This window comes from Solanum verrucosum, unplaced genomic scaffold, assembly GCF_900185275.1.
Source record: "Solanum verrucosum unplaced genomic scaffold, falcon-dt-bn FXZP01000278.1, whole genome shotgun sequence".
Taxonomy (NCBI): domain Eukaryota; kingdom Viridiplantae; phylum Streptophyta; class Magnoliopsida; order Solanales; family Solanaceae; genus Solanum; species Solanum verrucosum.
Genome location: NW_026020332.1, coordinates 1,872,607 through 1,944,695, shown reverse-complemented (window position 1 = coordinate 1,944,695; position 72,089 = coordinate 1,872,607). Strand labels below are relative to the sequence as shown.

Genomic DNA, 72,089 nt, shown 5'->3' with positions numbered 1-72,089 from the left:
GTGCAAGATGACAGTAATGAACATGTGACGGAGAAAGAGAGAGAACAGATACTCTACTTCTTCTCTCTCTCTCTCTCTCTCTCTCTCTCTTTCTGCAGGAATTTAAATCGGAAGATCAAACAAATGGCCGACGAACCTGCGTTGACTCGATGGACATTTCCGGTAAATTTCAAATGCACTTAACTTTTTGAATTTTCAGTTTTGATGTTAATTTTTTGACTGATCTCTTTACTCGATTGATTTTGATTTTCGAGTCATAGTTAGATCAAAGGAAGAGATTTTGTGGTGTTAGTTTGAGATTTTTTTATAATTTGATTTTGTTTCATTTTCAGCTTTACTTTGAGTTCTACTTACTGACATTTTGTTCGTTTTCCTCTGCCTTTTGCTGAATTTTTTTTTGTGCTGAACATTGTATCAATTCATGCTCGGAGTGATGGTTGAGAGTATAAAATGAAGAGGTTTTTGTGGTTTGGTGACTTGATTTTTATTTGTAGTTTCGAAAGAAATTTATTGGATATGTTTTGTGAAATTTTTGGCTTCGATTGAGGCATTTTCTTCACTCTGTATTCTGATCTGAAGTGAAGTTGACAAAGAGTGTACCTACAACAATTTATGATAAATTGCAGTTGAAAATAAAATGTAAAAATATATTTAAACTAGGTGCGGATATTTTCCTCTCTTTTTAGTATACTATGGTATAATCTACTCTAATCCAACAGTAGAATATCTCTTGACTTGTGCCCTCTAGGAAAAAACAACCAACAATATCATGTAACTCAAATAACTCTGGATTAGTTGAATAGTTCAAAATATCGCCAGTAGAACACCTTCCTTCAATGTAAAATCTCTTTCTTTTGAGTGGTATTAAGTTGGAGACATTAGAATGTTTTTTCTTTGTCTCAACTCTTTCTTTCACTACATTAACCTCAAAACACAATATAATACTATACATCCACTTTTTCTTGCACACACAATACAAGGAAGAAAACATGCTTTATATAGGTATAAGATTTCTTCCACAAATAAATGTCAAGAAAATGGATAATTATTTGAGGATTAGTGGAGCAATTAGTAGGAGCTAACGAGGAGAACATGCCATTATGGATACATAAGTTAGAAAGAATTATGTCACCACTCTCTTTAGTTTATGCCTACTACTTATCATGCATTTAATATTTTTTAATTTCTGATTGATTTTAAGTTAAAATTTTATTTGGACATGCAATTTGAATATTTGAGTTTGTATTTTTTTCGTATAAATATGAAAACCACGTAATTTGTGAAAACTATCAAAACTTTCTCAACTTTATACAATCTTACGGAATGTGCAAATCATATTTCATAAACAAGGGATTAGAATATTCTAATGCACTGAATTGATAAATCACATATCTCCATGTTTTGTTTATAACTAAATATTTGCAATTATATGTTATCACGATCACATATCTCCATATTTCGTTTATAACTAAATATTTGCAATTATATGTTTATCACGAACTTTCAGATACATAATTTTACAATGATTCACTAGTCCAATAAATCAACAATAATAGTAACTAGATATTCTTTGATAAGTTCTCTGGCATGGTACAAACAATCTCTTCACGTCGACCATGAGTTTTGTTTATCTTATGAAATTTAAAATAATAATAATAATAATAATTTATTTATTTTTGTAAAATATAACTTACAGGTCAAGTTTTATATTTATAAAATTTGACATCACAAAATTTAAAATAATAATAATAATTATTATTATTTTATTTTATTGTAAATATAACTTATAGGTCAAGTTTTATATTTATAAAATTTGAATCTCAAATCCTACTTTGTGGAGAATTCTCCCAAACCAAACGCCTATTTAGTTTAGGAAATATCTGACAGGAAAGATTGCTCTGACAATTGGTTGATATCACCCAATTGATTTTATACCTTTTTGTTATGATCTTTTGAAGAGAGATGCTTTTTGTTATGATCTTTTGAAGAGAGATGCAAGCAGTAAGGATGAAAAAATATGAATGAAAAATTGTCTCAATTTCATTTATCATAGGGTTTCAAATATCTACATAACAAAGTAATGCACTTCTCCTACAACAAAAGTATTAGACTATCATTACAACTTAGAAACTGAATATTTTTGTAAATTAAATATTAGATTCTTCCTGCAACTAAACAACTAATTATTCTAGAAAAATTGCAGTAGTAACAGATGCATCAGCCAACACTTTTTGGCCTTTATTATGATGTTTCTTATTGTTTTCCAGAAAGTGTGGAAGGGACCTGAGATGTAGTTCTTAAGCAAGGAATTACGTCTTGTTTTTAATTAGTGACTGAATGTTCAAATTAATAGTTTTAGATATGACATTTTGTCATTTTACAGGTCTTGATTTGAGTAGTTACTTTATATCACAATAAAGTTATGGTCTTCAAAGAAGTGTGGAAATTAATAAGAAACTAGCTGCAACTCGATAAATTGTTATTGAAGTTGAAAAAGAGTAAACTTGTTTTGTTTGTGCTAAAATTTAAAGAGAGAATATAAAGTATGTGATTGTCCTTGAGTAGATTCTTTCATGTATAGATAATTTTAACTTTGTGCTAACGTCCAAGAAAAATTCGAATAGATGAGGAAAATAAGCTAAGACTTTTCTGATTAGTCGGATTGTTCTTATCCTCGCCTTAAGTCATAATATTGTCTTCCAAAGAATTTCAAACTGAGCAGAAAAGAAGACACACAATCATTAGTTAGTGGTTTTAGTTGATTGAAGTTCTACTAATAACTAAAGGAAATTAATGGAGAGGCGAACAGAGTAAACATGAATAGTTTGTTAAACCTTGTTGTTGCTGTTGTTCACATGAGTTGCAAATTTCTGAATGAATTATAAGTTGGATGTGCGTCTTGATGAAATGAATAAATTAAATAGGGGTTAGGGACATTGAGTATTTAGATACAACACTTGCTTTTGGTGTCCATATTAAGGATTTTAAATTGTTTTATGAGATTAAGTTTGGGAAGAGGAAGGTTCCTGCACCAGATGCATCTGAGAATGGTGATTCTGTACAAAATGGAAATGGATCTGTGCGGAACACTGCAGAATTATCCATTTTCGAGCAGTATAATCAGGTATTTTGCTTATGAAGAATAAGATGATCATAAATCCTAATTGACAATCTGACACACTTAACCTTTACTTCTGATTCAGGCTAATGGAGGCTCAACACACTCTAATGGAGTTCAGTCTGCCGGAGTGGATGGAAAACCGTATGACACAAAACCTAATGACCTTAAACTTTGTTTTTTGTTGCTCAGAGATATTTCATATATATAAGGACTTTCAACTGCCAAAGCTTAACTACCTCTTCCTGAAGAAGTGCACTTAAGTTAAATGATTCATTTTTCAGGCAAAAATCTCTACTTCCTCCTTTTGAGTCTGCAGAAATGCGCACTTTAGCAGAAAGCTTAACCAGGTAGTGTTGACAAAATGATCTGAACTCTGTGGGTTATTGCTGTTTACTGGACCTGGTTTTTATCTCCCTCACTGTCATTTTTTAGGATTGGAAACTAATTTTGCTAAATTTTGTCTGTTTTACATTTCCAGGGATATTCTTCGTGGTAATCCAGATGTTAAGTGGGAGAGCATTAAAGGATTAGAGACTGCCAAGCGTCTACTAAAAGAAGCAGTTGTCATGCCTATTAAATATCCAAAGTAGGTTTTGCAAACACTACTTGGTTGTGTGTTGTTTGTCTAACAAGTTGAATAGAGAGCAGTGTAGTTAAAGGTGCGCTTTAAGCGCGCTTAAGCCCTGAAGCGAGGCTCAAAACGTGTTGTGCGCTTCGCCTCGCTTTATGTGCACTTCAGTGTCATCAAGGTTCTAAGGCAAACTTTTCCTTGCCAATGAGCCTCTTCTGAAGAAGTGACTCTGAACAACTGATATTTCACTTTATCATAAAAAAATTTCAATTTATTTGGTCATATATTTGTCATTCATGTTTATAATTATTAGTCTTGTTTGTATCTTTTCTTCCTTTACGCCTTTTTTCATTAAAGCCCACGCTTTATTTGCGCTTTGCACTTAAAGCCCCCAAAGACCTTAGAGCTTTTGTTTGCTTTTTGCCTTTGATAACACTGATAGAGAGGTTATAATCTATATATTGTTGTGCCACCAAGTTCATACCGTGAGCCACTGACCCTCAGGTGAGAGTATTTCTCAGTTAAAAAATAAAATCCCTTGTATGCTTGTGGTGCAAGCTAAAGAACAAAATAATTAGTGTCAATATCCAATCCAATAATGTCTTCTAACGTTCTACTTGTAATTTTTCATCGACTTTTTCTTTTTGAGTGAACATGATATTTGGAGTTCATATTTTTATTTATAATGATGGTGTCTGGGACAACTAATGTGCACCCTGAGCAATTCCATGGGTACCTGCTATCTCCCACTAACACAGGTACCGGATCGGGTAACTCTATCCACCAAGGCTTGGACAGAGGGGAATTCAACTAATGTTTTTGTGTCTGCTGCGAATTTGGGAATTGAACCTAAGACCTTATGGTTCTCAACGAACTTTATTGACCACTAATTCACACCCTTGGGTGCGATATTTGTAATCTTTATTACTGAACCAATATACCTTTTTCTCTCTTCTTCTAGGTATTTTAAAGGTCTTCTAACTCCTTGGAAAGGTATCCTCCTTTTTGGCCCTCCCGGAACAGGAAAGGTGTGTAATCTTTCTTTTTTACTGTGCAAAAGGTTCTTTTTAATCACATTATGTATCCTTAACTATGTGTCATTGGTTTCCTTCAGTTGGTACTTTTAGTGATGATCTGTCCAGTTTCATATTTTGAACACATGTTATAGCAAAAAAAATTGAACACATAAAGCTTAATAACTTGATATGAGAGGAAGCCAACTATATAGGTTGTTTTTGATGTTATATAATATCTATTTATCTTGTTGAATTTTAATCTGTTAATTTGTAGACCATGCTTGCGAAGGCAGTTGCAACTGAATGCAATACCACATTTTTCAATATCTCAGCATCATCAGTTGTCAGCAAATGGCGTGGTATGTTTTCCCTCTGCAATATACTATAATGGTCTTTACTCTTTCGTATTTATCAGCTTGAGTGTTTTCATTTGGCAAACGCAAATCTATGAAGATTACGGGGTTGACGTGGATTTTCACTCAAACATCTTTTAAAAGAGGACAATAACGCCAAGCTTGAATGAAATTAAAAGAGCACTGAAGAAGGACTGATATCACCATTCTATTAATTAATTTTTAATGATGTTAGTCAACCAAACATAAACACCATCCAATTTGAAATTAAGAAATACATTCTAGCTTGGTTTGTGCACTGATGGTCATGCTCAAATGTTTCGCTGTTGTTTCAGCTTGATCTATTTCTTTCCTTATAAAGCTTCGCTATATTTTTCCTTTTAATCTAGTGGAATGATGTAATATTGTGACTTCTCATGATTTATGAAATTTCTAGAACAAAGTAAGCAATACCAACGAGAATTATTATGCATTATTTGCTGTGGACGTAGTTGTATTTGTTTGCATTGAGGTCCAAACAGCTCTTTTATGTGTTGTCAACTTTGACAGAAGCTAGCCCATAATGTGGCTGACTTAATAAGACATCTGTATGTTAGGCAAGGGGTTTTTGGGGTCCAGTTCAGATTTTCTGCACACATCATAATGATTTCTGTCTTTGGTTGTCAACGCCTGCCTTTTTTATTTATCTTTTTCTGTTGCAATGTTAAAACAATGTTTCTAGAATGTCAAACATCTAACTCAAACAAGATCATTCCAGTGTGTCTCATCAGCTTCTAGATGAATGAAGTATTAGACACCTTCTGTTGACAAAAGTTCTTCAGGTTTTGTGTTGTTTACTCTTTAGAAGTTTCTTGTGTGATACAGGTGATTCTGAAAAATTGATCAAAGTGTTATTCGAGCTCGCCAGGCATCATGCACCTTCAACCATCTTTCTCGATGAAATTGATGCCATTATCAGTCAACGTGGGGAAGCGCGCAGTGAGCATGAATCTAGTAGGCGTTTAAAAACAGAACTGCTCATACAGGTGAAGCTTGATATTTGGAAGTGCATGGATGACATGTGATTAGTTATGCTTTTGCATGTAATAAGTCAAAAGCCTACACTTCATTTTTCTCAAACAATAATAAGCTTGTTACAGTAGCTGAACCTTCTTGTGAAATTTGCAAGTTTGGAATTTCAGCTCGTTAACACCCTTCTGAACTACTAAGCTTAAAAATTGTAATCCGGATTATTTTATCTTTGATATCGCTGTTACTCTAGAAAGTTCTCAAACTGATTTTGGCATGCTCTATCAAATTTGAATTATGTGTTGTTACACAGTCAGTGAGAAGTAAATCGACTGAGTAGGGTATCCGTTGGGACTTAAACAGAGGAAAGTCACTTGACACTTGAGAGGATAGGAAACTTGATGCCGTTAAGTAAAAACTAAGTAACTGTTTTGACTCATCTTTTAGACTTAGCTAATAATCATGCAGGATCAGGACAAATTGTTCTAAACAAAATTATAATATAGATAAAAGTAAGCCATAAACTTGTACAATATGCTTTATGTCAGATCTTGCTTTTTTCTTCCTGTTACAAAATATGTAATGGTTGAAATACACTGCAGATGGACGGTTTGAATCGGACAGATGAACTTGTCTTTGTTCTGGCGGCAACAAATCTTCCCTGGGAACTGGATGCAGCAATGCTCCGACGTCTTGAGAAGCGGGTAAGCTTTCGTGTGGGCTTGAAACATACTTTTCATGATAATAAGACTATTTGCGAGATAGAAATGAATTAGAGAAGAAGTATATTTTATTTTTCAGTTACTTTTTGCTTCACAATGTTCCCATTTCTTTATTATTATCTCCGTAAATCATGTCAAACATTTAATTGTTTAACTGGATAGCGACAACATGTGAAATTTGAAGCCAATAAATATTGATCCAGATAGTCAAGTACGGGTTTGGGACTTTAGCTTAGAGTTCCATGGGCTGATTCCCATAAATGCTTTCCCTTTGCATGTCTGGTTGTTAAATGATCTTTCATCTTTTAGTTGAATTATTACATATTGGATCTTTATAGTAATTTACCTCTAGTTTTTGTTTTTAAAAGGATGGGAGTGGCTGGGTGGGTAAACTTTTTATTTCATGCTGATTATCGCTTAATGAGTTACAAGACTTGGCTGAAAAAAGAAGAGGACGCAGTCAGACTTAGTCTGGTCTTATTCACTAGTAGATACCTCACCTGAGGTCGTAAGTAAAGCTTGTAACTATTTCACTCACTTTTTGACTGTAATTGTAGATCCTTGTGCCCCTTCCGGAGGCAGAAGCAAGGTGCGGGATGTTTGAGGAATTACTACCATCCCTTCGTGAAGAGGCTCCACTTCCATATGATTTATTGGTAGAAAAGACAAAAGGCTTTTCCGGTTCTGATATTCGGCTATTATGCAAGGAGGCTGCCATGCAACCATTACGACGTCTAATGGCAGAACTTGATAAGAGGGAAGAATTGGTGCCTGAGGATGGTATGCTATATTTAATCCACTACTTTGTTGGGTTGAGAGGGGTAACAATTATATGTCGGGAAATAGGGTCTTTGTCTTTCTGGTTTTCTACTGCAGTAATTGTGTATATGCTTATTATATTATAGCCCTTCTTCCTATCACATCCTACTGGGCTATCCGGTTATTTCTCAATACTGCCACATGCACTTCCTTAGGTCCTCAATCTCATTTGTTTGTACTGAACTCCTGTATTCTTGCAGAGTTGCCCAATGTTGGACCAATAACTGTGACAGATATCGAGATGGCACTGAAGAACACCAGACCATCTGCACACCTCAATGCACCTAGGTACGATAAGTTCAATTCAGATTATGGCAGCCATGCTCTCCAGTGAAGGCACCCCGATGTATCCTCTCATTTCTGCTGTTGTCCTCTGATCTATTCAGCAATGTGCCAACACAGATGTTAAGTTTTTAAAACCTGTGTTTGTAAAATGTATGACTCTCGTGTTTTGAGCAATTTAGCTTTAGTGTGCTCAATTTTCATTCATGTTTTTCTTCTATGGATTATGTTCTTTCGCAACTGGAAACATCGTTCTTTCTTTCTTTTTAGGCTTATTATGTTTCTCCTATCTATCGTAATGAGCATTTAAAAAATGTTCGTATTATTACCACATGTTGTCTCTACATTTCCTCCCAAATCATATCATCGTACTCGTTGTCCCATTTGGCCTTAACATCATGGTCATGTGTAAATATCTTGTCAATTTTACTTTGATTTCATTCTTTTCATAAGGCTTAAGCATGTATTTCAACACAAGTTCACAATTTGTAATGCAAACATCATTTCATGCAATTTATCAAGCACTAGGAGGAAGTCATGCTTTTTGGGGGAAAGCACTTCTAGTCTAGTCTTCTACAAGGTTAGATCTTTACTAAGCATTACATGAATGTGAAAATAAAAAAAGGTCTACTACAAGTTGTCATTAAAGAATTTTTTACCTACTATTAAGATTATGCAACTATAGAGAGGGGACTTTTAGTAGCTTAGTTAGTTGGCTACCTGAACTCTATCTTGTTGGTGAGGTTTGATTTTCCACATTGTAATTCCTTTTCCCATTCTCCGTCCCCTCACCCCCAATTAAAAAAAAAAAAAGAAGCTACTATCAAGAGTGGCTCTATAGTGTAGCATGTGAGTTTACCCGAATTTAATGATTTTTGTTCAAACATTGCATACAGGTTTTTATTAAATATTTATTGAAAAAAATGTCTGGGAATCCAAATTATTATTGCATAATAGTTTGAAATTGTCGTACAAAAACTCATAACTTTCAAATTTTAGTCCGCACTTGGAGTGGATTGTTTGCTCTTTTCCCCCCTATTTTGTTTGTCTTTAATTCACACTCCTCGTGACAAACAACTTTTTTCGTAGGACTATATTTTCATATTATAATACTCACAAGTTATGTCTACTAAACATAAGTTTGATTGCTATAAGACAAAAACTAAAGATCAACTCATCTAAAGGGCAAAAATTAAAGACGTTTAATCTGGAGTTACTATAATCAATTGATTTGTGTAATTAGAAGACAATGTTGGAATATTCTAAGTTCCAAAAGAAAATGGAAATATATATAATTTTCTTGAAGGATATGATGATGTATTTGAAAGTTTATATTAAGATGAAAAGGGGATCTCCTAATTGCCAACTCTAGTTTCAATAGCTATATTATATATCATCAAAGACGGCAAATGCACATGATGACCTACGTGGTAATGGGGTATCTTAGGCAACTTTCCGACTATGACTATTTTGTTTGCTTGCAATAAAGTAACCAATGCAACCTCATTTGTGTACTTGTTTTCTGGCTAGAATGTTGCATCAAGATAAAAAGAAATTCCATGTTACAACTTTAATTTGCTCCAATCGTCAACCTTTTATATTTTTTCTATTTTCCTTTTAATCTAGTGTTGGATACCATGTGCATTGTGTTAGATCATGGTGGAGATAATATATACATCTTAATGATAGATGAAATACGAAAAATTAGAAGTGAAAACATACTATTTGTTCTTGTTATTTAGTTTGACTCAAAGAGAGGATATATAGTACCACCCTCTTAGATCTATTTTAAAGATTACAAATACTTGTTGGAAGCTAACAAAATGCTAATATATATCGATCATATATACGATTGGATATATTGATCAGATAAAAAAAATTGAATGTATTGACTTTCTTGCAAATGAAGGTCGAAAAAATTGTATATACTGGCTTTCTTGCAAATGAAGGTCGAAAAAATTGTATGTAATTGACTTTAATTTTTTGCAAATGAAGGTTACAATCATGACGAAGATGTGCTAGTATTGGAAGATGTGATTAAAAAAACAGTTTTTCCTCATGGTTAATTTTTAAAATGTAATTTATGAAAATATTTTAATATTTGTATTTATTATATGGGATTCAAGAGTAACAAGACAATGCATTTTCTATACCTTTTATTTTTATAAAATTTTGCACACTGACGGAATCACTTGAGAATTTCACCAATGTTTGTTAAGTATATTCTCTTTTTCATTGAATGATCCATAGAATGATTCTTATTTTTTAATTCCCTATTTAAAATTTTTTGTGATGTTTTAAATTGTCTAAAAGACTTGATGTGGGCTTCATGTGCATCATGTTAGGTGATACCAAATAGATCACATAGTTTTATAATTCTTTTATGTGAAAAGAACATATATTATAAGATATACAAATTTATTAATAAATTTGTTTCATATCTTAACAGTGAAAAAACATATTAAAGCACCTTTAAGAAAAGGATGGCAGATATGCACTATGCTGACGGTTTATATGCCCAGGGAATAAAGGTTGCCCTATCTAGCAGATTATATATATTTAAAAAATTTGAAAGGAAAATATAAAGGTATCCTTTTTCTCCTTTTAATTTTGTCGCATTATATTTTAATTTAGTATATAAAAAAAAGAAGAGGAAATGGAAAAGAAAACAAAGAAGGCTAGAACCGACTTCAACAACATACCACGTTCTGCATAGTAAAATTTCATAAGTGGGGATTGACGAGCAGAATCTGTACGCAGAGAAGCCCTCCTCTCATGTAAAAGATAATGAGGAAAAGAATGGTGACAAAAATAGATAACAGGATGATTGAAGCAAATGAAACATGTAATAATATTATAATAAAATTAAGAAATTATACGAAAGTAGGAGAAAAATAATGGTACTGTAATATAAACACATGTGTGAATGGTACTATGGAATCCACGCCAAAGATGTAATCTTTATTTCAAACTTGTATGTTATTTTATAGGCTTAAGTCATCTACAGCCCCGCAAAACTGTCCGTATAATTCGCTTAGATACCTCAACTAGGACAAGTACCTATTAAACACTTCTATTCACTCGAATTTGAACCATTTAGACACTTTTTGCACACATGGCACAAAAAATGTGATTCACATCTTGATGAGCGCGTGAAATTAATATTTTAACATTTACCGTTTTCCTTTTCAATCTTTTCTTCTTTTTTTTCTCATTATTTTTTTTCACAATAACAATCTTTTTATTTTTCTTCTCTTTCAAGACCATACACCTGCTGCAACCATTTTTCTTCACAATTCCATGGCCTTTTTTTTTTACAATTTTTTTTTTGTTTTTAATATTCTTATCATTGTCTACTTTCGTATGGAGATCACCATCCACAATCTTTTATCAGAAAAATGGAGATGTCTTATTTACCGGAAAAAATGGAAACCATCTACATCTTCTTTGTCGGAAAAAATGGAAACCATCTACATCTTCTTTGTCGGAAAAAATGAAGATCATTATTCAAATATTTTCTCTCTCCCGCCACACACCACCTTGACCCACACCCCTTCTTCCTTACAAACCGAAGTAGAAATAGAAAAAACAAAAAACAAATTTGAAATCAAAATAAACAAAGATAGAATGGATCTTTTAAGAAAACACTATCAATTTAAATGGAAATAAGAAAGAGGCATAAAAAAAATGATAAATTTATATGTAATATATGTTTAAACCTCTAATTATTCTAAATGGAGAATTAACAATGGTGAAACTGTTAGAGAAAGAGAAGAAAAGGAGAGGCTTGCGATTGGGTGGGTGAGGGGTGTATAATTTCTTTCCTTTTTTTAGTTTTTTTTTTTTGAAGTTTAAAGTCTTTTCCTTTAAGATTTTGACTTGTTTATATTTAAAATTTATTTTTATAATTATTTTAAAATAAAATGCCGCGTGTTTTCATTTGATTTACTATTTTGCCACATCATATGCATGTGCATTACACGCACTTTTGTTTTTGACTAAGTGTCAGAAAAATGTTCAATATGTATTTATTTTTTTAAGGTTGAAGTGTCTAATAGGATACAAAGTTTGTTGAAATGTCTAAATGAATTATACAGACAACTTTAAGGGGTTACAGATGACTTAAACCTATTTTATATATCATGAACAATGAACATTACAGATACAAATATTACAAATGTTAAAAAGATTATATTTCATCTAAAATCCTCTGCACACAATGAGACATAGTAATTAACAAACTGATAATTTTTGTCAATTCCCTAGCAAAGAATCATGAGCTACTTAATTTTGCGATACATCAATCGTGAATATTGTACAATAAATGACATTAACTATATATACATACTTTTTCTATGAAACGAGAAATTAACTAGATCGTTCCTTAAAAAAATATTACAAGAAAAGCTTCTTATCATGTCTCATAGTCTATGCGTGTTAATTACTTGTTGTGAGCTCCATTCTTGACGATGAATGCACATACGTCCAGTGGCCGATAGGTCGTTGTCTCAATTGAAATATCTAAATGAATATTTTCGACAAATTTAAATGTCTGTCTATGTATTATGCCCTTTTCGGAGTTACTATTTGTATTCTTCTATCTTATAGAGAAGACTTGCCAATGTATTTACAGCCAAGTACTTCCCCTAATTTGCCTTAATGTTGCATGCCTTCATCTCATTTAACACTTGCTTAGCCACCAAAAATACACAAACATCATCATCCAATTCACCAAGCTTTGATATCCCATTCTTTTCACCTGTTTCAAAATAACATTGTTCAATAATAACACCACATAAATAATAAAAATAATAAAAAATTTACGATACGTATGGCTATTTAATATCGATTTACTCTAATCACTAAAAAAAATAGCGACCAATAACTTCTATCGCTAAATAGCAAGAAGTTGTCATAATCCTATTTAACAATAAATTGTCAAAAAAATTCATGTTATCTACGAGCTATTTTTCAATAAACTCGCATTGGGACCTGATTTGATTCTCTGAGGGTGACTCTCTCAACAAGATTTTTTTCATTTTCAGTGGCTCGAACACGAGACATTTGATTAATGGTGGAGGAATCTCAATCATCCCATCACAATCCATCATGACTATTTTTCAATAGACTTGCATTGGCACCTCTTAGGGCGACTCTCTCAATAAGATTTTTTCCATTTTCAGTGGTTCAAACACGAGAGACCTCTGATTAATGATGGAGGGATCTCAACCATCCCACCAGAACTCATATTAGTCTGTGAATATATAAATTTAAAGTAGTATGTTTTTCTTACCAAAGGAGGGGCAGAGGAAGCAAGAGAAATTGAAGCTGATGCTGGCTCTGTATTTGAAGAAGTTGTTGATAATAATCCCACATTATATGCCATAGTTCCATCAGGTTGAAATAATCCATAATTTCTCTCTGAAGTTGGGCCAGGTTTCATGTCTTCATTAAACAAAGCAAACAAATAAATATCCAATCTAACATTTGGCCTTAATGGGGTCCCTTCATTAAGCAATTGTCTTCTCAAAATATTCCTATTGTAAATTGCTGCATTTTGTAATGTAGCACCAATTTCATTTGTATCACCTTTTGATGGCCATCCTGTTTCAGATATTTTAACTTCTAGCCCATTAAATCCCATTCTTGCAATTGCAAATAAAGCAGCATCAACTTGTGCATACAACATGTTGTCATAATGTAACTTTGTGTATGGATCAATCATCCCTTCATTTGAATTGAACAACACATAATCTAATGATATTTTATTTGGATTGTCTTTATAAGCAAAGTAAGGATAAGCATTAATCCAAAAGGGTGATTTTGTAGTGGCTAAAAATTGCAAAAATTGTTGCATTATTTCATTTAGGTCAGTCCTAAAACTACCAGCTGATGGTGGATAAGAATTGGCTAAAACTGCAAGGGAATTAGGGGATGAGACTTGTATGTATTGGCTGAGTCCTGTTTTCACAAGTGCTGTATGAATGCTAACCATGGCTGGGACAAGATATGTCATTAAGGACATGTTTTCATCTGTGAATATCTCATTGCCTACCGCGATCCCCGTGATGTTTGTGGCTGGAAAATAAGGCCTAATGTGGCTTGTTACCCATTGAAGTGCTTGTTGTTGATCACATAACGTAGCTAACATTTGATTCTCTACTGTAACAATTAGCTCTATGTTGGTATTGGCAAATGTTGTCAACACTTGAGGATTTGTGTCATATATTCTTGCCTTTGTTATCTTTAGAGCATGCAAAAGTTGAAGTACTTTCTCTGGTGGTGGTAAATTGTTTGCAACTTGACCATAGTTAATCCCAAGTGATTCTACTTCTTTAAACATATTCAAACCTGTTCCATACAATTCACAATATTATTAACAAGACATATCTATATATAAGCACTATTAAAAAACGTGAATTTTCAATAGCCTTTACGTTACGTTTCCAATCAGATAAATTTCAAAGAAGTACTTACCTAAAAAGAATAGGAGAAAGAATGTTACAAGAATTTGAAACAATGAAGTTGTTGATCTCAAAGGGGAATCCATATTGTTGATTGATTTTTTTTTTAGAAGAGAAGAGAGAGAGGGAATTGAGGGGAGGGAAGAAAGAAATTTGAAGGGAAGTATATATAGGCATCTATGTTTGACAATTCTTTTGTAATATATATACAATATGGTTTTTATTTAGTAATAATAATTATTTTTGGGGGGCAAAATATTATAAGTTGCTTTTGGTTTTCTTATTAATTGTAAACAGGTTTTTGAATGACTTTGTCTCGTCAACTTATTTTTCTTCACTCATAGGGTCTTTTGGGTTTAACCAGTATTTCCCATATTTGTTGTCTTTTCAAATAGGTCACCCTTAGTCCACTTTACAAGTATACCCCCTTTCTTCATTCAAAAGAAAACAACTACATTCATTATTTTATTTATTTGGCACTAACGGAATGTAGTGCATCGGATGAGACTGCTTCTTTCTTAATCAGAGGTCTCAGATCGAGTTTTAGATATGAAAAAATCCTTGGTATATAGCAATTTCCCTTTGAGTCGGACTTTAATATAGATATTGGACACCGAATGAAAAAAAAAAAAGACATAAGCAATCTCATATATTTGACCTAATTTGGATGTTTGTTAAGTACTCCCTCTATCTCTAATTACTTGTCCATTTTTCTTTTTATAGTTGTCCCTAATTACTTGTCTATTTTGACAAATCAAGAAAGGATAAAAATTTTTTTTACCTATTATACCCTCAATTAAATGATTAATTACTTTAAAAAATATAGAACTTTTCATCCACTTCATAATTAATAGGGGTAAAATGGCAAACTCACTATATCATTAATTGGTTTTTTAATTAGTGTGTCAATTCAAAAGTGGACAAGTAATTAGGGACAAAGGAAGTAAAATCTATCAATAATTCATATTTCGGAAAAGTTGTTTGTCTAATCTCGATCCATGAGGTGGTGAATCTAGAATTATGGTATATGGTTATGTTGTTCCATGAAAAAAAGAATATTTTTAGATGATGAATTTAAATTTTATGCATTATGCATGTATAAATCGTCAGAACTCTCTTTAATATACATATCTTATAGTAAAAGTTATTTTTTTCTTGGATTAATTTTTTATGTATTAACTATTAATAATAGGTCTAGAGATTTTCACCGAATATTTGATACTTTAATATAGTATCAGAGAATATTATACGAATAAATATTTCCATCATTAAAAAGATTTCCCTTCTTTATGAAAAGTGTGATTTTATATATGCATTGTTTTTGGTCAATAACAATCTAAATAAGATTTCAATGCCAATTGTGATTATAATAAAATAATTTGTACCAAATCAATTCAATTTATTATTATTAAATAAAACTATACACTGACTAAAAACAATAAAGAAATAATAATTGTGTATGCTAATGTTGTTATTGATTTGATATAAATATTGAACTCTGATAAGTTTTTGCCGTAAATTATGTGTATCTTCTTGAATCCTTAATTTGACAATTCTAGTGATTTACTTACGCAAGACGTCTCACTTTTTCATTGTATATATTTTTCGGAAGAGGCTCCTCTCCAGTACACTAATCTCTCTCGTTGGTTCAGTGCATATTTAATTTAATGACATCTGTCAACTTTAAAATCTAATGGTTCATATTTATTTAAATAAAGCAACCTTTAAATCATGGTTAAATAATATAAACTCTAGTTAGAGTTCTCTCTCTTCAATCTTTTCTTCTTTTTTTGCATGAAACAATCTTCCTCTCTTTAGAGGATTTCTTCATTAAGGAAATTCAATTGTGCAAATTAAACTACGAAATTCATTTTTTGGTTCTTTTCTCACCATTATCAATCGAAGATTACTTTTTACCTTCCTAAAACACTTTAGTAAAAGCAGATAACAAGATCCAAAATATGCATTTGGGTTATGGAATTATACAAATCCAAGTAAGAAGAGTGAATTGAATTCGTTCGATGGTTGTTTAGATGGAAATGATTTTCTAAAGTAGCTTGTTATCTTCTTCGAATTGGCAAAATTATTTTCAATTTGGATTTCACCATAATTGTAAGGGCGTGCAAAATGGCAAAATTGAGTAGAAAATAAAAATGGTGTTTGCTTATTGCTGCAAAATTCGTTCCATGGTTGTTTAGACAACGAATTATGATGATGTCTAAACAATCATCGAACGAATTCAATTCACTCTTCTTACTTGGATTTGTATAATTTCATAACCCAAATGCATATTTTGGATCTTGTTATCTGCTTTTACTAAAGTGTTTTAGGAAGGTAAAAAGTAATCTTCGATTGATAATGGTGAGAAAAGAACCAAAAAAATAAATTTCGTAGTTTAATTTGCTCAATTGAATTTCCTTAATGAACAAATCCTCTAAAGAGAGGAAGGTTGTTTCCTGCAAAAAAGAAGAAAAGATTGAAGAGAGAGAACAACCAACTAGAGTTCATATTATTTAACCATAGTTTAAAGGCTGTTTTATTTAAATAAATATGAACTGTTAGATTTTAAAATTGACAGATGTCATTAAGTTAACGGAAAAGGGTCAAAATTGCCCCCAAACTATATGAAATAAACCATTTATACCCTTCGTTACATTTTGGGATAAAAAATGCCCCTGTTGTTATCCTAAGAGACCACAAATACCCTCAAGAGTTAACACCCCAAATTTTTGTTGACGTGGCAAGCCACGTGGGACTAATCCTTCCACCTAAGCGTTGCCAACTAGGATTCACTACAAAAGAACTTGACTTTTAGTGGCAACAACAGTCGCCACAAAAGCCCAGAAAATCGTCACTAAAAGTTTTTAACATTAAATTCTAATTTTGTGTTTTTTTCTTCATTGTTTTTAAAAAACCAAATATGATATCGATTAAGTAGGAGTTTGAAGACACTATATGTTTTATTTTTATGTCATATGTAAATGTATAAAATGTACAATGATGCATTATATATATAGTAGGAGATTTGAATCGAGAAGTAATTTTGATTATTTTTCGTAATAATATTGGATGTTTTTAATATGAATATTGCAAGTTATTTATTTTAGAAAATTAGGTCGCAATCGAAAATTAATTATCATATTTTTTTGTTGAAAAAATAGGTTTTACTAGCAAATGGTTGTTGGAGCCTTAGTCGCCACTAAAAATCACTCATAACCTTTAGTGGCAATATTTTGGAATTTTGTGGCGACTTTGTCGCCACTAAAAGTCAAGTTCTTTTGTAGTGAATCTTAGTTGGCAATGCTTAGGTGGAGGGATTAGTCCCATGTGGCTTGCCACATCACTAAAAATTTGGGGTGTTAACTCTTGAGGGTATTTGTGGTCTCCTGGGATAACTGCGGGGGTATTTTTGATCCCAAAATGTAGTGGAGGGTATAAGTGGTCTATTTCGCATAGTTCAGGGGCAATTTTGATCCTTTTTCGTTAAATTAAATATGTACTGGACCAACTGGAGAGATTAGTGTACATATTTGTCACTAGATTTACCAGAGGTTCACTTTTTTCACCTTTTTAAAGCTAAGCCAACAATGGGATGAAAATTGTTTTGAGGCCTAAATTCCTTTTTGAGAATAAATCCGATTGGGAGTTTCGCCTTCATAAATGGGTGATGTAATGAGTAAATTTGAATTTAATCATATTTTAATGTGAATATATCAAATATCAAATGAAAAATATGTTTTTTTTTTCCAGAAATATTGAAAAAACTACGAAGGCTAAAGAAAAGACATTTTTTATCCAGTTTTGTTCAATTTAATCTTGTATAGTATATATATAATATAGTCACAAGTAAAACAAAAGATAATTTCAAAGTTCGGATTTGACTTTATAACACTGACCTCATTTATGATTTGTAAGATCTTTAGAAAAGTTAATCCGGAGAAATATTTTTCACAAAGATTATGTCTCTAATGAAAATGTAATACTGTTGGAAAGTTGTAATTCCATATGAAGAAAGATTAGTACTTTGTGAGATTTTTCAACATATTGTTTTATGCAATGCAATTTTTTAACCGAATATAACTAATTGAAGCTCTATATTCCTGAAAAAAGGCATTAGCCAAACAAGTTGTAATTTTATTATTTTTGAAGTACTAAAAGAGGTGCCTGTCAAAATAAACATTGATAAAAAGGTTTATATCCTTGGGATAAACATGGACTTTTTTTGACACACTATAAAACTTTGAATTAAACGTCTTATTCATATGCCAATATATAGCAAAGCGGAAAGTAAATTAATTAATTACCACTAATTCAGAGAAAAACAATTGTTTATTATATTGTTTTGACATGTACCTTTTATTAGTGTAGACAATTCCACAAATATGAAATGGTTATCCAAATTAATGGATGAAAAGTATATTTAATATAATGTCTACCATAATAGACTAACATGCTAAAGATGTACTACCTCCATCCCATATTATAGTTATCTAACATTATTAAAAATGTTTATTCCAAATACTTGTTAAGTTACGAAACAAGATAGAATTATTTGATTTTTTCCCTATATATGTTGCCTTTTAATTATTGGGATAAGGGTTTAAAAAATATCTTAACTTTGGCCGAAATTGCTGTTACGATACCAAATTTTAATGAGGGCCTATTACTCCTCAGACTATTTAATACCGTAGTTTTTACCCCCTGAACTATTTAATAGTATATTTTAAAGGTATATATGTGCCCATGTGGACACATTACTATTTATAATTATGCATTATTTTTTATGTCCACATGGGCACATATATATACCTTTAAAATACACTATTAAATAGTACAGAGGGGTAAAAGGTCATTTCCAAAGTTTGGTATCGTAACAGGAATTTTGATCAAAGTTCGGATATATTTCAAACCCTTATCCCTTAATTATTTGTCAAAGTAAATAATATTAATTACATTAAAAGAATTAGACATGATCCTTCTGATAACTTTGATCTTTAACTTTGGATGTGCACGAGTAGATACTTAAATTTGTATAAAATTGAACAAATAGACACATTTCGTCTTACATGACAATTTTGTAATCTACGTGACGTTATGCATGTATTATGCTACATGGATACAAGTGTCTACTTGTTTAATTAGATACAAGCTTAAGTGTCTACTTGTGCACATCCAAAGTTGGAGGATCAACTGAAACCAAGTTCAAAGATATATATATTTATGTATTAGCTAAAGAATTAAGAGTAAATTAATATAAAAAATATTTTTTTATTTATAGTTTCTTAAAGAGTGTACGAAAGAAAATACAATAACTAATTATATTGTGGAAAAAGGGTCTGATATACCTCTCAACTTATTCATTTAGAGCTGATACACTCTCGTTATAAAAATGACTCATATATATCCTTACCGTTATATAAATTACTCAAATATACTATAATTTGATGGCAAAGTTGAGGGAAGAAGTATAATTTGATTATTGTTATTAAAATTTGATTTACAAATATCTTGACATAAAAAGTATAGGGATAATACATATATTTAACCTTAAACTTGGCTTCAAATTTTAACTTTGACCTCCAACTTTCATAGTGCACAAACAGACACTTTAACTATCCAACCTTTTAATAAATAAACACGCGTGTTTTACCTGGCAAAACGCGTGATGTGCACGTATTTTGCGCGAGTTAGGAGTAATTTTCGAGGCCTACAACAGTAAAAAAAATGCTGAAATGACAACTCTACCCTTAATTAATTTTATTTTTTTTTAGTTCTAAAATGGACGTGTAAAGTATTTAATTAGTTGGCAGCCATTGAATGGCTCACTAATACACGTGGAAGCGTTTACATTTCACGCTCTTGGCTCCAAAAATCGCGTGTTTATTTATTAAAAGGTTGGATAGTTAAAGTGTTTGTTTGTGCACTATGAAAGTTGGAGGTCAAAGTTAAAATTTGAAGCCAAGTTTAAGGTCCAATATATGTATTATTCCAAAAGTATATTATGTACCCGACAAAGTCATTGACAAGATCGAAGAAAGAGTTTTTCCAAGTGGTAAAAGGGGAAAGGTGAAAGTGAAAGTGAAAGTGATCCTCCTGATTCTTTTAATTTAAATTAAATATTATAGTCATAGTTTCTTTTATTTGTAATTTGCAGCAAACATTTCATGTTTTTTATCATTTCATTTGTATACCAAAATATACAAATAGATCAAAATATACAAATGCAGAATCCATTTGTATATCAAAATATACAAATGCAGGACCCATTTGTATACCAAAATATACAAATAGATCGAAATATACTAATACATAACTCATTTGTATACCGAAATATACAAATGCAGGACCCATTTGTATACCGAAATATATAAATAGACCCAAATACATATTTTTTATGTATATGTATATCGAAATATACAGAGTAATAAGTTTGATATGGAGCGCAATTATACAAATATAGTTATAACATACAAATATGATTTTTATATTTGCTAAACCTAAAATTTACTCAATATAAAACCACAAACGATAGGGCAATATAGTCATAGTAGACCTTTTGAGAACTGTGAATAAGAAGTCATGAGAGCATATATTTATTTTTTGGATTTTTTTCAGTATATTTTAAAAAGAATTTTACTTTTGTACAAAATAATGTATATCGTATATGTATAGCATGTTTAAGATTATAATATTCAAAAGTTATTTGTGCATTATATATATATGTTGCGTGCGCAATGAAAATAATTAGTGTATATTTTTTATCGAAGGAAATAATATATTTTATGTGGTTAATTTAGTTATGTCTTTCGAAATGTCTATATATATATTTCGTATGATGGAAAAAATTGTGTTACCTACCATGCTAATTGTTTTACTCTCTTTTGACGACATTGCGTCCAAATTATCTGTTAATTATTATAATTTGAACTAAAAAGTTCCCATTGAACTGCAGGAATCCAGGAATTTAAACGGAAAGACCTAATTTTAGCCATTCAACCTACTTAATTACGAAATCATTTTACTCAAATTAACATGAACTAACATAGATATTAATTATTATAAAAGCACATCCTAGCTAGGTGGATGGGGAAAAAAACTAATAAGTAAAACAACGTAATTTGCAGCACAAAGTGTAAAGCAAATTAAAGTATTTTAAATTTATATATATAGTAGTGGCCAGATGACATAATTATAATCATGGCCGTAACAACCATATTTTTTTGTATAGACTATAGCAAGCACAACAAGAGCCTATAAGACTGGGATAATATATAAAAGTTTTAATTTTTTTTGTTAAAAATTATAATAAAAAGTAATTGGTAAAGTGTTAATTATGATTTTATCTCATAATAAAGATATGAGAAACCTTTTTGAATTTTGACAAAGATGAGAAATAACTAATAAGGCGTGCGTAAATTTGTTAACTTTTTTTTTTTTTGCCTTTAGGTGGAACATTCAAAGTTGGGCTACGTTTATTATTTAATTGCAATTTATTTATGATTTGGCAGACCATTTGAAAAGAAAAAAAGTTATTTTGATAAGTGGATAAGGTGTCAAAATACGTGGGAATGATGAGACTTTGAACGTCCTTATCTTAAACTTCTATTTTTTTGTTTTTTTTTTATTTAACATATTTTTATGTTTCAAATTAGAAAAAAATAGATTTTATTCTAAGAATTAATTCAAATTTATTTTCGTTTAATTAAGAAAAACTGATGATAGTCTAATAATTTCTTAGTGCATTTATGGAAAATTACCTAAACGTATTTTATCATATTATCTAAAATTTCCTATCATTTAAAAGTTACGATTTTTTTTATTTTCCTCACTCTCTCATATTCTCGGGTACATCACTCTTAGCGATATATCACGACATGTGTGTCTTGTATCAACAAATGTAATGTAATGTATCGGGACGTTAAACGATGTATTGAGACATGTGTATTTTGTACCAACAAGATAATGTATCGGGACGTGATGTATCGACACTTTGAGTGATGTATCCAAAAATCTTAAGTTGAAGGGATTTTGTAATTTGAAGAAAAGTAGAGATGAGATGTAATTAATTTTTAACACAAGGTTTATGTAATTTTTACATTTATTTATTTATATTTGATTAATGATGCAATAATAAAATCACATTAAAAATCTGATCTTGCTGACTGTTTTAGGACCCATATGACACAGAAACTTTTTCTATTGCGGGATAATTATCTAATTATGAATAGTAATTAGGACAACATTGCTGTTTGCACTGTCAAACTTTTTCCTTAGCCACCTGGTTTGTCAAAAAATCAGTACAACAATAAAAGTAAACATTATTTAACTTTAATATTATGAGTAGATATTTTGTTTGAATACATTTTTTTTTGTTGAAAAAATTAAATCACATAAACTTTTGTTGAAAAAATTGCAGGAACACGTATGCCACATGCTTAATTATTGTTCTTAAGGAATTAAACCACAAAAACTTTTGTTTAAAGAGCTATTACAAAGATAATTAAAGGTAGGTTTATTAGAGAATTATAAGTTGGTGGATTAATTAAAGTAGCCAAATTAAAGTTCATGAGAAAATATATTGTTGGTGGTGTGTAAAGTGACCATTATGGATGTTTGTTGAACTTATGTGATATAGACATGAACTGAAAATTCAGTAGAAAGATTGAAAACCTTTAAGGCAACATATATATACACAAGTTGGAGAAAAAGGGTGAATCTTATATACACTTTTCATAGTCATCAAATTAAACTCATGATGATGATAATTCTTCTAGTTAATTGTGGCATTAATGTATGCTATTAATTCTAAGAATATATCTATCGAGTGCTTTAGAGAACATAAGCAATTGAAATTGGATTTGTTCGATCAGAAATGTTACAATCCTTTTGTAGAACAAACGCGTTGCATTCCCTCATATATCTTTAATTTACTCCCAAACTATTCCAATAAGCTTACCTTGTGAAACAAAGTGAAAAGATTAAAAGCATAAAATTAAGAAAGATTTTTTATTTTTTTGACAAATAATAAAACACAACGTACTACAATACCATGTTCGTTGGTCAATAAATGTCTTCTTTTTTTTTCATTTTCTCTAGATATCTTTTTGCCTACAAAAGAAAAAGAAAAAGTAGATTTTGCGATTGGATAAGCATGTACGAATGTTTTCTTCTGTTGATAAAAGAAAATGAGAGTTGGAAAAATGCCTGTACTATATATATGTATATACAGTGGGTGCATGCATGCAAGCTACCTACCTTTAATTTTTAATTATCTGAAGTTTCTTGTGTAAGTGTTGCTACTAATTTGACTCTTATCTCCAATGAAATCATTAGTTGTGTCTTTCAAAATAAAGAAAAACATATTGACATGTTCTATCGTTTGTTAATCTAGAACGTAACTATTTGTTCATCGATAACATGATCGCTGATAGGAGGGTGTGAAGATCGAAAATTAAGATAGAATATTAGTAGTTAGGTAATATATATGTCGGACGTAAATTAAGATAGAATATTAGTAGTTAGGTAGTATATATGTCGGACGTATTTCTCTTCTATTCGTAGAGCTCTTATTCTTAGACTTGTTTCTTTATCCTCATTTATCTTAATATCTAATCATTGTTATTTCTATCTGTTGTTATTGCATTTTTTTCATCTTTCTTTGAGTCGAGAGTCTATTATAAGAGACAACATGAGTTATCTTCTCAGTGTAGGGATGGTTGAAATGACGAAAAAGTTTCATATTGGTGGTTAATATTAGGATTTTTCCGTGATTTTCTTACCATATTTGAGTTTTACTTTTTCCTTAAAGGATAGTCAAAACATTACCATAAATGTTTTTACTTTTCACGAAAGAAAAAATATAATAATTCTCTTCCATATTTGGTTTATTCTTTCCTTAGAGGAAAAGTTAGGAGATCTATAAATTGAAGACCCTCTTCTCATATCAAATAACACAACACAATAGAATCCACAATGTAGTTGTTTAGAGACTTTTGTTTATGGGGAGGTTTTCTCTCGACAATTTGAATGATTTTTAATTATGTAGGCCAATTGGTCATATCAATAATAATATTATGTTTTTAGTATAAGTTTTTGTCATCTAATTTATCACCGTCTTGATTTACAACTGTAAGCTTCGGCATGACGCCCTAATCACCCTTCATAACCCAACAATTAATGAGATGAGTGATTTTCTTATAAGTCTCGGATAATCATCTTCCGTTTAAGCTAGCATTTGGGTGTGAGTTAGGCTCAATACCTAATTACATAGTATCAAAGCAGGACCTATCTCACCCAATGTTAGCCCCCAAATTAAAATTGTTCATGCACTAGATGCCTAGTACTGGGGGTCAAGTGGAGTACAATGTTAAAATGAAAAAAAGTTCTACATATGTGATTAATTAATGAGATAGGTGGTCTTCTTATATGACTTGTGCAATCATTCTCCCTTTAATTTGAGTTACCTTTTAGGCCCAAAATTTAATTTTGCACGGATAAGATATGCAAACACGTTAATGTCCGCAAAACTCACTTGTGAGATTATGTTGGTTTATTATTTATTGTTGTTAATATATTTCTTAAATTGAGCAAATTAGCTGACATGGAAAACAGAAATTTTTGAGAGAATTTAAGTAATTTAATGAGGTAGATCACTAGTAAATGTTTCCTCAAAGACATGCTTCTTTTCCAATGGAATCTTAACTTTGAAATATGTTGATGATCATGATGCATGGACCCCATCCCAAGATTTCGTTATGCTGGAAAACCATTACCTTCGCTTAATGTGTCAAAAAGGTGAATTCCACAATATTTCTTTACATATATGATAAGTACTCTCAACTTGAAACATTTATACATATATGTATTTTCCACATTAATATCGCGTGTGTTATGATGAGATAAATACAATTCGTTCCTCCTTGATTAGAAAACTCAAATTCAAATTCTAAAGATATGATAATTAAAGTAACTTAAAGAAAAAAGAGACTTCCTTTTTTGATGGACCTGTATAAAATGAATTCTAATTAGACAGATACATAAATTTTGAATAGTATATTTACTTTTTAAGGATACAAATTTGTGTGTTCAGTGAATCTATTGAAAACATTGCAAGTGTCGGCCACACCCCAAATTACTAAACTATTGCATGTTTTGTGGTCGGCAAAGGGTACTGTGGTGTTAAGGGGGGTAAGGCACATGTAAACACACATTGGTATATTTATATGGTATTATTACTCGCTTCGTTTTAATTTATTTTTCTTTTTAGTCTATTTTTTTTATATTTTTTGTTTTTAGCAACACTTTGTACTAACTTTTTACGTGACATGTTTAAGACCATAAGATTAGACAAATGGCATTATTCGTATTGGTATAGAGTGATTGTAAAAATCCAATCACTAGCTCTTTTTTCATGCTTTTTTTCTATGGAAGGGGAAAACAAAAACTAAAACGTCAGGTGATTTTTTTTTATCTGCTTCGATTTGGATTGTCGCTCTAATAAATGATGAAAACCAAGAAATATATAAGTACATTTGTGTTTGAATGACTGAAATAATTTTCCAATATATATCTTTCTTAAGAAAGTTTATTTTTATTTTTATTTCTGGATTTTGCAGCATTGGTAATGAGCGGAAGTCATTTGTCTTTATTGGTGCACTTTTAATTTTATGTATTAGTAATAAAAAATTAGGAAAAATGATATAATTAGATATATTTCACTATCACATATACTATTATTATTTATACATTCAAAATATTACGTATCTTACCACTAATTAAGAGTTTTCTATGTATCTTACACTTAGATACATGTAATTTTGCTACTAGATACACAAAAATATGAAGAGAGGCGTGTGACATGTATTCATACACACTTGATACATGTATATGTATGCAGAGGCATATTCAGGATTTCGGTAAGATGGGTGCACGATTACGAAAAATGCTTCTCAAATATAAATTTGATCAGTTTGACTTTTAGGTTCTTAATATGAACCATTAAATTTTAAAAATTATAGGTCCAAAATATATAATACTACTAGTTTTAAATTTTAATATACACATTTGATTTAATTATATAAAAAAATAAAATTAGTGCTAAATTTTTTAAAGAATTTTCAATGTAACACACTTGAAAATTTTGAAAGATTTAAGAAAAAAACAAAAGAAAAATTAGTTGAAACGTTAAAAGTGTAACCGATAACCACTTAGAGAGGTGTTACTAAAAAACAGAAGATAGATATAAAATTTAAATTTCTGAGCTCACTCAGAGAGATGCACCCTATTATCATCATATTATATGATACTTTGAACGTGAGTTCACATATTCATATTTAAATATTTTTTTAACATATAACACTACTATATATGATCTAGAGAGGGGAGCATGGGTTCACGTGAACCCACTGCACCCCTCTAGATCATATATAGTAGTGTTATATTTATGTTAAAAAAATATTTAAATATGAACATGTGAACCCACGTTCAAACTAACTAGTTTGCAGAACTCATATCTAGTATTTTGTATATTACATCATCACTATCAGATTCTCAATCTACATTCCAAACAATCAAAGTAAAAATAGAACCTATCAAATGCCAAAATTACTGAGAGTTTTCTTACTTCCAGCAAGACAGAAGGCCAATATTGTTTTTTTTTTAATTCTAGCCAATTCATAATTTTACCTATCAAGCCAACTATGAAATTTAAGTTAATAGCACCAGGAAATTAATATGAGAAGTGACTCGAAAATGTAAAGAAAGTGAACTCTAAGGCTCGAAACTGGAAAAGAAAGTGAACTCTTTGGACTACAACTAAACTATAACATGCAACATCAAACAATAACAACAAATCTCTACAGAATAAGATAGAGCTATAACAAAAATTAAAACCCCTAACAAATCTCTACAAAATTGTACAGAAATACAACAAAAAGTAAAACCCCAAACAAATCTCTACAGAATAATACATAAATATAACAACAATTAAAAGCCCTAACAAATTTCTACAGAATAATACAAAAATATAACAACAATTAAAAGCCCTAACAAATCTCTATAGAATTGTAGAGAAATATAACAACAATTAAAAGCCCTAACAAATCTCTCTACAAACTCAAACATGCATGACCCAAACAAATCTCTACAAACTCAAACAAATAGATGATAAATAGATTCAGAAAAAATGTCAAATTCACTCAAAAAACTTACAATTGGTTGAGGTTTGAGAGCTTACATTGAAAATTTATAGTGAATTGAGTGTTATTTAAAGTGAATTGAGAGCTTACCGTGATTTGAGCTTGATTTATTGAGTGATTGAGAGCTCAATATTCTTCATCCTACCAATTAGCAATTGAGCGATTTAAGAGTGACTTTCTTTCTTTGAAGTAAGGAAGTGAGGAAGTAAATAAGGAATTAAGGAAATAAGAATAAAATAATTTGAGTAATTAGCAATTTAAATGGCTGTTAGCGCCCAAATTAGGCAAATTGTTTTTTTTTGCATTTGAGTAATAACTATTTAATATTCTAATAGTTTATAATTATTAAGGAAAGGAGAATAATAATTAAATATACTAAAATAGATGAGAAAATTTAAGGAAAAGATGGTAATAAATATAGTTGGACAAATTATACTACTTTAATGAATAAATGAGTAAATCAAAGGATATAATAATTTTGTTGGATAAATTTTAAATTTTTAAAAATATTAGTGGCGGTTCAAACCGTCGTAATTTAAGTCTGGACGGTCGCTACTAAAATATTTAAAATGACGTATTATAAATCGTCGTATTATTTTATATTTGTGGTGGTTCTTGAAAACCGCCATAATTAAACCGCCGCAATATTTTAGTTTTTTTGTAGTGAGATACGCCCCTGTATGTATGTGTTTGGAGTGAAATTCTGCATGTATCGATCTAGGATACCAGATACATGGGAGAGTGGCAAGCGAGATGGGACAAAGATGAGCGAGATTTGTTATGTATCCCGGATACATGTGAATCCATTTGGATATAATGTTTTTAGAACAAATTACACCTAAATTTGACCCCATGTATCCGATATACATGTATCTAGACGTTTCTAGAAGCACTAAAACTAGTAAGATATGTAATATTATAAACTAAAGTGTATCTAAGTAATTAGATCCTAAACGGATGGAATTTATGTAAGTTCTCAAAAAAATAATCACCAATCCAACATCAACAAACTGTTTCCTATATAAATATCTTCGATCATAAGTAGTAACAGTCTCAAATTCATTAATGTTGGCCACGGCCCACGGGCCTTGGCCCAAGTGTTTCGACTGGAGAAACTGGGCTTAATCGTAAGGGGGATGGGTCCAGTTGGTTGAACAAAGACATTCTAATCCAATAAAAAACATACAACTGAAAAATGCAACACTTATACAGTAAATTTTAGGTTTAGCAAACATAAAAATCATATTAGCGCTCTATAGCTATAATTTTGCTATTTGCGCTCCATAGATCACATGTAGGCAACTCGTTTGTATAAAAGGTGTAGCGATTGTATATGTATATCGGTCAGATAATTGTATACATGTAACTACTATGTATATGTATCAATAATTGTGTTTGTATATCTGCATAAAATTTGAATTTGTATACAATTGAATCGAATTAAAACATTTGTATATTAAATCTCTCTCTCGCTTTATACAACACAAATTATACATTGTATTTTGTATAATTTGTGTTTGTATAAAGCGAGAAAGAGAGAAAGACAAAAGAGAACTGGGCAGAGGAAGATTTGTATTGTATAATTATAAGTGTATATGACGAAGATATATGTATTTGTATTTGTATATACAGTTTTCTCTCGCTTTATACAAACACAAACACAATTTATACATTTGTGTTTGTGTAAAGTGAGAGAGGCGAGGGAGATTTATGGGGAGAGAGACGAATGACAAAGTGTTTGCTACGGATTAGAATTAAATGAAAGTGTGGTTATAACATTTATTTTGAATTAATAGTTGCTATTTTATACAATTTTCCCATACTTATATTCAATGTTGTCTAGATTAATTTGTGCAAAATATTTACAAATTATATGAGTAGTGTATATTTTATACTATATATTGATTGTGTATATATTACATACAATTTAGTTGTATTGTTAAATTAGTTTGCCTAAAGGTATATATCTTTAACGTTCCCTATTATATTAACATTTTATGAGTTTGTAGCAAGTACGAGCTTGAACTATAGCCCTATCTCGCTAAAATATATAAAAAAATAATCAAGGTCATTTAACTTCATATATATATATATATATATATATATATATAGTCTAGACTCTTTATTATTGGGGAATATGCACAGATACCCACTTGGAGCATGATATTTAAACAAATAACTGAAAATTATAAAATATTTAGTATATAGTTTTCTCAAAATCAACATCAGACGTATAAAATTAAAAATAAAAGTCAGATTTGAAGGTGGCTTAGGCATTTGAATTTTGACATTAGTACATTTAGTACGTTTCAACATCATCCCATCTTTGATAATATCATAAACATAAATATACATTTTTCATGATTTCACTTAGAATTTCGATCTCATTATATTTAAATTGCTAAATTCTAATAGATTAAAGTCAATCGTTTTGATAACACTTGAAAGTAGAATTCATGAACCTAAGAACTTCAATTTTATTATGCTTGAATTGTTAAATTCTAATAGATTAAAGTTAATCATTTTGATAACACTTGGAAGTAGAATTAATTCACGAGTTCATGAATCTAATCCTAATGCAAATAATACTTTGAAATAATTACTTTAAAAATGAAACTTTAGTTAGTATCTAGAAGCACTTCTACAACTTTCTCTCTTCCCTAGCGTTTTTTTTTTTTTACTTTTTTCAAAGGGCAATGAAGGCCTTCCTTATAAGTTCTCGCTCGATTGAAAGGATATATAATTCAAATAATACACATCAAACGAGCTATTGGTTGCAAATTCTACTCTATTCTCCCAGGGAAAAGAACACAGGAACATGCCAATTATTTATTGGGAAAACAACATAAGTGTCACTAATTTATGACTTAATTACATGCGTCTCATTATATATTCAAAATTATCATTTGTGCAAGATCAATCCCCAAATGCATGTATCTGGCGTATCCAAATACATGTATCTCGTATACACGGACAAACTAAACATACGAAATCAATTAACTTATCATTATTGAAAAATTCCATTATTTTTTTGAGAAAATATCCTATTCATAATAGCTATTTATATGGGATAAAAATTTAGGTGTAATTTGTTCTTGATATACTGTATTCAAGCAGAGTCGCATGTATCTTGGATACACTGACTCTCTCGCTTGCCTCTCTCCCTATGTATTTATATTTCAGAATGTATCTAGTAGCAAAACTACATATATCTAGATGCATTCGACTTAAAATCTGATAAGGTCAAAAGTGGATACATTCTTTTATGGGATAAGGGTTTGAAAAATACCCAACTTTGGTCGGATTTGCTGTTGCGATACTAAACTTTCATAAGGACCTATTACCCCGCTAGACTATTTAATACCGTAGTTTTTACCCTCGGAACTATTTAATAGTGTATTTTAAAGGTATATATGTGCCCACGTGGACACATTACTATTTATAATTTTACATTATTTTTTATGTCCACGTGGGCAAATATATATGTTTAAAATATGGTATTAAATAGTCTAGGGAGGTAATAGGTCCTCATGAAAGTTTAGTATTGCAACAGTAAATCCGACCAAAATTGGGGTATTTTTCAAACCCTTATCCCCTCTTTTATCTTTTGTTACTTCTAATTAGGTCAAAATTTAAACATCTATTTTAATTTTTTAATTAAAGAAATTATACCTATATATCTCAAGGACCAAACTTCTTATACGTATTTATTTTGAGAGGCTCAAGAAATCGGCTCTCCTCTTGTTGTACAAATAGTGTGAGCTCACAAGATTTCACTCTTTTTCTCTTTGTCTTCTTTATTTATGTCTCAACCCAACAAGCGATCTTCTTCCCTCAGTACACCACCACCATCTCCTCTTTCCCGTTCAATGAAGAAGGCCAAGTCTCAGGCCGCAGCTACTGATGACAACAAGAATGGCCAGCAGCAGCACAACGTCGAATCCACAGACGAACCTTGTGTGTCCATGATCCAATATTCGGGTGGTGGAGTCACTTCCAATTTGTCTCGAAAGAAAGCTACCCCTCCCCAGCCTCCTAAGAAGCAGCTCGTCATTAAGCTTAACAAAGGTATTCTCACTTCTTCCACTCATTTTTTGTGTTACTGTTTATTTTTGCTTTCCTCCCGTACGTTTGGGGGTTTTTCGAAATGATTTGAATTTGCATGACCTAGATTGAAGCTTTAATTTTGTAATTTGGGTTCGGAGAGTTGATAGGGTAGTTTGGAGGTTTATAATTGAATTAATGAGTGCTGAATTTGGGGGATTTGGAATGGATTTTGAAAATTTCCCCTCGCTGGACTGAAGAATTTGAGCTTTTCTGGTGTGTGTGGTTTGTCGTCATTTTAAATGAAGCATTTTGGGAGTGAGGCATTTGACCTGAAATGAACGGATAGGTATGATTTTTTATCTGACTCCATTGTTTAGCTGTATTTTTAATAGGGTTCTGATTCTGACTGGTTAGGGTGGAGTGGAATTTGTGGGTTAGAAGTGGAAAATTGATCCTAATTGATCGAATATCTTGGGCAAGAAAGGGAAGAGGGATTTGCACCCGAGGGTCATAATTATTTGTGCAAGGGGCCATAAGGAATGTGAGATTACTTGAATATTGGGAGATTGAATTCGATGTTTAAAGGGAGCTCTCATAGTCAACGAGAGAAAACAGGATTACGAGCAACTATTGTTTGTTAGATTTTGGAGGTTTTATGTGTAGTTATACAACAAGATTTGTTTTTGAAAATTCTACGGTCTTGGTGTGTATTAGAAACTTTTTTGATTTTTTTTTAAAATTTTAAAATATACCAAACAACTAGTCAATGTAATAGAAGGGCTTGGGGGAGAAGCTCATACCTTGCGATGCAAGCTGTGCTTGAGGTGTGTTGCTCAAGGCTCAATGGAGGTAAAGGTTGCGTGCAGTGTTACTTATACGACACTTTGGTGTAGGAACCAAAGCGGTGTAAAATGCATTCATGATTTCCCATGGGCTTTATTTGAAGAGGACATAAGTAAACAATAGCCATATCTGGCAAATTGATGTACTTTTTTTAATCAAAGTAAATGCCAAAATGATATACTCCCTTCGTTAAAAAAAACCCGAAAGGGTTCGGAGTAGGAGAGTCTCGTTGATTTGCTTGACACATACATCTTGGGTGCAATTTCTCATGATTTCTGTTGAAAAGAGGACACAAGGTCAAAGGAAATTGTAAATTAAAGATGGATTGACACAAAAATGTTAAATTGTTGAACAGCTTCGTCTAAACTTCTAAACTGGTAATGAAGATACACTTCCATTTAATTATTTTTGGTGTGCAGCATGCCAACTCACGTGCATGCCTGATCATTTCAGCCGAAGTATGTTGAAAAATTTGGTAAATGGGTGGTGGTTAGACTTGAATCTAAGAGATCAACTTTTTACTATATTGAACCATGTGAATTGTTTTGTCTAAAAGTTTGCGCTATTAGAGATGCAATACTTTTATTTATCTACTTATTTTATTTGTGCAACAAGAAGAAAAGGAAAAAGAGGTTTATGGAGATCAACTATTTGATATTCAAGCGGAAATTTACGGGCTTAATATTGCTTTTGAATTACCTTGGTGATTTTTTTTTTGATGTCTGGACAATTCAAAACTAATTTCAACGAGTTCCAGCGATTATAGAATTTAGGATTTGGTGGCTCTTATCTAAAGCTACTATTAAAACTTCTCCATCCTTGTTAGTAAGCCTCTGTACATTAGTCGCCTTATCAGATCTTTGTTTTAATGATAATCCAGAAACTCCCAAGGGTCTGTGACACATGTTTGAAATCCATAAGAGACTGGATTTTTTTTGCGCCTGAAGTGTCTTTTCATTTTCTTTCCCATTCTGTTATCGATTTGAAATAAGTACATTTCGGTATCTGAAGGGTTGCCTAAAAGATACAGTCCCTTAGAGGGGCAATTATTTGCTACATTTGGATATCAGGCTCTGGTAAGTTATGTTTTGGCTACTTATGGTGGTTGGAATCCTTGAATGTTAAGAAAATTATTGAGAAGGGGCTAGAGGTTTCAAAAGATAATTTGGAGCATAACTATGCATAGTTCTGGAATATGCACAATTTGAGAGTTGCATAACATGTTAGGAACCATGAATTGGGACTTCTCATTCCTGTAGGTAATTTTCTAAAGTTTCTTGCTATGACTTGTTTAAGGTAATATGTATGATTTCTGGTTCAAATCCAGCGGAGGCAAAAATATTACTCCCTCCGTTTTGTTTGGGTTTGACTTGGCACATAGTTTAAGTCTTTAAGAAAGTAAAGAAGGGTAGAGGGGCGGGCCCATTATCCACCAAGTTTAGAAGGCTGTGATTGGTCCAAAGGGCGGGTCACAGACGGATTTCTCGGTTATCAAAAAAAAAAAAGACTTTTGAATCTCGTGCTCTTAAACTAAAGATATGTAGAATGTACCAAAATGTCCTTTAATATTGTGATCTTAAACATGCTATGGGGAAAGTTGAAATTAAAGAATTGCCAAAAAAGGAAAGAGATATTCTTTTTTAAATGGACTAAAAAGGAAAGTAAAACAAATAAATTGAAACGGAGGGAGTAGGTAATTTCTTCTCCTCTGTCCAAGCCTTGGTGGACGGAGTTACCCGGTACTTGCATTGGTGGGAGGTAGCAGGTGTACACAAGCTGGCCTGTAAGCCACAGTTATAAAAATAAAACAAAAATAACATTGTGGAAATATAAGGTCAGATAGACCATTGATCCCATATGCTTGTTTCGATTGATGCAAAGTCTGCAAGTGTTACTGTTCCAAAGATTTGATCTGGCGCTTTTAAAAAATAAAATAAGAGGGAAGGATAGATCTGTGGACAAGTTTCTCCCTATATCACTTCATATCTTTAATAGTGCTGGAGCAAGAAATTGTAATTATTAGCATAGAACTGCTATGGGTAAATGTAATACTGTGAAATTAATGTATTCAAAGCAATATCTCATGTGTTCAACTTCTGGCCATTTTTTTTCTTCTTGAAGCAAAACCTACGCTCCCAACAAATTTTGAAGAAAATACTTGGGCAACTCTGAAGTCAGCTATCAGTGCAATATTCTTAAAGCAGCCTGATCCTTGTGACTTGGAAAAGCTTTATCAGGTTCATTTTGTAGCAGTATTTACCTTCTAGTGCTGTAGCATAGCTTCTATATGTTAATTTATTGACTTTACTGTGCTTAGGCTGTCAATGACCTGTGTCTGCACAAGATGGGTGGAAGTTTATACCAACGGATTCAAAAAGAGTGTGAGGCACACATAGTTGCAGTATTGCAGTCCTTAGTTGGCCAAAGTGAAGATCTCGTTGTTTTTCTATCACTTGTTGAGAGGTGCTGGCAGGACTTCTGTGATCAGATGTTGATGATACGTGGTATAGCGTTGTTTCTAGATAGAACATATGTGAAACAAACCCCAAATGGGCATTCATTGTGGGATATGGGTTTGCAGCTTTTTCGCAAACATCTTTGTCTAGCTTCAGAAGTAGAACACAAAATTGTCTTTGGGCTCCTTCAGATGATTGAGAGTGAAAGGTAACTTAAAATAGTTCCTGGTTGAATTTTATGATTGGCAGTTTTTCCTTGTCTTAATTTTTTTTTGATATTAGATAACTGTATTCACACCAGAAAACCTATCAGGTGAAAACTGATGGGGTGGGATGTATAACCCCAAGGGGTATCATCGAGACCCAAATCTAGACAGGAAACTTTATGATTGTCCTATGAAAACAACTAAACTATCTATCTCCCCCACTATATCAAAAGACATAGAGCCTCATGCCCAGCTTATCTCTTTGAGAAGTAGCTTCGGTCATATAAGCTCACATGTTGCTAAAAGAATTGCTAAGTATTCTGCCTCTACACTTGACCTAGCCACTACATCTTTCCCTTTTCTTTTCCAAGAGTAGATTTTCTTCAATTAAAACTCTGTTTTGAAGTGGACAGTATATTAGGAGAAGATCCTTCTAAATCTGCATCAAAATATGCCGTAGTGCTTGCATGTCCCCTATCCTCGTGTAATAGACCTACTCCAGACGAGTCTGTAATATACCTTTAGAATTCAAGTAGCTGCATTCTAAAGATTGTCATGGACTCATGGGGAGCTTGGAGAAATTGGCTGACCACATTGACAACACATGAGATGTTGGGTGTGATTGTAAGATAACTGAGTTTAACATTTGGATTCATAGGAGTATCAATTTGTTCATATCCAACATACTGATTTCTTCCCTTATATTAAAGGCATACTTCCTTTCTGCAATGGCAACCCCACTACTAGATTTTACCAATTCAATCCCAAGGGGTACTTCAGCTTACCCAAGTCTTTTGTTTGAAAGTGACTGTCAAGATGCTGCTTAAGTTGGGTAATGTAACAGTGATCATTACTTGTTATAACAATGTTGTTAACATAAACAACCAAAATACGGTTTTTTTATCATGTTAGAAGATTTTTTTTTTTTGGACAAAGGTAACTGGTTTGTATATAAATCTTCAGCACTAAAGGCTGAGATCCCAAATTTACACCATGGAGCATACAGTTGAGTATACTCGACAAATCTTAGAAAAGAACTAGATCCTTCTTCATCTTACAAAGAACCTAGAATATCTGTATTAGCTATGGGATCATCTACATACTCAGAACTGCACCAATAGCAAAAAGTGATAATGCAGTTTATTTTAATCCTATGTAAAGGACTACTAATTCTCTCATTGCATCTCAAATTTCTCTCTTTCCATATGGTCTACCAATTAACTGCTGGGACAATTCTCCATCTGTTTTTGTCTGTACTACCACTACCTTCATTATTCCAGCTTTCTATAGCCTGACTTGTCCTTTCTGGCACGGTCCAACTTATGCCTCTGAAGCTGGTAAACAAGTTCCAAAGTTGCCTTTAATACTTAGGATAAGGTACAAGTACCCCGTAGACAATGACCGAAATCTCAAGACACACCATAACTAAACTAAGGTCCTATTACCCCTTGAACTCTTTTTTTTTTTTTGTAATTTTATTCACCTTTTGGCTTACGTGGCACACTCCGTGACTCTACTTAGTTGAGGCGCGTGGGAGATGTTTGGATGCCACGTAAGCCAAAAAGGTGTACAAAAAAAAAAGGGTTTGGGGGGGGGGGGGGAATGATAGGACCTTAGTTTAGTTAAGGTGTATCTCTGGGATTTCGGTCATAGTCTAGGGGGGTACTTGTGCCTTATCCCTTATACTTCGTTAGAAAAATGTTTATAAATCACAAAATGATTAGCCTCACTTCAAGATATGCCAAATTGTTGGACAACGGTGGTAAACGGCCAAATCATTCCCTCGGTGATTGCTCAAAGCCACGAAGAGATCGGCATAGTCAATGTTTTATCCTAGACACCCCTGAGATAAAGATAAAGAGACGAATTGATGCAACCTTGGACCATGGATATGAGTGTATCCCTTTCCCACTAGATTAGCTTTAAGAAGAGCAACCTTGCCCTCAGGTCCCATCTTAACACCCAACAACACTCCACTGTTTATTTGCTTTGTGATGAAAAGCTATCTTACAAAGAGCCATTATCATGAAGAGCCGTTGTTTCCTCAATTATAGCCTGATGCCAATTGATTAGAGTCTTAGACTGGCTGTCGGTAAGATGGTTGGTCGGATATGACCTCACTTGCTGGTTGGTGTTATGGCGACGAAGTGCTCTGCTGAGGTGTGATGTTCACAGGTTTCTTTCAGTGATGGGACACTTATTCTGTTGAGGTCGCCATTGGATAGGCTTCGAATATAAGTGAGGGATGATGGTCAGGGATCGACTACAAGTTGATAATTGAAGAACCAAATCTTTTCTTCACAGATTTTAGATTTATAGATTATTTTTTGGACTCTGAAAGGAGAAGTGTAGAGGATTAAGATAAGAAGAGCTTCTGAGAGTGAATGACTTGATTAGGTATCTAAATAGCGTTTACAGGAAATCTAATAAAGGAAAACATAGAGTTTCCACCCTCCATATTTACTGAACAATTTTTGGAGTTTATTAGTTCCCTTGTCTTAGATTGACTCACTGTAAAGGGATTCCTGTTTTTTTTTTTTTTTAAAAATCCAGTTTCTTTTGTCAGTTTCTCTTTCATTGTAAGTTGTAACTATTTATCTTCTTGATGCCCTTTTGTGAATGAAATACCTTATCTATAAAAAAACACTATTTTTTTTTAAAAACACTGCAAGCACTCTTTAGTGGGGTCCACAATAGATCATGTTAATGCATTTAAATGCCAACTCCTATAAGAATATCTTATTACGGGTAATATGTAAATGTAAATATTTAGTGTTTTAAGATGTAACGTGTACCAATAGTACCAATTTTATTTTATTTTTAAAAAGATGTTATGTGTACCAAGATTTTTTGGAACCGACAATAAAGGGAAGAGCACCAAATAAATTGGGACAAACGGAATACTTTTTTATTATTGCAACATTGTTATGGACGTCGGGTCTAACTCAACCCCAAAAGCTAGCTCAAGGGTGAGAATTGCCCAAGACCATATAAAGTGATCAATTTATCCTCATCCCACTGATGTGAGATTCAACACCCCCCTCACGCCTAGGGCTAAACATCTGGGGCATGGAAATTTGATATGGGGGCCCAACATCGGTATATCATGAAGTGGGATAGGCCTGACTCTCTGATACCATGTTATGGACCTTGGGGGTCTAACTCAACCCCAAAAGCTAGCTCAAGAGGTGAGGACTCTGCCCAAGACTGCATGAAGAGATCAATCTCTCCTCATCCCATCGATGTTGGACTCAACAAACATTTTAATGCTTAATTAGTAAAGTGAGGTCTTCAAGTTTCTTCCTTTGTTTATTTTCTTTGTTCATTCTGGTGTAATTCTTCCAGATTAGGTGAGGCAGGTGATAGAACTCTTCTTAACCATCTTTTGAAGATGTTCACTGCCTTAGGAATTTACGCAGAGAGCTTTGAGAAGCCATTTGTTGAGCGCACTTCTGAGTTTTATGCTGCTGAAGGTGTCAAATACATGCAACAGTCAGATGTTCCAGATTACTTGAAGCATGTAGAGGTGTGCTTTCTCTGCTTCCTTTTTCCCTATCTTTTTGTTTGACCTATTTTTTCTTCCTCATGGTAAGTATAATTCATTCAACCCAAAGAACTGAACTTACTGTTTTCATAGTCAAATGAATTATTGTCTGACCATGTTTTTTGTTCACGTGGATCTTCAAAACATTTTATTTGTACATTGAAATCTTTGGTTGGTTTCTCAAATCTACAAATGTGTTTCCAAAAAAAATTCTATTTGTGGAATCAAACTGTAGTTGGTCAATTTAACCTCCATTAACCAACCAGGTTATCTTTTTCTCATATAGATGGCATATATTATTAGTTTAAGATATTGTTATGCACTCGTGCCTTTTGATTTTGCTATGATCAAGTACCTGACTGGTCCTTTTTCGCCTTGCAGGTAAGGTTGCATGAAGAACATGATAGGTGCTTACACTACCTGGATGCAAGTACAAGAAAACCACTAATAGCAACTACAGAGAAGCAACTTTTAGAACGTCATATTTCTGCAATACTTGACAAGGTATTTATGCTGAGGTAACTGTAACAACTATAGAGTCAAGTAGGGGGATGCGGACAAAGTATTCTTATGGGAGGCCTGTAAAGAAAATTAAGTTTTAGATGAGTTCCAATGATGCATCAGCTTCAAAGTGAACAATGTAGATAAAGTTCTCGGAAACATTAACTGCGTGGTGTTAATTTCTTTTTCAAAAAAAATAAAAACATTAACGGCGTGATGTTAATTTCTTTTTCAAAAAAAAAAAAAAAACATTAACGGCGTGATGATGAGCATTTGAACAATTTATCCCTGGTGATATTAAACGTATCAATCCAGAAGACATGGTAGGTAGCATAGGTGTGAAACAAAGAGAGAGGACAAGCACAATAGGATGAGGTTAAGAAGGAATTCACATGATTGAGATGTTGTAGAATTCCAGTATTTCCTTTATAGGCCAAAGATATCATGGACATGTCAGGATTCCTGGAAATAAAATGGATAGAAAAACGAGATGTTATTAGGTCATTTTATTATAGTATATTGAAAATTATTCTATTGCGCAAAATTGATGAAAGGGGAGTCAACATTTTCCTATTGTTCAGTATGTATTCCTAGAGCACTTATTTCCCTTGACTAGTATAAGTGAAGCAATCTTCATAACTGAGGAAGTGAGAGGGAGAAGAAAAACATTGTTGGTGTGCAACAGTAAGAGCTGTTTTCATGTGACCAAGTCACAGGTTCAAGCTGTGGAAATAGTTTTTTGTAGATATGCAATGTAATGCTGTGTACAATAGACTCCATGTTGTCCGGTCCTTCCCAGGTCATAGCAAATAGCGAGAGTTTAGTTCATTGAGCTGCCCTTTTTTAGTGTGTAAAATTTAGGTGAAGATATGGGCCACTTACTTCTGCATTGCAGACTAGCACACCGTCTATGTGACATCACACTAAATGAATTTCATAAACAATTGGCCATGCCTGCCACTGTTTAAGTGAAGTATGGCTATTTAGCAATGGATTCAGAAGGAATAAAGGAGAAGCATGGTGTGAGAAGTAGTCCCTTTAGCACCCATGTGAAAATAATGGAGGTAAAGTAATAGGAGTGTCGTTGAAAGGAAGGAAAACTCTTTCGTACAAATAAGGTGGACATTCTATCTCCTTTTTGGGCAATTATGAGATTGTGGATAGCATATATAAGTTGAGATCAAAGACACCCATTTTTTGTTTAGATTCTTTACTTTGTCTATATCACTTGTATAGTAGGGACTTCCTCCACATATTAATGAAGTTATTACTTTACAAGAAGAAACTTTTCTATTCCCCATGTAGTTATGGGCTGCTGCTGCAATCTGTATGCTTCTTCTTAATTGTGTTTTTCATCTCCAGGGTTTCATGATGCTGATGGATGGAAAGCGTATTGAGGATCTTCGAAGAATGTATTCACTATTCCCTAGGGTAGAGGCGCTTGAATCATTGAAGCAAACTCTTAGCTTGTACATCCGAAAAAATGGGCAAAGCATTGTGCATGACGATGAAAAAGATAAAGATATGGTATCTAGCCTGTTAGAGTTTAAGGCATCCGTTGATACTATATGGGAAGAAAGTTTTTCTAAAAATGAAGCATTTGGCAACACTATCAAGGATGCGTTTGGACATCTCATAAATGTCTGTGAGGTACAGTTGTTCAGTTGGTAACACCTGCCTTGTTATATAGCTTTCCAACAACTAGCTCTATCCTTCACATATCTGTATTCATGATTATCTCATGCATTCTGTATATTAGCACTGCCGGTGTCACTTAGCGAGCTGCTGTCTAAAGGAATTTAAGTACTCCTGTTATTTGAAGTGAATGACCTATTATATTGATACCACACCAAAACAACTGAATGGAATATTTAACTGATCCATTCCAGATCGACTGAGTAGGTAGTGAAGTTGTAATGACTTAGGTGTTTGCTCAATTTTATTTACTCTGTGGAATACCTTAAATACATCCCAATGTCTGTAAGATTTTGGCAGTATGTTTTTTTTCCCAAAAAAGAACTAAAGAAAGAATGAAATATTTGTATCACCTCACTGAAATAATGCCTCATTTACCCTTTCTTTTTCCTTCTGATTTGTTGTTTCTGGAGTTGGCCGGGTTAGTATGGGAATGGAGAGAATATAGACCTAATGCATTATTTATGAGAATGATTTATCTCATGTGAAAAGGGTTGCTTGTATCATTGGGTTTTCCTTTCTCTCAGCCCATGTTTTAAATGAAGTACACGTGCTAGGACACTGTTATTGACTGCGTGTTCATTCCCTCATCTCTTTTCACGTGTTAAATGAAGCATACTGATCATGCCAAGGGTTGCTAGAATAGAGTTCTTGTATAATATCACTCCTACAAGTGGGTCCAAAGAAACCAAAGCTGTCGATGGTTTTTAGGAAAAAACAAAGTCTTTTCATCTTTATTCATATCTGTGCAAATCAATCAATCCATGCAAATAGGTGCACTGTTCTAGTTCCTGAGCTGCTGCATGTAGCCTGCTGTACCAGGCATATCTTAATGTGCTATCGACGGATTCCCTCACTCTTTTAACATATGGCATAAAACTTGAAAATACCTGAACCTGCATCTTATAAATTATCTAGAATTCTCGCTTCAGCCTATAGGACATGTCTACCATCTGGACAGAGCATCTTAACTAGGTCACATCTTTAAAGCCATGCTTGCGATATCGTAGTCCAGTAAGTTGGTTGTTCAACTTGCTTGTTCGATAAGATCTGCTATACGGGATTGTGGTAAATAGTAAGCACGTTAGATGCTCTAATCTACTTTAATAGATCTGCCATTCTGGGCAGTTTGTATCCTTTTCATACTTCTTCCCCCCTTGTAAATATTGTCTTCCTGGACCCTTTCTTTATTTGTGGTCGAGGGGCAGATTACTGTTGATGGTTATTTTTTGTTATACAAAATATATTCTGGTACACCAAAGTGCAGTATTTACTCAATTAATTTACAAAATTCATTGGATTATTTTGCTATTTACAGAATCGGCCTGCCGAGCTGATTGCTAAATTTCTGGACGAGAAGCTTCGTGCTGGAAATAAGGGTACTTCGGAAGAGGAATTGGAGGGTATACTTGATAAAGTCTTGGTTCTGTTCAGGTTTATACAGGTAAGAGGATACAATGAGCAGTAATTGTAGAGAACTTAAGGAATCTGTAGCCGGATTAGCCTGTTTATATTGGACAGGATTTGATACTTCCTGTATATCGCATATGTGAGATATTGCTTAGTGTATGCTATCATCTTTATGTAGGGTAAGGATGTATTTGAGGCATTCTACAAGAAAGATCTAGCAAAGAGATTATTGTTGGGAAAGAGTGCTTCAATAGATGCAGAGAAGTCCATGATCTCTAAGGTCATGTCTCTTATGTGTAACTTCTGCTTTTTCTTACTTGGTTTTTATTGCTGTATACTGAGTCTTTTCGTTATCGTGCAGTTGAAGACTGAATGTGGTAGTCAATTCACTAACAAATTGGAAGGAATGTTCAAGGTATGGAAGGATATATGCATCTCCCGTCATGTTTTTCGAGGTTGAAATATTAGTGGATCAGGGGAAATAATTTCCGTTCCTGGTTTCTGCTCTGCCGAAAAGTGGTTTTCATTGAGCATCAGATAAAAGTCCATCTATCTTGGGTTCTCAACTGACAGATCTCTACTAGAATGTGAACATCTCATCTTGGCTTTAAATACGTCAGGTTCAGAATAACCTTTTTTTTCTTGAACTAGAATAGATATTGTTATAAAAGCGTGGTAAACTGAGTTCTGTGTACTAATGTAACTGGAAGGGTTAGACTGGTTACCCCATAGTTTACCAGAATAAATGTATCCTATAGGCTCTAACTGGTTTTATTATACCTATTCTAGAGGTCTAAAGTGTCCTTTGATATTGGATAATAAATTTGGTATTTTTCTAGATTTCATGTGGACTTGCTGGTTTTAATCAGTGACTTTGTTGTTTTAATCTTCGAACCCATTATCCAGGATATTGAATTGTCAAAAGAGATAAATGAATCCTTTAAGCAATCTTCTCAAGCCAGGAAAAAACTCCCAACAGGAATTGAGATGAGTGTTCATGTATTAACCACAGGGTAAGTTGCTTATCCCACTAACCATTCCATTACTTTTTCAAGCTGAAAAACTTTTCTCTTTCTTTGTTTTGCATTTTGATTGAATTTAAAACTCATTTATACTGTTTGACATGCAGGTACTGGCCAACATATCCGCCCATGGATGTTCGGCTCCCCCATGAACTCAATATCTATCAGGTTTTGCGCCAATTTTACTTTCCATTTAGGTCATCTTTGCGCCTCGAGTTATGTTTGTGTAAACTACACATGCCCTTATACTTGGATCTGTACTGCAGGATATTTTCAAGGAATTCTACTTGAGCAAATACAGTGGTAGGCGGTTGATGTGGCAAAATTCTTTGGGACACTGTGTTCTAAAAGCAGAGTTTCCCAAAGGTAAAAAGGAGCTGGCAGTGTCTCTGTTTCAGGTTTGTTTGCTCTTTCACTGAATGTATCAGAGATACTTATCCTCCTTCTAGCCAACTCTATCACATATGCAACAGATGTCTAAATCGTCTGCTGTTTTTTTGCCTATCTGTTCTTTCTGCAGGCTGTTGTTTTAATGCTTTTTAATGATGCGGAAAAGCTTAGCTTTCTAGATATGAGGGAAGCAACTCGAATTGAGGATAAAGAGCTCAGGAGAACTTTACAGTCTCTTGCATGTGGTAAAGTTCGTGTTCTGCAGAAGGTGGGTGGTCATTATTAATAGGTAGAGACTGTTACCTACTTCATCACCCCAAAATTAATAAGACGTATTTAGTTTTGGAAGGCCCATTTCCCAGCTTTTTGAAGATTGATTGGACTTCAATTGATTGGTGCATTGGAAACAAAACTAAGATAGTTACTCCATTCCAAAGTGAATAACATGGTTTGGACCGGGAGATTCAAACAGGCTATTATTTTACTTGAATTCAACATTGATACATTTTGAAAAATAAACTTTGTCGCAATCAGAAAGTTTACTGAAGTACTATAAAATGATATTTTTAGGAGGTAGCAAGTAACTGGTGGAATTAGTCGAGGTACGCGCAAGCTGGCCCAGACGCCACCGCATAAACAAAAAAGAAGCTATATTCAAATAAGTTGTCATGAAATAGGACGTAGTGAATAGAAACTATGTGAAAGGTATTACAATAGACAAGACAACAATATAATTTGAGTGTTTCTTAGTAGACAATTTTGTTGAATGTTTGAGAAGAATAAAATGATTACCCATTTTGAAATATTGAGAATATAAAACAACAACAACAACAACATACCCAATAAAATATTGAAAATATACTATCTCTTATAATGAATGTCGTTCTGGTTTCAACCTTTAGCTGCTGAAAAAAATAAGTTGTTTTACAGATTCCAAAAGGAAGAGATGTGGAAGACGGCGATACCTTTGTGTTCAATGATCAATTTACTACTCCACTCTATCGGATAAAGGTACTTTGAGAATACTAATGCTTCAACTTCTAAGAAAGAGAAGAACAATGTGAGGTTGTTTCAAATGATACTGACATGTTTCTTAAGTTAAAGTTTGATTGGTATAATGGGATTATTGGATTGCTATTATGCATAGACATATAAATGGTAATCCTTTATCCATGTGTACAGGTAAATGCCATTCAGATGAAGGAAACAGTTGAGGAGAACACAAACACCACAGAAAGAGTATTCCAGGACCGGCAATACCAGGTTTGCTTTCCTATTTCCTCCCCTCTACTCTTGTATGTTCGGTTGAACTTTCTGTATCCTGTTTTACCTGAGAAAAAGTTTGTCTTCTCTTAATTGGAGTGCTTCACAACTTTGTGTAATAACTAATTTGAAGTTGTTGATTGATATCTTTTTGCTTTTTTTTCCTGCTCTGATTTCCTGTTGGTAATCAACATTTCTGCTTCCTACCAGGCCATAGATAGTCAGGGGAAAAAAATCAGATTCCTTGCCTGGTCTTGGGCTGAAATCACTCTAGGAAATGATATTTTCTTTTTACATATAGGTTCTCGATATCAAGGGAAAATTTCAGACTAATCCTCTTTTTGGCTGTTGACATAATCTAGTCTTCTGTCTCCACTTCGGCAGGTTGATGCTGCTATCGTTAGGATAATGAAGACGAGAAAAGTGCTGAGTCATACCCTTTTGATAACTGAACTCTTTCAGCAGGTAAAGTTATTTCTTAACTTAATGTATCACAGATAATTTTTGAATCTTGTTTTGGGGAAATGGATCTGGTGCAAGCTCTGAAGATGCATGAACTCCACACTAGACTTCTAATTAAAACCTATCAGTTGTCCATATGGGTGTCTTGCCTTCCAATTGAAACAGAGGATTGCATTTAGTACCAGTACAAATAGTACTATCTCAAGTTCCTTTTTGACAAACTTCAATAAAGCAATGAATTTAAGTACATTTGGAATCATTTAAGTGTTATCAGGATACACCTCTATCATGTTCTCAAAAGTTTGTTGTGGTTTTTGAAGGCAAATAATTTATCAACAAAGCATAATAGTAATATGATGTTGAGGAGAAAACCTTCTATTTGGGGCAGAAATGAAGAACAGAAAATATCACTAGAATTATTAGGCTGGGATCCTACACCATGAAAAGGCTACTGCTCTTTGACTTGCAAAGTAGTAAATACCGTCATTACAGTAGAGTAGACAAATTATAAATTTCTTAAAAATGTACAACACTAATACTTAAGAGGAGAAACAAAAAGACCAAAACAGTTGATTGTCTTGCTGAAGTTCTGATTACTTTTCTCTACCAGGGTGTGCTATTTAACCCTCCATTTTGTTCCATTTGTTATAAATGTTGAAATCATAAACTCTGGATCCAATTGATTGTAGCTGGCTTTTGTATACCAGCACTAAAGATTGGACAGAGAGAAGATATAGAAATGTTGTCAATTGGCCTCAGTGGTTGATGATAATGTGAAATTCTAGACTATTTGATTAAGATAGGAATTCCAATTCATGTACACTTCAAACAGCGATACTACATCTATGAATGCCACACACACCGGTTGAGGCTCTGCTAGTTGATGTGTCAAATTTGTGATTTTCATAACTGAGCAAATCTTGTGGAACAAACTGCATTCGTTGCCACATTCTGATTTTGAAATGTTGGTATCTGTGGAGAATATATTTTAAAGTATTTAACATTTAAGTGTATTTTGGCTCCTCAGCAGTGCTTTAGAAACGAGCTACTCAGATGCAATTACTATAATATGGTAGACACATAGACATAGTTTGGTTGTGAGAATTCTGATCAATCAGAAGTTGCTAGTAATAATGCTTTGACATTCAAAGCGTAATTCGATGTACCATGTACTTACCTTTCATCAGAAAAAGTGCAATTCAGTGTACCATGGTTTTTCCGCCCCTGACTCTGTTACATATTTGTGATGCAGCTTAAATTCCCTGTAAAACCAGCTGACTTGAAGAAAAGGATTGAAAGCCTCATAGAAAGGGAGTATCTGGAACGAGACAAGAACAATCCTCAAGTTTACAACTATCTTGCCTAGAATGTTCATGGCATAAATTTTTTCTTGTAAATGACTCGAGTTGACTTCCATTCTCAGATTCAACTGTAAAGTTAACGTTTATTTCATATAGATATATGTACTCTTTTGAAAAACATGAACAAGTGCATCTTTCAATAGAAAAGAATGTGCATTATGGCAAAATTGTTGTCTTGCAGGTTTCTATCAGCAAGTAATTGAACTTTTCCGATCCTACCTTCTTTTTTTGTTAGTTAATACGATTATACCGGGTTCGAAAACATGAGATTTTTGGCTACGCCCAATCTGATTACTGTTACATTGCTTAGTCTTTCTTTCATAAGTAGTTCCTAGGATGTCTTCCCAAACCAGGTTAGCTGCATATATACTGAAGGAACTAAAAAAAAAAAGAAGCTGCTGTTTTAAAAAAGTTCTTTATTCCTTTCTTGGCTAGAGCATCTGCTACCTTGTTCTGCTCTCTATAGCTAACCTATGGACCTCCCAACCTTCCTATCAGCAATCTACATTCATTATATTTGAGGTTTCCATTATCATGCATTGTGATAACCTCTTTTAAAATAGCTTAGAGCTAAGGGAACAACGAGTCCAGGCAAAATCTTGTGGATAGAATACGCATCTAACTCAGTTGGTCCATACAATCAGAAAAAATGTTTTTGTTAGCTCAATTGAGATGTCTTACTCCATAACTTGGAGGGAACCATTGCCTGACAAATGGTTGGAGGTGCAAAATAGACCCCATTATTGATTGAGATCTTGATAAGGTGAATACCCACTCTATTCTTATTTTAATGTTGACCTTTGTACCAGTTAAGTGAATACAACACCAATATTTAAAAAATCTTTCATATGTTTAATCGAGTATTTCAAGAATGACGGTTTGGAAGAAGGTAACCTAATTAGAAATTCTGATTCATTCAAAAACGTCAAGAATCAAACAACTTCAAAGCCAATATCCGAATTTCTCAACAAACTGTGTCATTCTCCTCTTATAATTATACATAAAAAAAAAGAACATATTACAATATAGGAAAAGGCCAACACCCAAAACACAAAAGCATCTATAGTTCGATTTCCCCTTGTAAAGGGGGGCAATACAATCAAGCAAAGTAGGAAAGAAAAAAGGTAATGATCAGACAATTTTGACGGGAGTAGAAGAATCAGAACCCAGATCGGAGTCTTGAGGTGCGTTTGCAGTTAAAGGTGCCCGGATACTGTCTTCATCATCTGGGTCATAGTCAGGATTCAGATTCTGATCAATGGCTTCTCGACCCTTTTCAAGACAAGGCTTGCAAGCCATTTCAATGGTGATCCAACCGAGAATTACGCCTGCAATTGCTATCAGTGCCGTTGTTAATGCCCCCATTGCCCTGTGACCCCTCAATCCCTATCTGATATTTCAGATTTGACAAGTGAAGAAGAAGAGTTCACCCGTAAGAGCAACTCACGCAAAGTATTTCTTTGGTCCAGATCCAGAATGGGTCTTTGTTGGCATTATTTACCCTGATTTCTTACCATAAATATATTTTTTCGTTTAGGAATATGTTTTAATATTTTAATTAGTCCTTTTCTAGTAGTAAAAGTTTATGACTCTATAAATATAGATTTGTTCATTCTAACTTAATTAATAATCACAATGTAGTCCTAGGGTTTTGAGAGTTGCGGTTATGGGGGAGAATTTTGTGTACCTCCTTGTATTCTGAGTGAATTGGTTGAGATTGTTTCTCTCTATATTTTATACTCTCATATTTATAGTGGATTACTCATCTCCTTTGTGGATGTAGGTCGATTGACCGAACCACGTTAAATCTCTCTCTTTTGGTATATTTCTCGTTTGTCTTCTTATTCATGGTCTTTCAAGGTTTGCTTTGCTAGCTTCCGCATTGCACCTGCTTATTTTCGATCCTAACAAGTGATATCAGAGCACATGGTTCAATGATCAAATGATTGAACAAGAGTGAAGACAGGTTCAAGTGGTTTCAAATCAATTTGCAACAAATTTGATAATAATGAAGATTTTTTGTCCAGCTACATGTGGAGAAGAGATTTAAATCATATTTGCAACATTCCTGTTGCTGCATTTTTGAAAATAAAAATAAAATATTTTAAAACCATTTTTAACCCATATATTTTAAACCTTATTTTTAACCATGGCAAACAACAGTGATGAAGATTACGTGAAGAACAAAGATTATCATGCAGTGAAGAAGGCGGATCAAGTTTTGTCAAGAAAATCCAGCCAAAAGGGGAGATTTGTTAGGGTTTTGCCCTGATTTTTTTACTTTATTTGAAATTTATTTTTTCCTAAAAGAAAAGACAAAACGTTACAATAAATGTTTTTAATTTTCATGAAAGGAAAATATATTTTTCTTCTATATTTGGTTTATTCTTTTCTTGGAAGAAAAGTTTGAAACTCTATAAATTAAAGACTCCTCTTCTCATATCAAGAACAAAACAAGATAATCCACAATGTAGTCGTTTAGAGACTTTTGTTTATGGAGAGTTTTATTCTCTCAACAATTTTAAATTTTTTTTTATATTAGTTTTCATATAATAATATTTTAATTTTTAGTATAAGTTTTTGTTATCTGAATTGTCAACCATATGATTCACAATTGTAAACTTCCGCATGACGCCTAATCACTTTCAAACCCAACAGTGGTATCAAAGCCATGGTTCAATGATGGAGCCATGTTAGAGATGGGTGTTCATCTTGGCGGGTGTAGTTCTAGCCGCAACCTTTTTGACAGTAATGAAGATCTTTGTTGGACAAAACACTTTTTTGGAGTGAGTAAATGTGCAGGTTCTTTTTTTTTTTTTCCTATTCGGTGTTCGGTACCATATTGAAGTTCGATTAAATTTAAATTCGCATTGAAAAGTCTCATATTGGAGGTAAAACACTCACTAAGAAAAACGACTTCGTATCCAAGGAGACTCAAACCCGAAGCCACTTGGTTAAGAATGAAGGAGTATTTACCACTCTAAATTTTAATTAGTCTAGATTATAAAAAGAAAAAAAAGAGTAAAAAGTTACCAAATAATTGTCTCAAATTGCTTCAATGGTGTTGATGGAGAACGAGGTGAAAATAATAAGGACAAGAAAGCGGGGAAAGAATCCTAAATAAACTCCTATAATGAATGTAGAGTTTAAGTTACCATATAATACTTTTTTGATATTTTTATTTAACTATTAATAATATGTGAACATATTAAAATAAATAAGTATTTCTAACAATGAGTGGAGTTATTTTCTTGTCCACTATCCGTAGATAGAAGTTATTCTCTTTGAAGAGAATATAAAGATGTAATTTTTATTTATTTTAGTCTTGTATCATACAACTCTTTTTTAAGAGATGGGAACATTCCCGGCGAAAGCCGGCCTCATATAGTCTGAGATAATGAGATTAATATTACAAGTTATGATACACAATAATCTGCTGTAAATCATAATCAACTACATACTTAGATCATCCAGTTAAGCCCTCATTTAAGTTCAAATTTTTCACAGAATTTTTTAAAAATATTGTCATGGAATTCTTTCTCTTTCTTCTTCTTGAGCGTCTCGATCAGAGGGCATGAAAATAAATTTTACAAGTGATCATTAAGGCGATCTCCAATCAGATTTATCAGACTCTACTTGGGGCAATCACTTGGTTTGTTTAGTGGAAGGCCCTCTGAATATTCGGACGTTCCTAGTTAGGTTTGTGTCATTTTTTAGCAAATATTTCATTCGTTTTAATTTATTTGACATATTTTGACTTAGCATGAGGTTTTAAAAAATAAAAAAGACTTTTGAAATTTATGATCTAAAATTAAATATATGTCAAATGTACCAAAATGTTTATGGTCTTAAACATGTCATAAAATGGAAAATTAAAACTAAAGAGTTGTTAAAAAAAAATTAAACAGATTAAAAAGGAAATACATGTCTATGCAGATAGACAATAATTGTCATAAAATTTCTTGCTTTTGCAAATCTATTGAGTTTTTATGCTTAAACATATACGATACTTCAATGCGCCATAATTCGTGCCTATGTTCTTGTGATAAGTTTCACACTGCTCATAATTTTTTACTAAACTCCAAATTATTTGTCTTTATTTCTGTGGATTCTCCTATGAATTATTATTCAATTCAGTTATATTACTAACCTATTTAGCCGAATCATGATTAACAACTAAATAATTACTGATTAATCTAACCACGCAACAACGTAAAAAAATTAAATTAATTATTAGAGCAAATAACAAGTAGACAAATGACACAACTCTCTCCCCTCATTTTCACGTCTCAAATACCTGTCGTTTTAACTTTTTACACGTCTATTAAAAAATCAAACGATAATTAAAATGAAACGGAGGGAGTATCTATCATATCATTATCCATATATACCCATCATCACAATATTAATCAAAAACTAAAATTTTCAACAGTATATGATTGACATGTTTTTCACAAGTAAAGACGTGGCATGACTTGGCTGCCACGTAAGGGTAAATTTAGCTGCTGATTGGGCCCATGAAGGGAGTTATAAGCGTACATTTGTAAGGCAGGGAGTTAAAAAATTAGTGCAATGTTTGGGGAAAAAACAGAAAAGGGTCCACAAACACAATGATATGCATAATTTTGAGATGATTTTTGTAGGTAGAGAGGGGAATTACTTACAAGGTTTTGGATTTATGATATCACTTGTGAAAATAACATCCATCTATCATATCAAATTGCAATCATAATTTAATCAAACAAATATAAACAAGGTATCTGATATACTCTTTTTGTTTTAATTTATTTATCCTATTTTAATTTGTTACAGAGTTTTATAAAAAAGTAAGAATTTTTTTTTAATATTATGGTAATATGTATCAAAATGTTCTTTAATGTTATGGCCTTAAATATACCGTGTGAATAGTTAGAACTAAAGAGTAAATAGTGGCTAAAGAGGGAATGGTAGTTTATTTTCATAATGGATTAAAAAGAGAAGTAAAACAAATAGATTGAAACGGCCAAACGGCGGAGTATTTTCTTCTGTAAAGCATGCAATATAGTGTGAAGAGTGTCATGCATTCATTTGGTTTTGTGAGATGGCTTATGCAATTACATTTATTATAATAAAACTTAAGAAAATACGGGAAAAAGAACTTTATTTGTTGATAAGGCTTCCAATGTATGAGGTGTTTTAATTAATGAATTCGTGTGGTAAACTCAATCATATGTGTATTAGTGTATAGTCATTTTCTCTCTTTTGCATGAATATCTTTCTTCTGCTGGGGTGGGGGTGTTGGAAAACTATATGCACAGTGAAAGCATATCAGAATCATACAACTTACATGAATAATAGACAATACGTTGTTTATGCTAGAACAAGTATAATCATGTTAGAGCATATAAACTTTATGAAATTAATATCAGAATTACCTCTTGAAGCGTGAGCAGATACCTACAAGTGAATCCACAAGCTAGTCGACAAGCTAGAACATTCAAGCAAATCCACAAGCTAGTCCACAAACTGGACCGCAGTTCTGCGATTTTCTACAGTGATCCCAAGTTTACTTCCGAACCCACTCAATACTTGGGTGGACAAGTATTTTATAGAAAAGTTTCCTTCTTTCAATAGTTAGAAAAATCCCTATTTATAAAGATTTCTTCCTAGTCCAAGGAGAAGGAATACCATGTCTTTCCTTAGAATAGAAAAAGACATGTACATCTCCCTTTCCTTAGAATATAAAAAGTCATGTCCTTCTACCTTTCTTTAGAATGGAAAAAGTGATATATTTCTCCTTGCCTTAGAATAGAGAGAGACATACTTCTCTCTTTCCATTTAGAATAGACTCTGAGTTCTAGTTAAATATGGGCATGGTAAGGACCACAAAATAAATTACTGGGGCTTCCTATTATGGAAATAATTCCAAATAATTAATTTAAATTATCTTACCATAATAAATTACAAATCATTCTACTAGAAATTCGTAATTGCACTCCTCTATTTATATTTCGAAACTCCTCATTAAACATATATGTAATTCCCCATGTTAAGATTAAAGATACTAATCAATAAATTAAATTACTGACGAACTTAATTCAATGATCAATTTCCTTTAGAGCAATGCTTAACTTATTTCATGTGCCGAATTCATAAATCCACTTGCAAGGTTTGACACGATGAAAACTTTTAAGCTTCTCAAAAAAACATATCATCATTCTCTATAACGAGACATGGATTCCGTCAACTAACTTATTATTTCACCAATCTACCAGGTATATTGACCTATCTTAGAATCTCACTTTTTAATAAATCAAAATGATAATTAACATATACAGATCATAATAGTTATATCAGGATTAATAATATAAGTACATTTAATAGTTTAGAGAATATGCTTTTGTCAGTCAGTCTAAAGCAACTATCTCTACTCGGTCCCGTTCAATACATATAAAATGCACTAGCACAAGAAGTTGGAACTATACCATTCCCATAATCAAGATAAACTACATATAATCTTGTGCTACAATCGTACCGATGGCATGTCCAATTCTCATCTTAGATTATGAACAAAAAGCTTTTAACTTATAAGAACCGATGATTTAATCATCTGTGTATAGGCTTAAACTCTATACACTAATTCATCTACTATATAAGTAAACATACACCATAAACGACTATATTATCTATTAAAAATGAATAAATAATTATTCTATAATAAATACTTTATCTAAACACATGGTTAATAGTATATATTCCAACAAGGGGTCCCTAGGGATGTAATTTGATTTAGCATGAAGTTTATAAAAGAAAGAATATTTTTCGAGAATAGTGGTATAAAATATATCATAAATGTTTGTGTGACTATAAAATTATTTTATTAAAAGTAAAATGAACATTTCAAAATTAAATTGTTACTAAATATAGAAATGTTCCATTTTTTTTTTGGAACTGACTAAAAATGAAAATAAGTCATATAAATTGAGACAGAATGAGTATCATGTATATTCGGAAACAACCTCTTTATATCTACGAGATAATGATAAGGTCTTTGCATACCCTACCCTCCTCAAATCGCACTTAATGGGATTTCATTGAGTATGTTGTTGGAGTATATATCATGTATATATTTGAGAAGTTAAAAGGCCAGGATCTTAATGGAAATTTTTTTAATTACGAAGGGTTTATACGTAACCATAATAATATCTCAATTATTATCAATCTTAAAATAATAGTATCTAGATTAATCATGACTCACCAGTCCCTTTCTCTCTTGTACATATTTTTCACTATAAATTCCCTCTTCACTTAGAATCATATCACTTGAACAAAATCTAATAAGTCCCCTCCACCAAACTCAAAAAATATGGCCATGCCTCAGCCAAATTTAATAGAAAACCCTATAAAACTTAGCAAATTGAGGAATAATAATATTAATATTCCTCAAAAAAGAAATTCAAGGTTGTCTTTTTGGGCCTTTGTTTTTTCAATTTGCATGTATATTTCCATCTTTTATATTTTCAATCTCTCCCCATATACTCTTATTAGCACCACAAACTTTTGGTTCTTTATTTCCAACACCCTTATTCTCATCATTGCTGTTGATTTTAATTTTGGCTCTAATTTCTCTTCTTCATCATCAATTGATCAAGAATATTCACTTCAAGAATATTACATGAAAATTTGTCAAGAAAAAAGTACTATTACTAGTTCTCCATCATTTAATTATTCTCCGTATACTATCGAAAAAATGGAGATTATTATTCCTTATGAAGAAGAAGAACGTATAAAAGACGTAGTTCATATCGAAAACAACAAACAAAAAGACGAAGAACAAATAATCAACATTATTGATCATAAAAATGAGAAGAAGGGTGAAGTGAAATTCTATCGGAGTAATTCAGAATTAAAAGCAATAATACCGGCGGAGAAAAATGAGAAAATTTTAAAAAGGATTCAAAGGTCAAAATCTGAGAGATATAATGATTTACAAGTAAATGGAGATGAAGAAATTAATGATGAATTTTTAGATATGTCAGTAGAGGAATTGAATAGAAGAGTGGAGGAGTTTATTCAACGATTTAATACACAAATTAGACTCCAAAGAAAACTCCAAACTTAATTAGGAGAAATCTATAAGTAGTGTACGTATTATAATTTGAGCTGTCTACTTAGCTATATACTTTAGTACTATGTTTTTTTAGTTGTTGTCATTCTCGTCGTCTTGTGCTATGTTCTGTTTTGTTTTTCCTTCCCTTGTTGAAGGTGTAGTTTTTTTTTTAATCGTAAGTTTACCTTATATTAGATATGAGCTTATAATTTGAAACATATACACAATGAATTCCCTATATATAGTTTATATGTTACTATTATTTTTGGTTGTTGTGTGTGTTCCATTTTATTTTTCTTGGTAACGAGTGTACGTAAAAACTAAGATTAATTCAGAAAATTTATATTTTGAATTCACCTTCATTTCGTTGTTATCGTGAGTACAACCTCCTTGTAATGCGACTAATACGTAGTTCTTATATTACATCTTAAGATGCATCGATTTATATATATCGTCTGCGATTTGCAATTTCAGTTCACTTACAATAATAATAATAATAATAATAATAATAATAATAATAATAATAATATTATTATTATTATTATTATTATTTATTCTATGTACTATAAATTAATGATGTCTTGTGGCGTTACTTTTGTAACGTGTCTATAAAAAAACACTATAAATTATTGAGATATAAGAGTAACGTAACGTGGCCATAAAAAACTAGCTATTGCAATTAATATTGTTGAGATGCAAATGCAACATGGAGTGGAGGGGAAAGCATATATTATGTCGAGCAATAATTATTTGAACAACTAAGAAGAATAGTGGACCAGCACAAGTTATGTTTCCAACAAGATTTCCATTTTTTTTAGTTTGAAAAATACGTTTGTGATTATAACGGAAGTTGCTAAGAAATGTTATTTCAATATTTTTCTAAATTATGATTGATTATAATATAATGCATGTTAATTGTAGAGACTTGTTCTAATTTTTGGAAGCAATGCATGAATTAAACTTACTATAACTTCTAATCACTCTCTCACCCTACTTGAGTTCACTAATTGAGGATCATCATGTTAATGTAGAGGTCTAATTGTAGGCCACACACTTGATAATTCATTTTCTTAGTTATGAAAATTTGTATATTGATTTAATCAACTAAATAAGAGATAAGATTGTGAAATAGTATTAGGAAGCATATATTGGGCTTACTTGTTATTGAAATTGGTCTTTAGAATACACTTGTTGGGCCTCAATAAGAATTTGGGAAAAATAAGCAAATACCCCATAAAAGCAAAATAATTACAAACATATACCCTTTTACATTCACATTCAACTAAATAATTACACTATATAACCCCATTTACTAATTTCGCTTAACTGATAGTGAATCAGTATCATATATACTGTATTTGTATCATTAAGGCTGATAATTTCGCTGAATTGATATTAAATCAATATATATATATATATTGTATTGGTATCATTAAAGTTTGTTGTTAAGAAATTACTCATTAGTCAATGATACTATAAGAATATACATATGTATTCTTATAGTAGCATTGACTAATAAGTAATTTCTGAACAAAAAACCTTAATGATACCAATACATTATATATATACTGATTTAGTATCAGTTAAGCGAAATTATCAACCTTAATGATACCAATACAGTATATGATACCGCATTAGTATCACTTAAGCGAAAATTATCACTCTTAATGAATGGGGGTATGGACTGTAATTATTTATGAGAGAATGGGTATTTCAGAAATTACTTTGGATTTGGATATGAACTTGTAATTATTTTAGATTTTATGGCCCATTTATGCAGTTTTCCCAAAGAATTTCAAGTTAGAAAAGGACCATTTTACAATCAAATCCGTTTGCCACAATTAGGCTAGAATTTCCACGCAATCACACTGGTACCAACATTGGAGCACGACTAAATTCGGATTCATCTCGAAAAATCTCACATCGTGGGTAAAGCATCCCTAACAAAGGTGACTTCGTATTCAATGAACTCAAACTTGAGACGTCTGATTAAGGATGAAGGAGTAATTATCACTCCACTACCATCCTAATTGGTCACAATCATATCATGTTCCCATGGTAAATCAAAGAAGTTAGCAACAAACACCTAGACTGAAATACTTCAAACTCCAATCACTACCTGGCCTACATGTTTTCCATCCCATCCTATTATTTCATGTTATTATAGTGCCTACAACACAGAAATTCGCGGTGGATAAGCCTACTAAAGAGATGAAGAAAATTGAGGATAAGCTTATTGAAAAGATATATATAGATGTTCCTATTAAGAAGTTGTCAACTATCATAATTCGAACTTAAATCTCGAAAATAAAAGAATCTCAATTATATCATCACATTATTTGATGGTAATACATGGCCTACCCGACAAGAGTTATAGTGGAGTGGTAAGTACTCCTTCATCCTTAACCAAGAGATCTCGGTTCGAGCCTCTTTTGGGTATGTAGTCACCTTCGTTAGGGAGTGCTTTACCCCCAATGTGGGACTTCCTGGTGCGACTCTGAATTTAGTCGAGCTCTAATATGGATACCGGATGAAAAACCAAAAAAATAAAAATACATGGCCTATATCACCAAAATCCGTATTGGGTAGGCCTACGTACTAAAGAAATAGGAGAGAGGTTCATAAAAGAAAAAAATGTTCAAAATAAGAAGTTGCCGACTATATATGAGGACTCAACCGTCGATCCAAAACCTTTCTTTCTTTTTGGTTCTTATGTGTTCAATATCTATATTAAAATTCAATTACTCTAGATTTGCATTGCATAGGATTTTATTCAGGGGAAATATTTTCTACGAAAGATTTTTTCATACCTAAAAGTTGAACCAAAAATATTTACTATTTAAGAAAGAAACAACTCCATTCACTGCACCACATTCTTGAACAATCGACCCATAACCTTTTAAATTTTAATTTTAGAAAGGGATGAAAAATCTTAGCAATCTCAATCACATCGTTTATAATGGTAAAATAAGGCCTACATAACCAAATATTCACCAACGGGCATTACAAAGATTGACAAAGTCTCTTACAACTTGTTTGGATAGTGGTTATATATTGTATCGTATTATATTGTTTTGCATTATTAATTTATTTGTTGATAAGGCTTCCAATGTATGAGGTGTTTTAATTAATTAATTCGTGTGGTAAATTCAATCAATCATATGTGTGTATTAGTGTATATTCATTTTCTCTCTTTTGCATGAATATCTTTCTTCTGCTGGGGTGGGAGTGTTGGAAAACTATATGCACAGTGAAAGCATACCAGAATCATACAACTTACATGAATAATAGACAACACATTGTTTATGCTAGAACAAGTACAATCATGTTAGAGCATATAAACTTTCTGAAATTAATTTCAGAATTACCTCTTGAAGCGTGAGCAGATACCTACAAGTGAATCCACAAGCTAGTCGACAAGCTAGAACATTCAAGCAAATCCACAAGCTAGTCCACAAACTGGACCACAGTTCTGCGGTCTTCTATAGTGATCCCAAGTTTACTTCCGAACCCACTCAATACTTGGATGGGCAAGTATTTTATAGAAAAGTTTTCTTCTTTCAATAGTTAGAAAATCCCTATTTATAGAGATTTCTTCCTAGTCCAAGGAGAAGGAATACCATGTCTTTCTTTAGAATAGAAAAAGACATATACATCTCCCTTTCCTTAGAATAGAAAAAGTCATGTCCTTCTCCCTTTCTTTAGAATAGAAAAAGTGATATATTTCTCCCTTGCCTTAGAATAGAGAGAGACACATACTTCTCTCTTTCCATTTAGAATAGACTCTGAGTTCTAGTTAAATATGGACACGGTAGGGACCACAAAATTAATTACTGAGGCTTCCTATTATGGAAATAATTCCAAATAATTAATTTGAATTATCTTACCATAATAAATTACAAATCATTCTACTAGAAATTCGTAATTGCACTCCTCTATTTATATTTCGAAACTCCCCATTAAACACATATGTAATTCTCCATGTTAAGATTACAGATACTAATCAATAAATTAAATTATTGACGAACTTAATTCAATGATCAATTTCCTTTAGAGCACTGCTTAGCTTATTTCATATGTCGGATTCATAAATCCACTTGCAAGGTTTGACACGATGAAAACTTTTAAGCTTCTCAAAAAGGCATATCATCAATCTCTATATCGAGACATGGATCCCGTCAACTAACTTATTATTTCACCAATATATATATATATATATATATATATATATATATATATATATTATCATCATCCAATCTACTAGGTTTATTGACCCACCTTAGAATCTCACATTTTAATAAATCAAAATGATAATTAACATATACAGATCATAATAGTTATATCATGATTAATAATATTATAAGCACATTTAATAGTTTAGAGAATATGTTTTTGTCAGTCAGTCTAAAGCAACTATCTCTACTCGATCCCGTTTAATACATATAAAATGCACTAGCACAAGAAGTTGGAACTATATCATTCCCATAATCAAGATAAACTACATATAATCTTGTGCTACAATCGTACCGATGGCTGTCCAATTCTCATCTTAGATTATGAACAAAAAACTTTTTACTTATAAGAACCGATGATTTAATCCTCTGTGTATAAGCTTAAACTCTATACACTAAATCATCTACTATATAAGTAAACAGACCCCATAAACGACTATATTATCTATTAAAAATGAATAAATAATTATTCTATAATAAATACTATATCTAAACACATGGTTAATAACATATATTCCAACAGATGGGTTCCTAGGTTGTGACTTGTGAGAAAACATTAATCTGATTAAATAAGAATTGATGAGTAGCAATTCAATTATAAACGGATACAATTAGATCGATCTTTAATTTTTATAATAACACTTTATTATAATAACTATGTTATATTATATAGAGGGAATGGTCTAAACCCCCCCCCCCCCTTCTCAATCTATACCCGAAATCCCAACTACACACTCCAACTTCACGGGTGTCCTATTACCCACCTGAACTTTATATTTCTCTATTTTCTGCATACCTAAGTGCTGACCTCAACACATAAACCAAATAATTAGTCCTGCGTGATTCCACGCGCTGGGTCCCCCGCCTCTTCAACTCTCATTTCTTGTTTTTCCCCCATTTCCCTCCTAAAACATAAAAGAACAAAAAAAAAATCCTTTTTTATCATTTTCAATCCTTCTCCATTTGCAATGCATTTCTGGTGATCATCAAACGATTTTGCTATCATCGAACGATTTTTCTGTGTATTGTCACCTTCATTTCGTAGTTTATCAACTGATTTAGTAAAATGTTAGTTCTTTATTCCTTATTTCGAGTTTGTGATTTATTCCCTAGAGTTTCTGTTGATTTGTGAAATAAAGAGCAACATTGTGTGAAATCTTATGTGTGGCTTACGATTATAGTGTTAGGTGTTCATTTACACCATATTATACCACATTTTTCATGAAATTAGGTTTTTCCCTTTCTCGTCTAAGTCGCGTAATTTTGTATTACGTTCGTCTTAGTATTATGCTCATGAAGTGTTGATTTATGTTCTTCTTAGTATTATGTTCATATAAGCTGCTAGTCTGCTACTGTGTTGTATTTATGTTCATAGATTATGTTCATAGAGAAGCTAAGTATTGTGTTGTATTCTGTTTGTTTGCTACTGTGTTGTATTCTGTTCGTTTTTAAGTACTATTCTATTTTTTGTATTGCCTCAAATTAGAGTATTTCTATAATTACTATTATGTTTTTTTATTGCCTCAGGTAAGAGATTAATGGGTTTATTTTGATTACTTTAAGGTGGTACCATGGTGGGGTGTTAGATTTAAGTAATGAGGAACCAATCTATATAGCGGAAAAGTTACAATTTTTTTGAATGTTGATGTAGATAAAATGTCATATTTTGAATTGAAAGACTATATTAGAGAATTAAGATGTAGTACAACTTGCACCTTTTGTATTAAAGCACCTAACCGTGGCATTTTGGTAGATGTTGATAATGATAAGGATATTTTAGACATAATGTGTTCCTTGGAAGATGGGATGAATTGGAGGTATTTGTTAGGCATTTGGTTGATGAGGCAATTGTGGCCCCCATGTTAATAGAAAATGATAGTCATGTGGATATGGGAGAATCTGATTCAGCTTTTAATACAAGTCCTAGTGAGAGTGAAAGTTTTAACTTTGGGGTAGGTGAAGACCATTTAAACAGTGAGGACTCTGTTTCTACTTTTTCAATCTCACCTCCTTTCACTACCGCACCTCCTTTTACTACTGCTACTGTAGATGGTGCTACTGATGATGATATAGATGTTGGTCCTGCTGGACCTGATTTCTCATAAGAAGAAGTAAATGATTCTGATTATTCAACTGAGGATAGTATGGTAGTGATGTACATGAGGAGATGATGAAGAGGAAGAGTATAGTAATGATGTACATGATGATTTTAAGGAGTTGAGGGCTGAAAAGAGAAGTTTTGAATGGAGGAAAAGAAGGACAAGAGTAGCAGCTGGCAATGAAGAGGTACCAGTAGGTGAAGTTGGACCAGATATAGGTTTTGATGAAACTGGAACAGGTAAAGTAAGTCATGAATGAAGGCTAGGAGGTGATGAGCCTTACTTTACAAGTTCTGATGAGGATAGTTTTGAGTTAGATGAAGATGAGTGTTGTAATAATGGTGAACATGAATATGGTAGATCAAGAAAGGTAAAGTTGTCGAGAAAGAGGAGTTCAAAAACTCAAAAAATCATTCATGATCCTATTGCAAAGAAAGTTGTGTGGTAGTTGGGCATGGTGTTTAAAGATGTGAAAGAATTTAGACAAGCAGTAACTAAATATGTAGTTAGAAGGAGGGTTTAGGTGGAGAAGTGGGTGAATGAGCTAAAGAAAGTTAGAGTTAGATGCAAAGATAGTTATCCATGACTTTTGTATGGATGTCTTGACAAGAAAACAAATAATTTCATGATAAAAACATACAATCCAAAGCATACTTGCAACAAGACAACTAGAAATTACTTGTGCAATGCAAAGTTTTTATCTGAAGCCTTCAGAGAAAGAATAACTGAGCAACCAAACATAAGAGTCTTCAAGTTACAAGAGATGATTAGGAAAAAGTTTAAACTTCATGTTGGCAAGACTACTATGAGAAGAGCAAGAGATAAAGTGTTGAAAGATATAATGGATGATCATGTTGTGGAATTTGGAAGAATACTTGACTATAAGGATGAATTGTTGAAGACCAATCCAGGGACCAGTTGTGTTGTAAGAGTTGGTGAACATGATGCAGAAGGCAAATCAATATTTTAGATTTTTTACATCTGTTTTGATGCTTTAAGAAAGGTATGGATACATTGTAGGAAGTGAATAGGCTTAGATGGTTGTTTTCTTAAAGGTGTTTGTAAAAGCCAACTGTTAGTTGTTGTGGCCAGAAATGGTAACAATTAGATGCTGCCACTTGCTTAGGCAGTAGTTGAAAAGGAGAACAAACACACATGAACCATATTTGTCAAGTGCATAAGGAATGATCTCGGACTTGGAGATGGAGAAAGTCTCACCTTGATTACAGATATGCAAAAGGTATGTGAAGTTATTTTGTAATTTTCAATTTATTTATGTAATTGTGACCTAATCATCATTTATTGCAAGGAATGTCTGTAACAATTACAAATGTATTACCTAAGTGTGAACATAAAATGTGTGCTAGACACATATTAGCTAACTGGGCTAAAGATTAGAGGGATCTTCAAAGAAGACGACAATTTTGGAAGATAGCTAAGAGTACATTTGAGTCTCAATTAAGGAACAATAAAGAGAAGATAAAGTTGTTAGGTCCAGAAAAAATGATGGATATCTTAATGTACTACAACATTAATTTTTAGTGCAAAGTTTACTTCAATACTGAAGTAAAGTGTGACTCTGTAGACAACAACATGTCTGAGTGTTTTAATGCATGGAACTTGGCTGCTAGACACAAGACCATCATTAATATGCTTGAAGAAATAAGAGTTAAGATGATGACAAGAATAGGCAATTTAAGGTAGTTCCCAAGTACTTAGAAGTGTAATTTCTCTCCAATGGCTCTGAAGGTTTTAGAGGAGAATATTAGTAGGTCTATGGACTGTACCATTGAGTTTAATGGAGCTGCTGGATTTGAAGTGAAAGAAGGGCTTTGTCAACACAAAGTGGATATTGCTAGGAGAACTTGTAGTTATAGGTAGTGGCAGTTAAGGAGCATACCTTGTGCACATGTTGTGGCTGCATTATACTTTAAAAAGTTTCTCTTTATGACTATATAGACAGCTGCTACAGTAAGGAAACTTACTTGAGGACTTGTGTCAATGTTATTGAACCACTCACAAACATGAAGATGTGGCCAGTTTCTACAAACCCCACTATTGAGCCACCAGAAATCACAAACATGCCTGGTAGGCCACCTAAGGCTAGAAGGAAAGAAGCTGGAGAAACTAAGAAATTTGGAAAGCTTTCTAGGACTGGACTTGCAATGACATATAGTATATGCCATGTCAGAGGCCATAACAAGAGATGGTGTTCTCAAAGAGAAGGTGTTGAATCATCAACAAGACAAAGTGCACCATCACCTACTACATCAGTAAGGGCAGAACCAACAGGTTCAGGCAGGGGAAGAGGCAAACCAAAGGTAATATTTGAACTTGTTTTACTTTTTCCTAATTTATGACTTACTTTTTCTCCTATATGTATAGAAAACTCCATCAGGATCATCAGAAGGTGAGCCTCTACTATAAAAGGGAAGAGGAAGACAAAAAAAAGCATCATCAGTAGCACCTAGTGCACCTCCCCTACCTACTGCACCTTCTGATTTTCCTGCATCCTCTTCTGCTCCTCCTACTTATCATGCATCATCTTCAATAGCTGGTACTACTAAAAGAGAAAGAGGTAGAGGCAGGGGAAACACATCTCCAGAGAAAAGACCAAAAGTCATGGGAATAGGTGTGTTCCTAGCTGCAAATGGCTTCAAAGTCATGAATGTGAGTCTTTCATATATGTTAACAACTTAAATATTGAATTATAATCCTAATTTTATTTAATTAAACAACTTAAATATTGATATAATCCTAATTTTACTATAGCCTGGCATGCCAAGTAGTAAGATCTACTCTACTGGACAAGCAAAAGTTGCCTTATGTGAGGGCTTTTGAATATGACATTATTTAGGTAAATTCTGCCTTATGTGAGACCTTATGAATATGGCTTTATTTTGGTAAATTCTGCCTTATGTGAGGCCTTATGAATGAATGGTGATGTTGTGTTTTAAAATGGTTGTTGTGTTGTCTATCGAATTGTATTGGCTATTCATGTGTGCTTACATATGTTGTGTTGGTTATGGGTTTTACAAATGTTGTTGTGTTGTCTATGTTGAAGTATGAATACATGACTAGGTTCTTGGTTGTTGATGAAGTGTTGCATATTAATACAAGCTTCAATTGACATCATAGATACAAAATGACACACATACATTGACAATTTTAATTAAACATAACAACAATACAAATCAAAGAGAAATCCAAATATGTAGCACTTGAACTACTGGTTGCTGATAACCATAGCAACAACACAAATCAAAATACACAAAAGTATATTCCTATTGAACCTACACCATTTCAACCTTCTATTGAGTCTCCTATCCAATAACAAATTAGAGTTCCTCAAGTTGTCAATATGAACATGTCTAATATATAATTCTTGCTCCAACTCATTGATTTTGTTCACCAATCTTGGAAAGATAAAACTTAATCTTGGATCCACTTCTTCTTTGTTCCTCCATCGAAATTTTTTACAATTTTTAGACTGAAAATGATTCAAAATAGTACATTAGCATCGTTCAAAATAAAGTGTAGCAAGAATACAAGAAAAAACACATACACCATAGCATGGGGAAGACCAAAATCTTCTTCCCGGATTTAATTTCAACCAAGAAGTTTGCAAATTTAGCAAAATTCCATGTTTTCATCTCACTACAGTGTTGAAGCATTAGGTCTGATTCATCCATACAAAGCTTATTCAAGGTTTCATTTGCTGATGAATTTCAAGAAATTTCAAAATTCAAATTAGAGACCTAAATAAGAAATTGGAGCAGATTACAAACCCTAAATTCAAGATTTAAAGTAGAAATAAACATTAACAACTAAACCCTACTTAATTTTGAGAGGAAATCATGATTTTTTTATAAAAGGAACAAGGGTTAATGGTGGGGAAGAAGAAACAATGGTTTATTTAAAGGTGGGGAAGATAACTGTTGGAGGAGGAATTTTTCGTCAGAATTAACCTTCTAACTCGCCTAGAGGAGGTGAGAACACCTCCCATGGGTAATAGTGTAGAGAATTGTAGAGTCCTAAGTTAATTATATTTAGAGTCCTACTACAATACCGATTACTACTATAATAATAATAATAATAATAATAATAATAATAATAATAATAATAATAATAATAATAATGCAATTATAAATAATCTAATCCTAGTCGTAATATAATATTAATCATAATATAATTTTAGTCGTAATATAATCCTAATTAATATAAGTAGTCTAATCCTAGTGCGACTTTAATTCTACAACAGTGTTGTAAACTCGTCAGTCAGCTTTGTTGGACCTGTTCCTTTGACATGTTTCAATCGTCAGTTTTCTTCTTCATCAACACTTGTTGTAAACTCTTCAGTCAGCTTCGTTGGACATGTTCCTTTGACATGTTCCAATCGCTAGCTTCATTCTTCTTCAACACTTCCCTTCAAGCTAGTGAGTAGAGTAACAGTTACTCTTAGCTTGATTCGAATACACAGGAGAAAAAAACTTTGAATACCCAGCAAAAACTTGTTTTGTCAATGCTTCGGTATGAATGTGATGTCTAGTCGTTGCTTGTGATAGTTCATCTGCAGATTGATACGAGTAGTTCCACCAGTAAAAACACTTAAGAGCAGTATGACTATTCCTACCACATATTTGACATGACTCAATATTATTTCTCTCTTTATTTTCACTTTGAGAACTTTTATTGTTCAGAGAACCTGGTCCATATTGACTGTTCTTAGAACCTGTTCCCTGTCCAGCAGGCTTGAAACATGTTTCACTGGAGTTAATATTGTTGTTTCCTCTTCCACTGCCTTTTTGAGCAAATAATACCATATTGTGGTTTTGTTGTGGCACATCTTTTTCATCTTCCCTTATATCAAAACTCGTGAGAGCATAAACAAATTGATTAAGAGTGGAATATGGTGCATTACCTAATATGACAAAGGTCTTATATTTGAGACCTAAACCTCTTGCAAAATAAATTACTTTTGTTGCTTGAATATAAGATTTTTTCCAAGCATTCCCACACTTTCTTGGCAGTTGAGCAGCCCACAGTTAGGTCCATGCTTTCTTCGATCAAGGTGCCTGAGATCCAACTCCTTAGCAACATATCTTTCTCCTTCCAATCATCAATGGTGCCATTATCTTTTGCATCTTTCTCAACCGCTACAACTTTCCCATCAGTCTGTCCAGTGGAACAACTACTTTTACTTGGTTCATTCTCTGTTATTTGAATCAATTGGGATATGTGTGTCCTCTTTATGAGGTAGTTTACTGGCTTAAGTTTAATGGAGCAAGCGACAATGAGTTGGTGAAGTAAGGAGGTCGACATATTTTTGGTAGATGTGGTCATTGCAACGTGTGGTTTTTTTTTTATCAATACTCAAAGAGCGGATTAGCTTTATTGCTCACCATGTAGAAATTTCATGTCTAGGATTAGAGAAATCAAGGATTGTATTGATGATATAATGTTGAGTTATAACCTTCTTATATAGGGAGAGAATTGTAGAGTCCTAAGTTAACTATATTTAGAGTCCTACTACAATAGCTATTACTCCTATAATAATAATAATACAATTATAATAATCTAATCTTAGTCGTAATATAATCCTAAGCATAACATAATTCTAGTCGTAATATAATCTTAATTAATATAAGTAGTCTAATCCTAGTACAACTCTAATTCTAGAGCAATGATGTAAACTCGTCAGTCAGCTTTGTTGGATCTGTTCCTTTGACATGTTCCAATCGTCAGCTTCCTTCTTCATCAACACTTGTTGCAGACACGTCACTCAGTTTCGTTGGACCTGTTCCTTTGACATGTTCCAATCGTCAGCTTCATTCTTCTTCAACACTTCCCCTCAAGCTAGTGAGTAGAGGAACGGTTACTCCTAGCTTATTCGAATACACAACAAAAAAAACTTTGAATACCCAGCAAAAACTTGTTTTGTCAATGCTTCGGTATGAATGTGATGTCTAGTTGTTGCTTGTGATAGTTCATCTGCAGATTGATACGAGTAGTTCCACCAGTAAAAACACTTAAGAGCAGTATGATTATTCCTACCAGATATTTGACATGACTCAATGCTATTCTTCTCCTTATTTTTGCTTTGGAAACTTTTATTGTTCGGAGAACCTGGTCCATCTTGACTGTTCTGAGAACCTGTTCCTTTTCTAGTAGGCTTGAAACCTGTTTCACTGGAGTTAATGTTGTTGTTTCCTCTTCCCCTCCCTTTTTTAGCAGATAATACCATGTCGTGGTTTTGTTGTGACACCTCTTTTTCATCTTCTCTTATATCAAAACACGTGAGAGCATTAATAAATTAATTAAGAGTGGAATATGGTGCCTTACCTAATATGACAAAGGTCTTGTATTTGAGACCTAAACCTCTAGCAAAATAAATTACTTTTGTTGCTTGAATATAAGCTTTTTTCAAGCATTCCCACATCTTCTTGGCAGTTAAGCAGCCCATAATTAGGTGCATGCTTTATTCGGTCAAGGTGCTTGAGATTCAACTCTTTAGTAACACATCTTTCTCCTTCTAATCAACAATGGTGTCACTATTTTTTGCATCCTTCTCGACCTCTACAATTTTCCCAACAGTTTGTCCAGTGGAACAACTGTTTTTACTTGGTTCATTCTCTGTGATGAGATATGTTTGTTTCATCACGTGAATCAATTGGGATATTTATGTGTAGTTTGTTGGCTTAGATTTAATGGAGCAAGCGACAATGAGTTGGTGAAGTGAGGAGGTCGACATATTTTGGTAGAAGTGGTCATTGCAACGTGTGGTTTTTTTTTTTGATCAATACTCAGAGAGCGGATTAGCTTTATTGCTCTGATACCATGTAGAAATCTCACGTCTAGGATTAGAGAAATCAATGATTGTATTGATGATAATAATGTTAAGTTACAACCTCTTTATATAGGGAGAGAATTGTAGAGTCCTAAGTTAACTATACTTAGAGTCCTACTACAATACCTATTACACTATAATAATAATAATAATAATAATAATAATGCAATTATAAATAATCTAATCCTAGTCGTAATATAATCTTAATCATAATATAATTCTAGTCGTAATATAATCCTGATTAATATAAGTAGTCTAATCCTAGTGCGACTCTAATTCTACAACAGTGCTATAAACTCGCCAGTCAACTTCGTTGGACCTGTTCCTTTGACATGTTCCAATCGTCAGCTTCCTTCCTCTTCAACAAATAGGACACCCGTGAAGTTGGAGTGTGTAGTTGGGATTTCGGGTATAGATTGGGGGAGTTTTAGACCATTTTCTCTATTATATATTATCTATAATAATATTTCATTATAAGAATCGAAACTATCGAGACAAATAACACAACAATTTGACTATACCTCCTAATTATTGCTCATTTTTACTAAATTTTTCTTCTCTTTACATTCTCTTGTGTTTGCACCTTGACCTAGCTCTCCCTTCTTAAGAACAAAACAAAAAGGGCAAAAAATCTTTTTTTTTTTCAAAATGTTGTCTAAACTCAAGCTATAATCTATAATATTACTCTTCCAACTAATCACTTGAATAATTAGAGCTACGTGCAAATCACTATATATTCAATATTACATTTAATTTGTATTAGAGTATTACTTATTCTCCTAGGACAGTTGTCAACTTGTCATGAGTTATTTGATGGGATAACCGTAACATAAATGCAATGTTCATCCAATTGAAATTTAGTAATATAAGATTAACTTATTTAATATAAGATCGGATTCAAGATCTTTAACTCAATGTCTTTCATTAACTTTTAAGGTTTTAATTAGCTTTACGTAATACGTATGACACTTATAATTATATCTTTAGAAGTATATATTTTAACTCGATAAATTTTTATTTTTTTTTACTTTTTATAGAACTTCTATTTCTTATTTAATTAGTCCATGCGTGCAAGATTTTTTGTAAATAGAATGAAAGCACGCAGGAAAATAAAGTAAAGAGATGTCTAATTAAAATTCTTCTAGGAAAATCATATTCTTCACTAGGAAAATGATTTCTTATTACCTGGTTCAAGTAATTATTACTTTCACACATTATTATTAATGTTTAGTTCTCAAAAATTCCATCAAAATACCCTCGAATTTATTGACATTATTATTAATAATTGATTGTTATTATTTTAAGAAAATATATTTTTATACACCAACTAAACTATTTTCTAAAAAAATTATGGCGTCACATAGTACATACAATATAATTAATCAAATCATCGAACCAGCAAGTTATATCAATCTCACAAGAAAATTGATTGACTTGTCGAATTAAGTAGACGATTGGAATATATAACTATAAATAGTAGAAAGAATAGTACGTATATATTTCTTCTGTCTCAATTATGTGATGTAATTTGATTTAGCATGAAGTTTAAAAAAGAAAGAATATTTTTCGGGAATAGTGGTCTAAAATAAATCATAAATGTTTGTGTGACTATAAAATTATTTCATTAAAAGTAAAATGAACATTTCAAAATTAAATTGTTACTAAATATAGAAATGTTCCATTTTTTTGAAACTGACTAAAAATGAAAATAAGTCATATAAATTGAGACAGAATGAGTATCATGTATATTCGAAAACAACCTCTTTAGATCTACAAGATAATGATAAGGTCTTTGCATACCCTACCCTCCTCAAATCGCACTTAATGGGATTTCATTGAGTATGTTGTTGGAGTATATATCATGTATATATTTGAGAAGTTAAAGGCCAGGATCTTAATGGAAATTTTTTTAATTACGAAGGGTTTATACGTAACCATAATAATATCTCAATTACTATCAATCTTAAAATAATAGTATCTAGATTAATCATGACTCACCAGTCCCTTTCTCTCTTGTATATATTTTTCACTATAAATTCCCTCTTCACTTAGAATCATATCACTTGAACAAAATCTAATAAGTCCCCTCCACCAAACTCAAAAAATATGGCCATGCCTCAGCCAAATTTAATAGAAAACCCTATAAAACTTAGCAAATTGAGGAATAATAATATTAATATTCCTCAAAAAAAGAAATTCAAGGTTATCTTTTTGGGCCTTTGTTTTTTTCAATTTGCATGTTTATTTCCATCTTTTATAGTTTCAATCTCTCCCCATATACTCTTATTAACACCACAAACTTTTGGTTCTTTATTTCCAACACCTTCATTCTCATCATTGCTATTGATTTTAATTTTGGCCCTAATTTCTCTTCTTCATCATCAATTGATCAAGAATATTACATGAAAATTTGTCAAGAAAAAAGTACTAGTACTAGTACTCCATTTAATTATTCTCCGTATACTATCGAAAAAAAGGAAATTATTATTCCTCATGAAGAAGAACATATAAAAGACGTAGTTCATGTCGAAAACAACAAACAAGAAGACGAAGAACAAATAATCAACATTATTGATCGTAAAAATGAGAAGAAGGGTGAAGTGAAATTCTATCGGAGTAATTCAGAATTAAAAGCAATAATACCGGTGGAGGAAAATGAGAACTTTAAAAAGGATTCAAAGGTCAAAATCTGAGAGATATAATGATTTACAAGTAAATGGAGATGAAGAAATTAATGATGAATTTTTAGATATGTCAGTAGAGGAATTGAATAGAAGAGTGGAGGAGTTTATTCAACGATTTAATACACAAATTAGACTCCAAAGAGAACTCCAAACTTAATTAGGAGAAATCTATAAGTAGTGTACGTATTATAATTTGAACTGTCTACTTAGCTATATACTTTAGTACTATGTTTTTATAGTTGTTGTCATTCTCGTCGTCTTGTGTTAAGTTCTGTTTTGTTTTTCCTTTCCTTGTTGAAGGTGTAGTTTTTTTTTTTAATCGTAAGTTTACCTTATATTAGATATGAGCTTATAATTTGAAACATATACACAATGAACTCCCTATATATATAGTATATATGTTACTATTATTTTTGGTTGTTGTGTGTGTTCCATTTTATTTTTCTTGGTAACGAATGTATGTAAAAACTAAGATTAATTCATAAAATTTATATTTTGAATTCACCTTCATTTCGTTGTTATCGTGAGTACAACCTCCTTGTAATGCAACTAATACGTAGTTCTTATATTACATCTTAAGATATGCATCGATTTATATATATTGCCTGCGATTTGCAATTTCAATTCAGACTTACAATTATTATTATTATTATTTATTCTATGTACTATAAATTAATGATGTCTTGTGGCGTTACTTTTGTAACGTGTCTATAAAAAAACACTATAAATTATTGAGATATAAGAGTAACGTAACGTGGCCATAAAAAACTAGCTATTGCAATTAATATTGTTGAGATGCAAATGCAACGTGGAGTGGAGGGGAAAGTATATATTATGTCGAGCAATAATTATTTGAACAACTAAGAAGAATAGTGGACCAGCACAAGTTATGTTTCCAACAAGATTTCCATTTTTTTTAGTTTGAAAAATACGTTTGTGATTATAACGGAAGTTGCTAAGAAATGTTATTTCAATATTTTTCTAAATTATGATTGATTATAATATAATGCATGTTAATTGTAGAGACTTGTTCTAATTTTTGGAAGCAATGCATGAATTAAACTTACTATAACTTCTAATCACTCTCTCACCCTACTTGAGTTCACTAATTGAGGATCATCATGTTAATGTAGAGGTCTAATTGTAGGCCACACACTTGATAATTCATTTTCTTAGTTATGAAAATTTGTATATTGATTTAATCAACTAAATAAGAGATAAGATTGTGAAATAGTATTAGGAAGCATATATTGGGCTTACTTGTTATTGAAATTGGTCTTTAGAATACACTTGTTGGGCCTCAATAAGAATTTGGGAAAAATAAGCAAATACCCCATAAAAGCAAAATAATTACAAACATATACCCTTTTACATTCACATTCAACT

General features: G+C 32.4%; 5 protein-coding genes across 5 annotated transcripts; 3 read left to right on the top strand and 2 right to left on the bottom strand.

Annotated features, from left to right (window-relative positions):
- Positions 1 to 37: 37 nt before the first annotated feature.
- On the top strand, positions 38 to 8,159 carry LOC125836449 (uncharacterized). The gene is made up of 11 exons (XM_049515617.1): positions 38 to 162; positions 3,008 to 3,124; positions 3,204 to 3,262; positions 3,403 to 3,468; positions 3,600 to 3,707; positions 4,654 to 4,720; positions 4,983 to 5,067; positions 5,926 to 6,086; positions 6,672 to 6,773; positions 7,349 to 7,571; positions 7,811 to 8,159. Exons 1-11 carry the CDS (start codon positions 124 to 126, stop codon positions 7,942 to 7,944), a joined length of 1,161 nt encoding a protein of 386 aa, XP_049371574.1. The 5' UTR covers positions 38 to 123; the 3' UTR covers positions 7,945 to 8,159.
- A 4,389-nt stretch (positions 8,160 to 12,548) lies between these two features.
- Positions 12,549 to 14,442, bottom strand: LOC125836474 (glucan endo-1,3-beta-glucosidase 14). The gene is made up of 3 exons (XM_049515647.1): positions 14,370 to 14,442; positions 13,186 to 14,243; positions 12,549 to 12,651 (listed from the first exon to the last, which is right to left on the bottom strand). Exons 1-3 carry the CDS (start codon positions 14,440 to 14,442, stop codon positions 12,574 to 12,576), a joined length of 1,209 nt encoding a protein of 402 aa, XP_049371604.1. The 3' UTR covers positions 12,549 to 12,573.
- Positions 14,443 to 31,346: 16,904 nt separating this feature from the next.
- Positions 31,347 to 46,863, top strand: LOC125836434 (cullin-4-like). Its single transcript, XM_049515600.1, has 17 exons — positions 31,347 to 31,620; positions 34,564 to 34,679; positions 34,760 to 35,106; positions 38,450 to 38,630; positions 39,030 to 39,152; positions 40,512 to 40,799; positions 42,163 to 42,288; positions 42,433 to 42,534; positions 42,616 to 42,669; positions 43,161 to 43,267; positions 43,384 to 43,444; positions 43,543 to 43,674; positions 43,797 to 43,934; positions 44,597 to 44,677; positions 44,849 to 44,929; positions 45,314 to 45,394; positions 46,644 to 46,863. The coding sequence occupies exons 1-17, from the start codon at positions 31,356 to 31,358 to the stop codon at positions 46,755 to 46,757; spliced, it is 2,397 nt and encodes a 798-aa protein (XP_049371557.1). The 5' UTR covers positions 31,347 to 31,355; the 3' UTR covers positions 46,758 to 46,863.
- Positions 46,864 to 47,712: 849 nt separating this feature from the next.
- On the bottom strand, positions 47,713 to 48,203 carry LOC125836472 (uncharacterized). Its single transcript, XM_049515646.1, has one exon. The coding sequence runs from the start codon at positions 48,115 to 48,117 to the stop codon at positions 47,884 to 47,886; it is 234 nt and encodes a 77-aa protein (XP_049371603.1). The 5' UTR covers positions 48,118 to 48,203; the 3' UTR covers positions 47,713 to 47,883.
- A 5,868-nt stretch (positions 48,204 to 54,071) lies between these two features.
- Positions 54,072 to 54,853, top strand: LOC125836371 (uncharacterized). The gene has a single exon (XM_049515547.1). The coding sequence runs from the start codon at positions 54,098 to 54,100 to the stop codon at positions 54,851 to 54,853; it is 756 nt and encodes a 251-aa protein (XP_049371504.1). The 5' UTR covers positions 54,072 to 54,097.
- The last annotated feature ends 17,236 nt before the right edge of the window (positions 54,854 to 72,089 follow it).

What these genes read in the sequence shown, in the direction of transcription:
- LOC125836449 (XM_049515617.1), top strand. Translation starts at nt 124, where the DNA reads ATGGCCGACGAACCTGCGTTGACTCGATGGACATTTCCG. An exon ending in TGACTCGATGGACATTTCCG is followed by an intron (nt 163 to 3,007) that starts GTAAATTTCAAA and finishes TATGAGATTAAG; the next exon opens with TTTGGGAAGAGGAAGGTTCC. An exon ending in TCCGACGTCTTGAGAAGCGG is followed by an intron (nt 6,774 to 7,348) that starts GTAAGCTTTCGT and finishes CTGTAATTGTAG; the next exon opens with ATCCTTGTGCCCCTTCCGGA.
- LOC125836474 (XM_049515647.1), bottom strand. Translation starts at nt 14,442, where the DNA reads ATGGATTCCCCTTTGAGATCAACAACTTCATTGTTTCAAATTCTTGTA. An exon ending in CTTTCTCCTATTCTTTTTAG is followed by an intron (nt 14,244 to 14,369) that starts GTAAGTACTTCT and finishes TGTATGGAACAG; the next exon opens with GTTTGAATATGTTTAAAGAA. An exon ending in CTTCCTCTGCCCCTCCTTTG is followed by an intron (nt 12,652 to 13,185) that starts GTAAGAAAAACA and finishes ATTTTGAAACAG; the next exon opens with GTGAAAAGAATGGGATATCA.
- LOC125836434 (XM_049515600.1), top strand. Translation starts at nt 31,356, where the DNA reads ATGTCTCAACCCAACAAGCGATCTTCTTCCCTCAGTACACCACCACCA. An exon ending in CAGATGATTGAGAGTGAAAG is followed by an intron (nt 35,107 to 38,449) that starts GTAACTTAAAAT and finishes TAATTCTTCCAG; the next exon opens with ATTAGGTGAGGCAGGTGATA. An exon ending in ATTACTTGAAGCATGTAGAG is followed by an intron (nt 38,631 to 39,029) that starts GTGTGCTTTCTC and finishes TTCGCCTTGCAG; the next exon opens with GTAAGGTTGCATGAAGAACA.
- LOC125836472 (XM_049515646.1), bottom strand. Translation starts at nt 48,117, where the DNA reads ATGGGGGCATTAACAACGGCACTGATAGCAATTGCAGGCGTAATTCTC.
- LOC125836371 (XM_049515547.1), top strand. Translation starts at nt 54,098, where the DNA reads ATGGCCATGCCTCAGCCAAATTTAATAGAAAACCCTATAAAACTTAGC.